This window comes from Budorcas taxicolor, chromosome 13, assembly GCF_023091745.1.
Source record: "Budorcas taxicolor isolate Tak-1 chromosome 13, Takin1.1, whole genome shotgun sequence".
In the NCBI taxonomy this organism is placed as follows: Eukaryota; Metazoa; Chordata; class Mammalia; order Artiodactyla; family Bovidae; genus Budorcas; species Budorcas taxicolor.
In genome coordinates this window covers 43,472,488-43,544,576 of record NC_068922.1, presented here as the reverse complement: position 1 = coordinate 43,544,576, position 72,089 = coordinate 43,472,488, and the positions used below count along the sequence as shown (strand labels likewise).

At 40.5% G+C, this 72,089-nt stretch overlaps 2 protein-coding genes and 1 non-coding gene across 3 annotated transcripts; 1 reads left to right on the top strand and 2 right to left on the bottom strand.

Moving 5' to 3' along the window:
- Positions 1 to 1,593: 1,593 nt before the first annotated feature.
- On the bottom strand, positions 1,594 to 16,806 carry LOC128058216 (prostaglandin F synthase 1-like). The gene is made up of 9 exons (XM_052650598.1): positions 16,640 to 16,806; positions 13,930 to 14,097; positions 12,976 to 13,092; positions 12,088 to 12,165; positions 11,544 to 11,666; positions 8,292 to 8,401; positions 5,330 to 5,495; positions 3,735 to 3,817; positions 1,594 to 1,636 (listed from the first exon to the last, which is right to left on the bottom strand). Exons 1-9 carry the CDS (start codon positions 16,721 to 16,723, stop codon positions 1,594 to 1,596), a joined length of 972 nt encoding a protein of 323 aa, XP_052506558.1. The 5' UTR covers positions 16,724 to 16,806.
- Positions 16,807 to 23,096: 6,290 nt separating this feature from the next.
- On the bottom strand, positions 23,097 to 23,168 carry TRNAW-CCA (transfer RNA tryptophan (anticodon CCA)). Its single transcript has one exon. It is a non-coding gene; the product is annotated as a tRNA-Trp (tRNA).
- A 9,256-nt stretch (positions 23,169 to 32,424) lies between these two features.
- LOC128058210 (prostaglandin F synthase 1) lies at positions 32,425 to 57,619 on the top strand. The gene is made up of 9 exons (XM_052650593.1): positions 32,425 to 32,570; positions 35,075 to 35,242; positions 44,819 to 44,935; positions 46,490 to 46,567; positions 46,988 to 47,110; positions 49,424 to 49,533; positions 50,744 to 50,909; positions 55,318 to 55,400; positions 57,503 to 57,619. Exons 1-9 carry the CDS (start codon positions 32,487 to 32,489, stop codon positions 57,543 to 57,545), a joined length of 972 nt encoding a protein of 323 aa, XP_052506553.1. The 5' UTR covers positions 32,425 to 32,486; the 3' UTR covers positions 57,546 to 57,619.
- Positions 57,620 to 72,089: the final 14,470 nt, after the last annotated feature.

Genomic DNA, 72,089 nt, shown 5'->3' with positions numbered 1-72,089 from the left:
ATTGTATATATGTACCAAACTGGAGACTATTATTCAGAGTGAAGTAAGCCAGAAAGAAAAACACCAATACAGTATACTAATGCATATATATGGAATTTAGAAAGATGGTAAGGATAACCCTGTATGCGAGACAGCAAAAAAGACACAGATGTATAGAATAGTCTTTTGGACTCTGTGGGAGAGGGCAAGGGTGGGATGACTTGGGAGAATGGCATTGAAACATGTATAATATCATATGTGAAACAAATCGCCAGTCCAGGTTCGATGCATGATACAGGATGCTCGGGGCTGGTGCACTGGGATGACCCAGAGGGATGGTATGGAGGGAAGCGGGAGTGGGGGTTCAGGATGGGGAACACATGAATCCATGGTGGATTCATGTTGATGTGTGGCTAAACCAATACAATATTGTAAAATAATTAGCCTCCAATTAAAAAAAATAAATTTATATTTAAAAAAAGAAATGAAGAGAATCCAGGCCCAGAATGTAGATTTGCTGAAAATCACTGTCAAAGAGCTGCCTGAGCCCCTGGGGGTATATCCCCACTGCCAGACTCCTCTTCCGATTTCTGTGCCATTGTTTGCAATGGAGACCAGCATAGAGGAGTGGAGGAGGAACGAGAAATTTGGCTTAATTAAACAAAAGATGTGAAATGAAGCTGTTCCTTGTGTTGGTATGATCTGAGTTTAAATCTGCTCTGGTTTTTTAAATATATGATGTCATGTGAATAAAATGTCTTAAGAATACTGGGTGTTTTTGAAAGTAAGCTTTTACTAGCTCTGTGATCTTTGGTGTGTCATTTAAACGTCTCTTAACCTAGCTTTACTTATTTGTAGAGTAAGTACCTGCCCTTTGCATCTCAGAGGTCATGTTAAAATAATGAAAACACTAGGTGAAGCCAAAGTGAAGTAAAATGGAATTATTTCTAGGAAGTAGCTGGGTGTAGTGCAAATAACATAGACATAGCAGTTAGGAGATTTGGGTTCAATGTAAGATTCTGTACTTAATTGTTTGGTATTTATTTTGGCAGCTTGGGCTGTAAGAACTTGCAATAAATAGTAGAGAAATTTTTTAAAAAAGTTAATTCCTTCTTGACCTTGTAAGGGCTCATATGACCCACCATGATGATGCTTAGATCTGTATTATGTATACTGTTAATAACATCTTTTAATGCAGAGCCCTCTGTCTCAAAACCTTCCATACCTGTGCCTGACTTCTAGAGGACAGAACAGTTCTCAGAGCTTCCTGGGTTACAGTTCTCAAATTTGACTTGAATAAAATTTTCCATTTCTTTCTTAGGTTGACTGATGTATTTTTCCACAGAGGAAAACACACCAAAGTTATTAAATGGGTTAATCAGATGTTATCTTTATTTTTTATCATTTTCCTTTTATTTTCCAAATATTTTGTTATCAGGCAAAACTAATATCCTTATTTGAAGTCTTTATTATTTCACAAAATGTTTTTTTAAATAAAAACAAGCTTTCAAAAGTTCAGACACTTCTTTTAAACACCTCCACCAAGTACAGAAATGCTCTTCACAGCCCTAGAAGCAAGAAATTCTAGTAGAATGTATGGTAGACATCTCATAGTTAATATTCTTCAGAATATGGATACTCAGGGTGATCGATAATACTGGAAGAGAAAGAGGAGTACTAATTTATTAAATCAGTCATGTTGTGATAGCGAGTATTACTCTGTGATGTGGTCACGATGGGCTAAAACTTGAAATCTACAAATCACGTCCCTCCTTCTCCCCCGACAAGCACACATGCAGGTGTCTGCTCCGTGTGCACACAGCACCTGCACATCCAGTCCCAAACTTCACATGTAATATTCACTCCACAGTGACAGGTAGTTTGACTCAGGTTACAATTTATATGATAGCACAAGACCTATGGCTAACTGTAGAGGTCATTTCAGTCCTGGGTGTAACTTTTGACCCAAAATGATGAGAATAATCACAGTTAAAGAATTAGTTGCTCTTGTTTTCATACATCCATCAAAAAAATATCAAGCATCACCCCCTAAATCCAGGGTGCTTCCATTAAAGAATTTCCAATTTATTGAAGAGATTTTAAGTACACCTAAATAATCTTAACTACCAAATATGATTACTGCTTTCTTAATTTATAATTTATGAGAACACTTATTATTCATTTGTTAGTATTACTGCTATTTTCTGTTTTTTCTCACGTTTTGATTTTTTTCCCTAAATTTGTCCTTTTCTATTCAGTTCATTAAAAAATGTATTCTGAGAAAATCCGTGTGCCAAGAGCTGTGTTGTTGACATAAAGTCACAAAGATAACTAAGTCTAGGCATTCAAGACTAATCAGGGGAACATAGATTTATACTTAAAATCTTTTGAGTACAGAAAATTAGCTTTACACATTTTATTCATTTATGATGTGTTTTCTTAGAATTATGATATAGCTTTACAAACAAGAAGGGGATTTTGAGCTCTTTCATTTGAAACTGTCTTCATTTCATCACTAATTTGTGTTCCCTTCTCTCTAAATTCCCCTCCAAATTCTCTCTTATTAGTCTTCTGTCTCTTCAATCCTGGCATCCTTCTGCAGTTTTAGCTGGAATTCTGCATTAGTAAATAAGTCTAAGTCCAGGAGGTAGAGGCTCCCCAGGGGATGGACCGGTGATGAACAAAGGCTACAATGGGTTGAGTCTTGACTCATGAAACCAGAGACCCAGACAATCTTACCTGCATGTGTCCTGCTAAGGACACAGCAGTCACTCACTAGAGGGTCAGTTAAGCTTATGATCGACTGGTAATTCAGCTTTGTGAAATAACAGGCATGAGGACATGGACATGGGAGTTTTAATAGGGGGAAAAAGCCCAATGAAGAGATAAACATGACATAAATGGATGGTGTCATGGAAAATAAATGCCCTTTAGGGAGAAAATCCACCAGACACCAGAAGGAAGGGGTGGAGGCAGGTCCACTGTGAGTTCTCAGCACTGACGCATGTCGCCCTTCATGGACTCCCCTCCATAAAAACATTGACATGACATTTTACAATTGTGTTATGATAAAAATGAATATGGGTTTCTCTGGTATCTCAGACTGTAAAGAATCTGCCTGCAATATGGGACACCAGGGTTCAACCCCTAGGTTGGGAAGATCCCCTGGAGGAGGGAATGGCAACCCACTCCAATATTCTTGCTTGGAGAATTCCATGAACAGAGGAACCTGGTGGGGCTATGGTCCATGGGGTCCCAAAAGAGTCGCATACAACTGAACAACTAACTCTTTCATTTTCAATTACAAACATGAATATAATCCAGGACAGATTCATTATTACAGAGTCACTATTAATTTGATCATTTCAACTGATTTTAAAAAGAAGTAAATATGAACATTTTTTCATAGAGCTTTAAAGTACTAGGGACTGTGCTCCGTGTGTCTACTGGGTTCCTCAGCCCTGCAAGGTGGTACACCAGGCACAGTAATTAGGAGCACAAAGTAATGAATTCACCACAATATCAGCTCTGGTGATTTTACTGATGGGCTGTCATGGGCCGCAATTACATTTCTATTGGTCAGAGACAGAACCCTGGAGGAAACCTCTGGTCTGAGGTCTACAGGAAGCATCTGGTTTACACACTGGAAATCAGAACTGTCTTCCTAGAATTAAGCTTTTAAAAATCCTCATTCCCCTGCTGACCTGCCTGTTATAGTAAACAGTGTATGTGTGAAACATCAGCAAGTCACTTACAGTAGAAATTCATAATATCTCATATTTCTGTTGATGCCATCGATTGTTTTCATGTCTTCTGGAGTCAGTTCAAAGTCAAACACCTGGAAGGAAGGGAGAATAACATTAACCTCTTCTCCAAGGAGTCGTCCTCTCCCTAGGGACTAGAGGAGTTTCCATGGAGGAGACAAGAAGAGGGAACAGGGAAGCCAAGTCTGTCCTCAGCTTTCAGGTGAACAAGCCTGGGAGCCTCTGCTGAGTTCTCATCCCTCCTTCCCACACCTTCTCCTTCTCTGTCCACCTCACAAACATTACAGTGCATCAGTCTTTCTAAGTGAATCACTTGAGACAGAAAACAAACTAAAATCCTGTTTTTCCAAACACACAGTCTTTGGACACTCCAGACTGAGAACCTGCTCCCAGAAAAAGTGGTGAGTCCGTTCTGAGCCCAGATATGAAGAAGATTTTTCCCCATTCACTGATGAGGGGGCATAGTGCTGTGCTGAGATGAAGTACAGGTTAGTTGTCACAGTTAAGCCAAATATATTTGAAAATATATACAGAGAAGTGTTCAGGCTCCTCTGACAAGAGCCACATCCACCTGCTAAAGCAGGACTGTTGAGCTGCTCTGCATTGAACTGCAAATGCACGAGAGCCCAGCCAAGAGGACCACAGCTGAGCTGAGTGCAGGCTGTTTGCCAAAGCACAGAATCAAGAGACACACATAATGATCTCTGCATTAAATCTTGAAACTGGGGAGAGTTTCGTGTACAGCTATGGCTAAGGGTACGATAATGGTCTCCTACACACAAATCAAAAGACAACAGGAAATTTGCAAAAGCAGAAACTCAAGGAGATTAAATGCATGAAAGTGAAACATAAATATTTAGGAAAATGCAAAACAAAACCACAATGATTTGTTAAGTTAAGGATCACTGCTATAATTTGCATGCCCCCAAATTCACATGTTGGGGCCTCACCCCACTGAGATGGTATTACAAATTAGAGCCTTTGAGGGTGATTAGGTCATGATGGTGGAGCCCTCAAGAATGAGATTTAAACAATATCATATTCATATAAAAGACTTGGGAGAGCTCTGTTGCGGCCTCCACCATGTTAAGATACAAGGGAAAGCCTGTGACCTGGAGGAGGGCCCTCACTTGATCACACAGGCACCCTGACCTCAGACCTCCAGCTTTAGAACTGTGAGAAACAAATTTCAGTTGTTTCTAAGCCACCCGATCTTAAGTATTTTGTTAGAGCAGCCTAAATAGTCTATGAAAATCAAATATAATTTTGTCAATTGAGAATGAAGAAAATAAGATGTCATTTGTACGAGGTGACAGAATAAATTGATACAGTGCTGGAAATAAAATCTCTATTTTCTGTCCAACCTGAACCCTCTCCAGAACCCTCTCCTGAACCCTCTCCATGCCACCTCTCCTGTTGCCACAGCAGGAGGAGAAAACCATTAGAAACACACACAAGGCATTCATGCACCAAGAAAAACAGGTAACTTGTCTTGACTCAAGGATAGTCTGAGAGCTGGACAAAGAATGACCCTTGTGAAGGATATTCCTTAGGAGCCCTCTGCCCACAGCCCCACTCATCATCACCTGCATGTTCTCTTTGATCCGCTTTCTGTTGTAACTCTTGGCCAGAACCACAACCCCACGTTGTATCTGGTAGCGAAGGGCAACCAGAGCTGGGGTCTGCTTGTGCTTTTTGGCAATAGCACAAAGAACCGGGTCCTCCAAAAGAATAGGGTAGTTTGGGTTCACCCTGGAAGGAAATTCAGAAATGCTGAGGAGTTGAAACTGAATACTTAGTTTCTAAGGAGGCTTTTCAAACAGATAAAGTAGGTCTACTCTAGACCAATGTTTCTCAAAGTGTGGTCCAGGGACCAGAAGCGTCAGTATCACCTGGAATCTTGTTAGAAATACAAATTCCATGGCTTAGCTGAAGACAAACTGAATCAGAACCTCAACTGTGTCATTTCCCAATCTGCATTTACAAAGTTCTCGCAGTCATTTGGATGCATGCTTGATCTGAGACCAGTACTGCCAGACTTGTGGACTTTTTTCTTTTTTTCTGTTTTACTTCTCAGTGGTTATTTTTCTTAATAATCATAGCTCTAAAATAAGTACAAGGGCAAGAAAATAAAAAAGAGATGGAGACAGGGAAATGTTTTGTTTTTAATTTTCACTTTTCTGAAGTGTTGATAAAAATTGAGTAGTCCAAAAATGAGATTTCATCATTATTTGCATTGTGCAATACTCCTACAAACAAATTTTCACTAAAATGATTCAATTTGTGATTTTTTTTGATCATCATAGATCTGGGTTGTTGTTCAGTCAGTCATGTCTGACTATTTGCGACCCCATGGATTGCAGCATGCCAGGCTTATCTGTCCTTCACTATCTCCCGGAGCTTGCTCAAACTCATGTCCATGAGTCAATTATCCATCCCACCATCTTGTCCTCTGTCATCCCATTCACCTCCTGCTTTCAATCTTTCCCAGAATCAAGGTCTTTTCTAATGAGTTGGTTCTTCACATCATGTGGCCAAAGTATTGAAGCTTCAGTCAGCATCAGTCCTTCTAATGAATATTCAGGACTGAGTTCCTTTAGGATTGACTGGTTTGATCTCCTTGCAGTCCCTAGGAGGTACATTTCTTATCCTGATTTTAGATATAAGGTGAGGGAGACTTGAAACTTTTATTACTAGCACCATGTTCATTTGTTAAAAAATAAGTAAGTCATGACTTAAGCTTTCTCTTAAGTGTTCAGTGCAGAGACACTTGCATTAAAATCTACATACAACAAGACACATGAAATGTAAAAAAATCAATTTGGCTTGTGATTGTAAGACAAAACAGAAGGATTATGTCCCATCTCTCTTCTATTCCTGTCAGTTAAACGTTATCTCCAGAGCACTGCATTCAGCTCAGTTCAGTTCAGTCACTCAGTCGTGTCCGACTCTTTGCAACCCCAAGGACTGCAGCATGCCATTCCTCCATGTCCGTCACCAATTCCTGGAGTTTACTCAAACTCATGTCTATTGAGTTAGTGATGCCACCCAACCATCTCATCTTCTGTCATCCCCTTCTCCTTCTGCCTTCAATCTTTCCCAGCATCAGGGTCTTTTCCAGTGAGTCAGTTCTTCGAATCATGTGGTCAAAGGATTGGAGTTTCAGCTTCAGCATCAGTCCTTTCAATGAATAGTCAGGACTGATTTCCTTTAGGATTTTCTGGTTGGATCTCCTTGCAGTCCAAGGGATTCTCAGGAGTGTTCTCTAATACCACAGTTCAAAAGCATCAATTCTTTGGTGCTCAGCTTTCTTTACAGTCCAACTCTCACATCCATACATCACCACTGGAAAAACCAGAGCTTTGACTAGATGGACCTTTGTTGGAGAAGTAATGTCTCTGCTTTTTTAACATTCTGTCTAGGTTGGTCATAGCTTTTCTTCCAAGGAGCAAGGGTCTTTTAATTTCATGGCTGCAGTCACCATCTGCAGTGATTTTGGAGCCCCCCAAAATAAAGGCTTTTCATGTTTCTATTGTTTCCCCATCTATTTGCCATGATATGATGGGACCAGATGACATGATCTTAGTTTCCTGAATGTTGTGCTTTAAGCCAACTTTTTTTACTCTCCTCTTTCACTTTTATCAAGAGACTCTTTAGTTCTTCTTCACTTTCTGCCATAAGAGTGGTATCATCTGTGTATCTGAGGTTATTGATATTTTCCCCGGCAATCTTGATTCCAGCTTGTGCTTCATCCAACCCAGCATTCCACATAATGTACTCTGCATATAAATCAAATAAGCGTGGTGACAATATACAGGCTCGATGTACTCCTTTACTGATTTGGAACCATTCTTTTGTTCCATGTACAGCTCTAACTGTTGCTTCTTGACCTGCTTACAAATTTCTCAGTAGGCAGCTCATGTGGTCTGGTATTTCCATCTCTTTAAGAATTTTCCAAGTGTTGTGATCCACGCAGTCAAAGGCTTTGGCGTAGTCAATAAAGCAGAAGTAGATGTTTTTCTGGAATTCTCTTGCTTTTTTGATGATCCAGTGGATGTTGGCAATTTGATCTCTGGTTCCTCTGTCTTTTCTAAATCCAGCTTGAACATCTGGAAGTTCATGTACTGTTGAAGCCTAGCTTGGAGAATTTTGATCATCACTTTGCTAGCATGTGAAATAAGTGCAATTGTGAGGTAGTTTGAGCATTCTTTGGCATTGCCTTTCTTTGAGATTGGAATGAATCTGAAAACTGACCTTTTCCAGTCCTGTGGAACCCCATGAACAGTATGAAAAAAACACTGTGTACATTATAAAAATATTTTATCAAAATTTGAGTTTTATTAACTTCCCTGGTTGTCCAGTGGTTAAGACTTCATCTTCCAGTTCAGGGGTTGAGGGTTTGATCTTTGGTCAGGGAGCTAAGATCCCACATGCCTTGAAGCCCAAAAACCAAACATAAAACAGAAACAGTAGTGTAACAAATTCAGTAAAGACTTAAAAAAGTTGAGTTTCAGAGTAACACCCTGTGGCTTTCAGTAATGTTCATACCATTTTGATGACCGTTGGGATCCCAGAGCACCATAGGCAACTAGGACAATATCGTGTGACTTGCAGAACTCCAGCAGTTTGCTCTGGTTGAGATAAGGGTGACATTCTACCTGTAGAAGCCAACAGAGAAGAACTGTCAAGTTATATGAAAAGGTAACATGCCAAAGGAAGCTTAAAAGTAAAAATTACATATGCTAAAGAAACAAAAAAAAACTGTGTAAATCAAATTACAACTGGAAACATCAACCTCAATAATGTTTAAAAAAAAAACTCAAATTTTATCTCTGTTCCCTGAAAAGATTAAATATTAATAATAATAATTCCTGAGAACAAGCAACTCTAGGAACCAGATCTTGGTTACTAAATACCACTGAACACCACCAAGACATATGTCTAATTCCAGACTGGAGACAGAAAAAGAGCTGTTAGAATCCTGGGACTATAGGACCTAGTGTGATGGGAGGGGGAGGTCCCACTGGTGGCATTTGGGTAAACTTGAGCATCAAAAAGAATTATGAGTGAAAACAAATGTAGCACACAGAGTAAATAAAAATCCCTGAGGCTCTAGTGATGAGAGCGGGAGAAAGAACAAAACTATTTTCCTCCATGGATGGTGAGTATTACAATAAATCCTTTCTCAGAAACTGACAATTAATGGGAAGGAGTTAAGTTTTTACCCTGTCTTACAAGAATAAGTGCATTTTATGTTGATTTAATGAGGGAATTTTGTCTTTACAATAAAATGTTAGGTCAGGAGATTAAAAATATTGCTTAAAATAGAAAATATTGAAAAATATCCCAATGAAATAATTAATGCACGTGGAAGTCATTGAAGGATTCTCAACCATTTTGTGAAAATTTGGGGGAAATTGAAATTCCCCTAATGAAAGTTATTATGTGACAGATGACTAGATAATTTCAACAGGAAATTATTACACACTTCCAAACAAAAAAATCTAGCTACCAGTAGTTTTACCAGGAGAACAAAATACCACTACTCACAGAAGGATAACTTGTCATCACCTGCTTCCTACTCGGGTGTATGTGAGAGGCACAGCACACAAAGGACACCCACAGCTGATTCATGTGAATGTATGGCAAAAACCACCACAATACTGTACAGTAATTAGCCTCCTTAAAATGAATTTAAAAAAATAAAGATTTATGGAGAATGGCTCTGCCCATCAGAACAAGGGGAAAAATAAAAGGACGTTTTCTTGTCAAATGTAATAAGGAATTCAGATTTAACTACTAATTTACATAAACTAGAACCAGACAAACAAGTTAATCAATGTCACAAAGTAATGATGATAAATACAGTGTGTTTGTTGAGAACTTGTCTCGCTATCTTCGTGACATAATGATTGAGTGACCATTCTAGGTTAAAAACCATGAAAAATATGACTCAAAGTGACATGTGAACCATATCAGATCCGGGTCATCAAAACATAATATATATATTTATTATATAATCCATAGAATTAAATATATATATATGTATATATACACACTATTGTATCCTTAACTGTTCTAATATCTGAAATTTTTCACAATAAAGACATGGAAGTAAAACTAATACCAGAATCACATTAATTTCTTAACTTTTATAACATATATATATATATATTTCTTGAATTGTGTAAGCTACACTTTCCATATAAGATTCTTTTTCTTTGACTCCAACTTGTAACTTAAAGACGTTAAGATACATACGAAATAAGACTGTTGCAGAAGGGTGAAGATTACATGACATATGTATCACATCTCAGTTATATGGTATATCTAGATCTGTCAAACTAGAATTAAACAGCAGAGAGATGGTCACCAGGGGCTGGGAGGAGGGGGGAATCTGGAATTGATAAGCATGATGTGAAGTCTCAATTATACAAGATGAATGAATTTTAGATCTGCTTCCAACACTGTCCCTATAATAAACAACACTGTATTGTATTATATGAATACTTTTTAAAACTTGCTATGAGGTTAGGTCTCACGGTCTTCTTTTACCACAATAAGGTAAAATATAGAACCAAAAAAAGTACGAGAACAGAAACAGACATAGAAAAGTGAGTTTAATCAGTTAATTTTGTGATGGACATTGATGGGAGAACCAGTCCAAGCTTGAGTAAATCACAAGGTGCGCTCTACGATTGAGTAAGTATTCCTGAATGAATATTTCATCAGTGGAAAGTTATGACCAACCTAGATAGCATACTGAAAAGCAGAGACATTACTTTGTCAACAAAGGTCCGTCTAGTCAAGGCTATGGTTTTTCCTGTGGTCATGTATGGATGTGAGAGTTGGACTGTGAACAAAGCTGAGCGCCAAAGAATTGATGCTTTTGAACTGTAGTGTTGGAGAAGACTCTTGAGAGTCCCTTGGACTGCAAGGAGATCCAACCAGTCCATTCTGAAGGAGATCAGCCCTGGGATTTCTTTGGAGGGAATGAGGCTGAAGCTGAAACTCCAGTACTTTGGCCACCTCATGCGATGAGTTGACTCATTGGAAAAGACTTTGTTGCTGGGAGGGATTGGGGGCAGGAGGAGAAGGGGACGACAGAGGATGAGATGGCTGGATGGCATCACGGACTCGATGGGCATGAGTCTGAGTGAACTCCGGGAGATGGTGATGGACAGGGAGGCCTGGCGTCCTGTGATTCATGGGGTCACAAGGAGTCAGACACAACTGAGTGACTGAACTGAACTGAACTATCTCCATAAGCCTTTAACTTCATCCATCAAACTTAATGAACTTTCATATTCTCTAGCAAACTTGGCTGAAGACCCATGAATGCAGAGAAACCAAGACAAAGGATTCAGGCATTCAAACTCTACACAAACTCTTAACACCCTTCTCAGCTGATTTTTCTCTTTGTTTACTTCTTGTTCCATGTTTCCTTAATGTACATAGTTCCCTCCGAGACATTTTGACATCTGATTTCTGGTCATGCTTTAAGCTCAGGGGGAAAACCTCTTCCTCTAAGTTCTGGGTGTTGAGTGTAACCCCCTTTCACTTCCCTCAGCTCCTACCCACAATTTAGCAGGAAGCCCTCCCTGCTTTTTCCACCCAGATTTTATCAGTCAGAGATACTGTTATGGATTCTATTCACACTGTCCAGACAGAGGCTCTGCCCTCTAGAATCCTCTGTCCACAAAGGTCAGATGAACAGGAGGGAAGGCCAGACAGATGTCTGGCTCCAGGGCAAGAAGGAGGTTCTGAAGAGCAGGAGGGAGAGGAGTCAAGGCTGCTCACCTGGTTGCAGACAGGCTTGTACTTGAGCCCGGGCTTGTTCAGGATCTTCTCCAGCTGCTTGTGGTTGAAATTGGACACCCCGATGGACTTGGTCAGCCCTGCATCCTTACACTTCTCCAGGGCCTGGGAGGGAGGGGTGGTGAACAGTAATGAACCGTCACTTGGAATGGGCAATAAAACAAGATTAATGGCTGAAAAAAAAATGTTAAAAGTGTCTCTTGTCAAAAATTAGCATTGATTATAAGGAAGAAAAAAGTGGAAGAAGTGGAAAAGACACAGGAAGAATTACAGTTAGAAAAACCCTGGAGAATACATAATGCATGGAAAAATATAGATGCCTATGTTACCATCCCAAATTCTTCTCCACTGTTCTTCTCTGTGAACATTTCAGCAAAAGTTTCCTCTCTACAACCCCAGCATCCCAGCCCTTAGATTCATGAACTGCTGAGTCTGATGGTCCACAGTCCATTCTCACAGGTGGAAGAAATGAAGGAGGTTCCCTATCTCCTGGCTCCTCCTCTGGTTCTCTCTTCCCTGGACTTACTTCCCATGTGTGACGGAGATCCACTGAGTCAAGTATAAGTTTTCCATCTTCATCTGTTGGCAAAATTTCCTCCCCTGGCTGGAATAGCAGCAGTCATTTTAGAGATGTTACAAAACAATTTCCCCACACTTAGCCAAACAGCCAGGCACATCTAGGACCAGGGCATCAAACCTCTATGAGGTAGGTTTACAACATTCTAGATACTAATATTTGCAAAGTGTTTTACATTTGGAGTTTTGAGCAATGTGTTTAGAAGGCAATTTTCCACTAGTCTCTTACACTTAACGTTCTGATAAATACAATTTTCCTACATTCTAATGGGGACTGTCAATGACTTATTTGAATTTTTTTCTGCCTCTTTTACTTTCCTCTTGCAAAATATCTCCATTGCACTGGGAGTGACTGTAAGTTATGCCTTACTTCTGGCATTAAAATTGCAAACTTGACCTGGGCTAAATATCAGATTTCCTTTTCCCTTTGAGCATCAGGTGCCTTAGGGCAGGCATATGAACCAGCAAGGCTCTCCTTAGGTTGATATGGAATGTGGAAGATCTAGACATGCTCTCACTTGTTCATGACTATGAGCCTTGAGGCCCCCAAGGCCATATTTGCCACTGATCGAAAATGTTCAGTGAAAATAAAGCAAACCAAGTGTAATGCCATGATAAGAGATAGAAAAATGGACCCATTTCTAAGAATACTGCAACTCAACTTTCCTCAGTGTAGAGTACGTCCTACACTGTACTATGAAAAATACTTAAGTACTACGAAAAATCTTAAGTGTTATGAAAAAAAGTACTATGAAAAATCTTAAACCAACCATCCATGGAAGCTGATAGACATTGTGACATATGAAATAAGATAGAGGTGATAACACAAATTGCCAACCTTCAGAGGCACTGGAGTATGAATAAGATAGAGATCAACATAGTCCAGCTGAAGGTTTTTCAGTGACTTTTCCAAGGCTGATTGGACCAACTCTGGTTGAAGGCATGTGGACCAAAGCTGCAGAGGTTAAATAATAGAAGTTATGTTAAATGAAGGCAGTAGGTCATTTTGTTTGTCCTGTGTCATTTAATGATAAAACATTTTTATTGCTTAGAAATGGATGACCACTGGGAAAAATGCTCCTTTTCTTCTTGAGTTCCATTTTTTTATCTAACCCACCCATGCAAACTTTATTATTTGACTGAATTTATCATCAGTACATCATTCATAATAGAATAAAATTAATCAAGATAAATAACATTATAAAATAATTACCATGCCTATCATCTGAATTGTGTTTAAGAGTGTAAAAGCACAAACTTAGTCTAATTCAATCAATCAGTCCTCTCAGAATTAATTAGCATTTTGTTTACATAACTGTAGAAAAAAAAAGTATTTTGAACATATTAACATGAGCAAAACATAATTCAAGGCACTTTGGCTAGATCTTGTGGAATATACAAAATGTCTCTCCTAATGTTCTCTCTTACTCTTAGAGTTGAGAACTGAAATTCAGAATGTGAAGAAATTTGAGAAACCCACCCAGATGATAAGGAAACCTATAATCTATTCACACTTCTGTATGAATCCTTAGACCAAACTAAATCACACTCCTCTGGTCTAGGCTCAGAGAAGGAAAGTGACTTTAAAATTTGAACAGAGCAGTGAAGAAAAAGTTGGTATCACTTTCTATTTTGGGGCAGGGGAGGAGGAAACTACATTTAACATATAAATATGTGTGGAAATAAAGCTGTATCAGTAAACAACATTCACCTAATTACTGATCCTATTACATAATTGTCACCTGCATACAACTAGTTGTGCACATGTGCACACACACAACAGACAAATCACCTTTGAAGTGTAGAATATGTCTTCTCTCTTCACAGTGCCATCAGCAGTCTTGCTTCGAATGGCCTGGCCAACCTGCTCTTCATTTCTGTACGCATGAGCACAGTCAATGTGGCAGAACCCAACCTCTATAGCGAATTTGGTGACCTCCAGAGCTTCACTCTTAGGAACCTACATAAGCAACAAAGGTAGGAATTGAACATCCCCATGAATAAGAAGTTGCTGAGCCACAAGTTTGATCTTTCCAATAATCAACTTTTCTTTGTGCTTTTGGTTCATTCTGCATGTGTGGTGATGAACCCATGACAGTTTTCCTGAACTTTCCTGGTCAGTGATTAAATGGACAACCAGGAACCCTTCAATCCCAGGCAATCAGTGGTTGGTCACAGGTATCAGACGACCCCAAGAAAAATTCCAGATTCAGTGATTTTCTGGAAAAAATTGTAAGACTTAGCATAAAGTTATAGTCATGGATACAATTTATACTGTGAGATGCTTGAAGCAAAATCCACAAAGGTATAAAGTATCTGGTAAAAGCATCAAGAAAGGAGTATGTTAAGGCTGCATGTTGTCACCCTGCTTATGTAACATATGCAAAGTATATGATACAAAATGCTGGCCTGCATGAAGCACAAGGTGGAATCAAGATTGCTGGGGAGAAATATCAATAACCTCAGATATGCGGATGACACCACCCTTAGGGCAGAAAGTGAAGAGGAACTAAAGAACCTCTTGATGAAAGTGAAAGAGAAGAGTGAAAAAGCTGGCTTAAAACTCAACATTCAAAAAGTTAAGATCATGGCATCCGATCCCATCACTGCATGGCAAATAGATGGAGAAACAATGGAAACAGTCAGAGATTTTATTTTCTTGGGCTCCAAAATCACTGCACATGGTGACTGCAGCCATGAAATTAAAAAAAAAAAAAAAGCTTGCTTCTTGGAAGAAAAGCTATGACCAATGTACATAGCATATTAAAAAGCAGAGACATTACTTTGCCAGCAAAGGTCTGTCTAATCAAAGCCCTGGTTTTTCCAGTAGTCATGTATGAATGTGAGAGTTGGACTATAAAGAAAGCTGAGTGCAGAAGAATTGATGCTTTTGAACTGTGATGTTGGAGAAGACTCCTGAGTCCCTCAGACAGCAGGGAGATCAAACCAGTCCATCCTAAAGAAAATCAGTCCTGAATATTCATTGGAAGTACTGATGTTGAAGCTCAAACTCCAATACTTTGGCCATCTGATGTGAAGAATAGACTCATTGGAAAAGACCCTGATGCTGGGAACGATTGAAGGTAGAAGGAGAAGGGGACAATAGGGGATAAGAAAGTTGGATGGGATCACTAGCTTGATGGACATGAGTTTGAGTAAGCTCCAGGAGTTGGTGATGGACAGGGAAGCCAGGTGTGCTGCAGTCCATGGGTTCACAAAGAGTTGGACATGACTGAGCAACTGAACTGAGCTGAAAAGCATCAAGAAACCAGGTGAAAGCTTCTGGGACCTCTGTCTACCAGTGAAGCCACATAGAATACATCAAATAAAATCTGCATCTATTCAAGTTGTACAAACTGATGTTTTCATATAAGCTTCCATTGTTAATGATTGACACAATCAAGCTGATAACAGATCTGTCGCCTCACGTGGATAACTTTTGGCTGTGGGGAGAATCCTTAATATCCAGTCTCTTAGCAAATCGACTTCCCTTTCACTTTTCACTTTCATGCATTGGAGAAGGAAATGGCAACCCACTCCAGTGTTCTTGCCTGGAGAATCCCAGGGACAGGGGAGCCTGGTGGGCTGCCGTCTATGGGGTCGCACAGAGTCGGACACAACTGAAGCGACTTAGTAGTAGTAGTAGTAGCAAATCTCATGAATACAGTCCATTTTTATAAACTATAGTTACCATGCTCTACATTACATCTCACAGCTTATCTTATAACTGAAAGTCTGTATCCTTGACCATTATCTGGCCATTTTCCCCAGCATGTACTCAGTTTCTGGTCACCATTCCTCTGCTCTCTGCTTCTGAGTTTCACTGTTTTAGATTCCACCAACAAAGAGATCAGGCAGTATTTTTCTTCCTACTTCTGGCTTATTTCACTTAGTTTAATATTCTCCAGGTTCCTCCCTGTTGTTGCAAATGGCAAAAGGATAACTTCTTTTATAAAGGCTGAATAATATTCCATTTGTTTTTTTTTTTAATTTAAATTTACTTATTTTAATTGGAGGCTAATTACTTTACAATATTCCATTTATTTTAATGTGATTTAGAATCTTCCCTTTTTCAAGGAGGTAGATCCTTGGTCTCTATCTCAAATACTTCTCTGGGTCATGTGTTTTTGGAAGAAGGAAAGGGTTCTGGAATTAATGAAACATACCGAGAAACCCCTCCATTACAATGTCCCTCAAAGCAAAGCAGCTGACAGTCAACGTTCTTGACGGCTGAGTCTCACCTCTTCTGCCAAGCTGGGAAAGAGACGGAAATTGCAGGGGAACCCAGAGTAATCTGCAGGTGAGCACAGCCTCAGACCCTGATGCAGAGTGGAGACTGGATGCTCTCTCCCCTTTTACAGGGCACAGTTCTAGCCTGGTTAGTGGAACCATGTGATCCTCCCAGAGTCACACAGGAACTCAGTGCTTGACAACCTAAGTCCCCTTCCTCTCAAATTATATCCACTACTATTTCTATCTCAACCCACAACCACTACTCTTACCTCCTCAGGTGCATAGGTTCCAAATCCCAGGATAGGGATGAAGTGGCCATCATTAAGCTTCACCCTCTGGCATTGGGTTTCCATTGCCTGTTGCTCCTCTGAGTAAGCAGACTGATTTTTCTTCTTCTGCCTTCACAGGTTATATATAATAGGAAGGTAACGCCCCAGCTGCACTGTCCAATGTTAGCAGATGCATTGTAGGAGGAGCATGATTAAATTATTTCCCATGGAGTAAGAAGAGAATTAAAGCCAGTTAACTTGCTTGGGTTTTTTTATCAGTATAATCTTAGGATACATTTTGATGAGGTTGGCTGAACAAGTATTAACTATATGTTAGACTAGAAACTTCCACATAGTTATCTTTTTTCATTTTTCTAATTATGAAGCTGAATCTTACAGTACAAATACATTCATACAGAGAATCACACAATTTCAAGGAGTGATTAATAAGCATTTAAAAAAAATCTTCAGTTCAGTCGCTCAGTCATGTCCAACTCTTTGCAACCCCATGAATCGCAGTACGCCAGGCCTCCCTGTCCATCACTAACTCCCGGAGTTCACTCAGACTCATACCCCTTCATAAAGAATGAAAACTTCAGATGAAAATAAATTTGCCTTTAATTTTTACCACCAGCAAAATTATTTTGCTTTACAGACCTGATGGTGGTGAAATCCTGAAAAGGACACCAAAGCCACACATTCTGGCTGGTTTTTGCATACCATATGCAGTGTGAAAACTGACTCTTAGAGGGTTTATACCTTGAACTTAGTTATATAACTTTTAGAAAGCTATCATAATATAAATTATACATATATTACATACTTTGCTATTTTGCTCAGCCTTACCGGTGAAAGAAAAACTTGTAAGCAAGTTAAATTGTAACAACTTTGGGATAAGTAAGGGAAACTGTGAGGCACTGATATAGTGAAATGTTGTGAAACCAAATAAAATTTAACAGAGTTACGTGAGCAAAATGGTGGGCTAGGATGTATTGAATTCTCCCTTAGAAACATGAGAGAACAATCAGAACCCAGATGAAAAATGTCATATGAGCTCTAGAAAGCAGTCAAACAAAATCTATGGCAACAAAGTGAACACACAATCATGAAAAATCCAGAACAGGATGGAAGGACATTTTGTGGTGTTTTTATTCTCCTTACCCTCCTCCTGCCTGGGGCAGTGCAGTCTTGATCTGCAAAGAGCGGTGGCTCAGCGCCCTCAAACCAGAGTGATCACAGAAAGCCTTAATGCAATGTTCCAACCTACTTGGGGACAGCCTGAAGATGAATGTCTGCTTTTCCTAAACAAACTTTAACTGAAGAGCAGCTGGAGTGACTCATTATAGCTGCAGGGGGGCTATACATATGTGGGACCAGGGACAAAGGATTACAGGTGGAGACCTAGACTAGACTATGTTAAACCCTGAGTAGAACGGGCATGTGGATTTGGGGGACATAGGGCATTCAAAAACAGCCGTATATTCATGGGAATAAAACAGTCACCCATGTACCAGGCAAGATGTTGACACAGAAATAAACTGAGCAGCCCTTAGCTTTCTTTTGGACTGATCCCACGACAAGGAGCATGCCAAGTTAACTAGTGAAGGCCAGTCATGATGTGGAGGAAATCAACCAAGAGTGAGTAGTTGCCTGTTGTTTCAAGTACCCAATGAATGCGTACCCACCCAGGAATACATACACACACACACACATACACAGGAACACACACAGACACACACACACGACAGAAAGAAAAGAAGGAAGGAAGGAGAAAGAAAGAAAAAAAGAAAAAGGAAACCATGGTCCAGGAAAGGAAGAAAATAAATCGGCACCGACTCTTCCTGAACAGTCACAGGAGCCACACTTAGTGAACAGTGAGTGTCACACACTGTCCTGAGGAGGAGCTCCAGATGGGCAAGAGGACGCTGAGCTCAGCTCCCCCAGAAGCACATCAGGGTCCCATCTCCTGAAAACACACGACACTAGCAGGAAGCCTTGTCCACACCAAGGCTGTAAAGAACTGTCCACATGGAGCTGGGTGGGAAGGGAAGAGAAGGGATCAGGACTGAGTCCCTGGGAGGGTCCCAGATGAGGAGTGGGGACAGGGGCTCGGAGGTCCTCCCTGGAGAGACCCGTGAACACCATGCACTGAGCACCGCAGCCCTGGGACAACCCCATGAGGTCACAGCCCCATAGCTGCTGTGAACCCAGGGGGACCCGCAGGAGATCTGCAAGAACCTCAACTCCAAACCCTAGATGGCCAAAGATTAGTTCAAGGATTATTTCAAGGCATAAATCCAAACACTATAGAAAACATTCTGAGTTTAGGAGAGAAGAGGTGGTATTCAAGATAAACTCAAGTAAAGTGATTAAATATAAAAAATCCCAATGTTGTATCAACAGGAAGGTATAACCAAGAATAATATTATGGAAATAGTCAACAAAAACGACTAAGGGATACCATGCAATGTCTGTCAGTTGAGCAAAGACAATGTGTGGTAAAGTGTTGACAGCTTTATCACAAATATGATTTGAAAGATTTTTTTTTTCCATCCCATGGTTTGTCTTTCCCCTCTCTGGTAATTTGTTTCAGTGCAAAATAGTTTTGAATTTGGATAAAGACTAATAATAATTTTTTCTTTTATTGCCTGTACTTTTGGTGTCAAATCCCCCAAATTGTGACCATATCCAATGATGAGAAACTTTTTCCAGAGGTTTTCTTCTGCGAGTTTCATATTTATATTTTGTGTGTCTAGATCTCAGAAGCATTTGGAGTTGTTTTGTCTATAAGGTCAACTCCCAACTTCTTTTTACATGTGGATATCTAGCTTTCCCACCACTGATAGTTGAAAACACTGTCCTTTATAACTGTATCTATCTATTTAAAACAGATGTCATTTAAGTTCATGCACACTCTGAAAGATCTGCATTTCCCTTGTAGCTCAGTTGGTAAAAAATCTGCCTGGAGTGCAGGAGACCCGGGTTTGATCCCTGGATCAGGAAGATCCCCTGGAGAAGGAAATGGCAACCCACTCCAGTATCCTTGTCTGGAAAATCTCGTGGACAGAGAAGCCTGGTGGGCTGCAGTCCATGGGGTCTCAAAGAGTCGGCCATGACTGAGCAACTAACACACACACACTGAAAGACCTACATCACTTCCAAGTGTTTTGTGTTTTGGATGTCATGCTTTATATCTTCAAGTCTATCTCTTAACTATTTACTATAGTTTTTACTAGTTTATTTCAGTGGTACATGCACTTCCTTTGCTATATATTTGCTTTTGCTATGGGGTTTTTTCCCTTTCTGTACTTCCTTATTTTCTATAAGAAATAGCCTTCTATTTTCAAAGAAAAAAACAGGCTTCCATGGTGGCTCAGATGGTAAAGAATCTGCCTGCAATGAAGGAGGCCCGGGTTTGATACCTGAGTTGGGAAAATCCCCTGGAAAAGCAAATGGCAACCCACTCCAGTATTCTTGCCTGGGAAATCCCGTGGGCAGAGGAGCCTAGTGGGCTACAGTCCATGGGGTGGGTTGCAAAGCGTCGGGCATGACTGAGAGACTGACACTTACCATTTACTGTAGGATCAGTTTAGTGAGGATCTCAGCTGTGCTTCTCTAGGAAACTATGTATCTCTTCTTCAGTTCTGCATGTCAATATTACTGGGTAGAAGGTCCTTGGTTGTAGATATTTTTGTCCTTTCAGTATTTTAAATATATTATGTAACTCCATTCTGGCCTATAATATTTCAGCTGCAAATCAATTGAGAGCCTTGTGGGATTCCTTTATATGAGACTCTGTTTTTCTCTTGCTCCCTTTGAAATTTTCTCTTTAATATTTGACAGTTTTAAGTCTTGGTGTGGGTCTCCTTGGTTTCATTTGTTTGGGACTCTCTGTACTTCTGGCACCTGGATGTCTTTTCCTTTCTTTAGGTTTGGGAAATTGTCATAATTTCATCAAATGCATTTTTCTGTGCCTTTCTCTCACTCGTCTCCTGGGACTACTACTCTGTGAATGTTACTACAGTTGATCTTGTCCCAGGAGACCACGCTTATGAAAAATCGGTTTTTCTTTTTTACTGTTCTGATTGAGTGATTTCCATTATTCTGTCTTCTAGCTTGCTTATGCATTATTCTGTATTGGCTAACCTGTTGTTAACTCCTTCTAATTTTTATTTCATCTATTGTGTTATTCAGCTCTCATTGAGTCTTTTTTTTTTTTTTTATATTTTCTAGCTCTTTGTTGACGTTCTCACTGTGTTTCTCTGTTCTTTTCAAAAGATATTATTATAACTTAACAATGTTATATGTGATTCCTATGATAACAACAAAGAAAATAAAGTAGAGTATATGGAACATAAATATAAAAGAGATGAGAATCAAAGATGTCACTATGAAAAATCATCTGGACATTAAGAAAAGTGGTAATAGAGGAAATAAGGAACTAAGTCACACCAAAAAATATAAAAAGGCAAAAGTATTTTCCTATCAGTTATTATGTTTAATGTAAATAAACTCCAAGTTCAAATAGTATATATTGTCAGAATAGATTTTTTTTAAATATATCAAATTTATGTCATTATAAGTGATTCACTGTAAATCTAAGGACACAAATTCTTTGAAAGAAAAAAGTGACAAAAGACATTCTATGTAAACAGTAACTGAAAGAGAGCTGGTGTGACCACACTCAGTTTAGTTCAGTTGCTCAGTCGTGTCTGACTCTTTGCAGCCCCATGAACTGCAGCATGCCAGGCTTCCCTGTCCACTACCAACTCCCAGAGCTTTCTCAAACTCAAGTCCATTGAGTCAATGATGCCATCCAACGATGATCTCTTCTTCTGTGGTCCCCTTCTCCACCTGCCTTTAATCTTTCCCAGCATCAGGGTCTTTTCCAGTGAGTCAGTTCTTCGCATCAGGTGGCCAAAGTATTGGAGTTTCAGCTTCAGCATCAGTCCTTCCAGTGAATAAGGACTATTTAGGATGGCCTGGTTGTATCTCCATGCAGTCCAAGGGACTCTCAAGACTCTTCTCCAACATCACAGCTCAAAAGCATCAATTCTTTGGCCCTCAGGTTTCTTTATATTCCAACTCTCACATCTATACATGATTATTGGAAAAATCAGAGCTTTGATTAGATGGACCTTTGTTGACAAAGTAATGTCTCTACTTTTTAATATGCTACTTAGGTTGACCATAGCTTTTCTTCTAAGGAGTAAGTGTCTTAATTTCATGGCTGCAGTCACCATCTGCAGTGATTTGGGAGCCCGAGAAAATAAAGTCTCTCACTGTTTCCATTCTTTCCTCATCTATTTGCCATGAAGTGATGGGACCAGATGCCATGATCTTAGCTTTTTGAATGTTGAGTTTTAAGCCAGCTTTTTCACTCTCCTCTTTCACTTTCATCAAGAGGCTCTTTAGGTCTTCTTCACTTTCTGCCATAAGGGTGGTATCATCTGCGTATCTGAGATTATTGATATTTCTCCTGGTAGTCTTGTCTCCAGCTTGTGTTTCATCCAGCCTGGCATTTTGCATGATATACTCTGCCTATAAGTCAAATAAGCAGGGTGACAATATACAGCCTTGGCATACTCTTTTCCCAATTTGGAAACAGTCCATTGTTCCAGGTCCAGTCCTAACTGTCGTTTCTTGACCTGTATACAGATTTTTCAGGTGGCACATAAGGTGGTCTTGTATTCCTATCTCTTGAAGACGTTTCCACGGTTTGTTGTTATCTTCACACTCAAAGGCTTTGGCATTATCAATAAAGCAGAAGTAGATGTTTTTCTGGAATTCTCCTGCTTTTCTGATGAGCAAATTGTATGTTGGCAATTTGATCTCTGGTTCCTCTGCCTTTTCTAAATCCAGCTTGAAGATCTGGAAGTTCATGTTTCACATACTGTTGAAGCTTGGCTTGGAGAATTTTGAGCATTACTTTGCTAGCATATGAGATGAGTGCACTTGTGTGGTAGTTTGAACATTCTTTGGCATTGCCCTTCTTTGGGATTGGAATGAAAACTGACCTTTTCCAGTCCTGTGGCCACTGCTGAGTTTTCCAAATTTACTGGAGTATTGAGTGAAGCACTTTAACAACATTATCTTTTAGGATTTGAAATAGCTCAAGTGGAATTCCATCACCTCCACTAGCTTTGTTCATAGTGATGCTTCCTAAGGCCTTCTTGACTTCATATTCCAGGCTGTCTGGTTCTAGATGAGGGAGGATACCATCATGATTATCTGGGCCATGAAGACCTTTCTTTGTATAATTCTTCTGTGTATAACAGACAACATTTAAAGGTTTTCAAATAAAATTTGTGACAAGACAAAGAAAATGAAGTGAAGTTGTTCAGTTGTGTCCGACTCTTTGTGTCCCCATGGACTGTAGCCTATCAGGCTTCTCCATTCATGGGATTCTCCAGGCAAGAATACTGGAGTGGGTTACCATTTCCTTCTCCAGGGGATATTCCCCACCCAGGGACTGAACCTGGGTCTCCTGCATTGGAGGCAGACACTTTAACCACTGAGCCACCAGGGAAGACAAGACAAAGAAGGATATTCTATACTGATAAATGGTCAATCCACCAAGAATATAGAGAAATTACAAACATAGATGGGCCAAGCATCAGAGTTCCAAAATATGTGAAGCCAAGATAGATAGAATTGAAGGGAAAAATAGACAGCACTATAGCACTAGTTGGAGACATTAATATCTACTTTCAATAATCAATAAAACAACTAGATGGAAGACCAATGAGGAAATAGAAAGAGATGCTATGAACAACAGTATGCCAACACACTGAAGAATCTAGTTGAAATGGAAAATTTCTAGAGACACACAGTCTATGAAGACAAAATCCTGAAGGAACAGAAAGCCTGAGTAGACTTACTCCTACTTATTCAAGCAGATTGAATCAGTAATTAGGAGACTCTCAAGAAAGAGAAGCCCAGGGCCAGATGATCACACTAGTAAATTCTGCTGAGCATTTATAGCAGAATTAACAGCAATCATTCTCCAAAAATTACTGGAGAGGAAGCAATACTTTCCAACACATTCTATCAGGCCAGCATTAGCCAGAGACCAATTGCAGACAAAGATACTACAGAAAAATCAATTACAAACAGATGTTTCAGATGATGATTGCTACAAAAATTCTCAATAAAATGCTCAAAAATTGAATTCAGGAGCATACTAAAAATTATACATCATGACCAAATGAGACTCTTACCTGGGCAACAACTGTGTACATACTTATTTTAGTAAAAGCAATACACCATATTAACAAAAAGAAGGGGGAAAATCACATGATAATAACAAGTGATGTGGAAAAAAGACCGTGCTACAACTCAATATCCTTTTATAATAAAAAAATTCAATAAACCAGAAATAGAAAGAAGCTTTCTCAACATAATGAAGCCTATACATGAAAACCACAACATCAGATTCAGTGATAAAAGACTGAAAGCATTTTTGGTTAAGATCAATTATATAAAAGTTTTACCAATTTTTACCACTCATGGTAAACATGCAATCATCAGTTTCAGCTACAGTAATAAAAAAAAAATATGCATTCAAAAGTAGGAAAATTATCTCTGTTCTGAGATGACATGATCATGTATGTAGAAAACCATAAAGATAAAACAAAAAACTGTTACAGCTAATAAATAATTTTAGCAGAGGTGTAGGATGCAATATCAAAACAGAAAAGTCAGTTACATTTCTATACACTAAGAATGAACAATCTGAAAAGAAAAACTTTGAAGCAATTCCACTGGAAAAAAAACATGAAAAAATAATGCATTTGGAAATAACCAAAAAGGCAAAAACAAAAACAAAAAAAGAATGATTAGTAATACGAAATTTGTTTGAAGGAAGTAAAGACAGCAACTATGTTTCATGAATGAAAGACTTAATATTAAGATGAAAAAACTAATCAAAGTGATCTACACATTCAATTGAACTTTATATATGCCAACATTATTTGGGGGAATGGGAAGTAGAAAAACTAACACTAAAATGCATCTGAAATTACAAAGGAGACTGAATAGACAAAACAATTTTGAAAAGGAAGAAATTAATCTTGGAAAGAAGAAAGTAAAGAAAAAACAGAGAACAGAATTTGGTTTCTCACAATTTGAGCTTTTATAATTAACTACAAAGCTACTATAACCAAAACTGTGGGTAATGGCATAAAGACAGATATAAAGACTAATGAAATAGAACTCATACAGAAATAAAAACAAACATAATATATGATAATCGACAAGGTTGCAAAGACCGTTTATGGGAAAAAGTCAGTCTTTTTAACAAACAGTGCTGAATAAACTTCATATCTATATTCAAAATAAAGAAGTTACCCATTAACTTATATCACACACAAAACCACACACACACACACATATACACACCAAAATGCATCAAAGACCTGAGCATACAAGACACTAATATGAAACTCCTGGGAGAAAAACTAGAGGGAAGGCCTCAGGATACTAGATTTGATGTTTCATAATAAGCACAGGCAGAAAAATAGATAAATAAATTTCATCAAATTTCAGAATGTTTTTGTATCAAAGAAATTATCAAGAGACCAAAAAGACAATCCACAGAAAGGGGAAAAAAATCTGTGCAAATTGTATTTCCGATAAAGCTGAATAGCATGGAACTTCCTGGAAACACCCTAAAAACCTTATTTTAAATTGCTTGATTCACCAAGGTCTCTTGGTGATCTTTACTTTTTAATCCTTAATATGTCCATAATTAAACTTTTGATTATCCCTGCCTAGTGATGCAAAATGTAAAGTGTTTTTATTTCCTCACTCTTTCTGAGTTTGTCTTGGCTACCGCCATTTCTCTTCCCTACTGAATTCAAATCATTTTCTAAGAGCATTTGGATTTACACCTTAAACTAGTCCTGCTGCTGCTGCTGCTGCTGCTAAGTCGCTTCAGTCGTGTCCGACTCTGTACGACCCCATAGACGGCAGCCCACCAGGCTCTGCCGTCCCTGAGATTCTCCTAGCAAGAACACTGGAGTGGGTTGCCATTTCCTTCTCCAATGCATGAAAGTGAAAAGTGAAAGTGAAGTCGCTCAGTCGTGTTCGACTCTTAGCAACCCCATGGACTGCAGCCTACCAGGCTCCTCTGTCTATGGGATTTTTCAGGCAAGAGTACTGGAGTGGGGTGCCATTGCCTTCTTCTGAACTAGTCCTAGTGTTTCCCAACCAGCAGACAAGGCTTCCCTGGTGGCTCAGACGGTAAAGCGTATGCCTGCAATGTGGGAGATCCAGGTTCGATCCCTGGGTTGGGAAGATCCTCTGGAGAAGGAAATGGCAACCCACTCCAGTACCCTTGCCTGGAAAATCCCATGGATGGAGGAGCCTGGTATGCTACAGTCCATGGGGTGGCAAAGAATCGGACACAACTGAGCGACTTCACTCCCTCACTCAGACATGGACATGGTAGAAACTGTTGCAGTCTGTGTGAGCAGCCAACACACAGGTAAGGAAACACATTTTTCCACAAGTATCACACCAAGCACTCTTGTGTGTTCTCTCCACACCCTCCAATACCAACTTCTGTTTCTCTTTGTCTTCAGTTTTCTACACAGTGCATCCCAAACCATAGTAACTGTGGGGACAGGATGATGGTAAGCTCCAGGTGATGATGGCCCTGGTGTTTGATCACCTGGGCTTTGGTTACAGTTCCTGCTTTTGTTCCCTCCCCTCCATGTCTCAGAACCACCACCTGTTCTTCTTCATCTTTGTATTCTTACACCTACCGGATCTCAGAGTTTGAGGGAACTTGAAGGCCAGTAACAATCAGAGGATAAGTGTGATCAGATCACAATAGGAATAAAGTGCTACATCAATAAACATCATCTTTTTATAGAAGGAGTTGATAATAATGTATAAGAAATGCTCAGATTCTCAAATAAGCGTTCAAGGAGCTCTTTTTAGGTAACATGCATTTCAATATCTGCTGAGTGTTCATCCAATCCATCTTCAATAAAAACACAGTCTTCATGTCCTTAAGTAAGTACTTCTATTGTTCTTGATCTGGTAACTAGAAAAGTCTTCTCACTATAGTGTTCATGACTTCCATCCACAAATTCAGATGAGTGGGAAGGAAGCACAGTTTTTCATTTCAAACATGCTCCTTCATGGAAAGGGTAGCTGAAAAGCATACTCTATTCTAGATACAGAACCAAGACTTGGGAGTATCCCCATCATCAGGGACTTAGCTCCACAGAAATACCCATTGTTGCAAGTCCTTTGTGCATTAAAGTCCAGCTGCCTGAATGGTGGTTAGCTCAGCTCCAGGGAAAAAGAGAGTTACTGCTTTGAGGTCTCAGCATCTAATTGTTGATATAAAGGAGAAACAAGTGAAAAAGTTTTAACATAATGGCCTATACGAGTGTGTGAATGGAAGACAGCTTGGGACCATGCTGGGAGAAAAGACCTCCACATCAGAAGACCCTTTTCTTATTCTCCAGACCACAAAGAGTCTCTCTTAGACAGTACCTGGAAGGTTTCACATGAATTTTGGCATTCACAGCAGAAACGGGTATCAAGGACTATTGTTCTAATATACAGATATTCAAGTCATTTATCTTATTATTTGTTCACAAACTCTTGAAGTTGCTTTCAATAAAGACTGTGGTCTTCATCTCTAAAACATCTTTAGTTCCCCCTTTCAGGGAAGAACCCTGACCTTGTGGATGCATGACACGTCTAATGTACACAACAGATCTCGTAGACCAGTGGAAGAGAGCTCATTCATTCCTCACCATCCAGCAAACCCCAGATTTACTGTCACATGTATGTAACAATAAAAAGGTATGGCATTTTCTGTACGTCAGCATTTATTTGCCACAGAAACTGTATGTCCTGCAGAAAATAAAGTAAAAAAGAGTCTGTGATCTCCTGGTTTTCAGAAATTAATTAAAACAATAACCGCTGTCCCTTTCCAAAGCATGGAAAACTGACCATGGCTGAGGTCTGCAAAGGAGTAGAGGTAAAAATAAAAATGATCTTAATCACAGACATACTCGAGGTGAAATGCCATGCTGATGGAGCGACAGCATCAGTTATACTCCTCAACATCCTGGTGCGTATATGTTAACCAATGTTATATTCTCTTTCTGTATTGACCCCTTCAACACTCTGTAATGCTCTTCTGTGCCCTTTGTTATAGACTGTATTTTAGAGTTTATTTTGTCTGATATGAGTATTGCCACCCCCTACTGTCTCGTCATTTTCATTTTTGTGAAATGTCTTTTTCACCCCTTTGCTGACAGTCTCTGTGTCTAAAGACACATAGCTCGGCAGTGAGTCTCTTGTAAGCAGCATATAGATAGATTTGTGTTTTATTAGTATTATTATTATTTAATCAATCAGCCAATCCATCTTTTGATCAGATAGCTTATTCCATTGGCTTTTAAGGTGATTATTGATAGGATTGTACTAATTGCCATTCTGTTACTTGTTATCTGTTTTCTTTCCCCTAGATTTGTGCTGTTCTTTTATTCTTCTTTGCCTGGCCTCTTGATGAAGGTAAAAGAGGAGAATGAAAAATATGGCTTAAAACTCAACATTCAAAAACAGTTTATGGCATCTGGTCCCATCAGTTCATGGCAAATGGATGGGGGGAAATGAAAATAGTGACAAAAATCACTTGGATTTTTCTTGGGCTCCAAAATCACTGGGGACAATGACTGTAGACACAAAATCAAAAGACACTTGCTCCTTGGAGGAAAATCTATAACAAAACTAGACAGTGGATTAAAAAGCAGAGATAACGCTTTGTCAGCAAAGGTCCATCCAGATAGTCAAAGCTATGGTTTTTTCAGTAGTCAAGTACAGATGTGAGAGTTGGACCACAAAGAAGGCTGAGCACTGAAGACTTTATGCTTTCCAACTGTGGTGCTGGAGAAGACTCCTGAGAGTCCCTTGGACTTCAAGGAGATCAAACCAGTCAATCCTAAGGGAAATCAACCCTAAATATTCTTTGGAAGGCCTGATGCTGAAGCTGAAGCTCCAATACTTTGGCCACTTGATGTGAAGAGCCAACTCATTGGAAAAGACCCCGATGCTGGGAAAGATTGAAGGCAGGAGGAGAAAGGGCCAACAGAGGATGAGATGGTAGGGTGACATCACCGATTCAATGGACTTGAGTTTGAGCAAACTCCAGGAGATGGTGAAGGTCAAGGAAGCCTGGCATGCTTCAGTCCATGGTGTCACAGGGTCAGACGTGACTAAGCAACTGAACAACAGTGACTTGTGGTTTAAAGATTTTCTTTAGTTGTATGCTTGTGTTCCTTTCTCTCTCGCTTTTGTGTATTGATTGTAGATTTTTGACTGGTGATTCCTGTGGGGTCCATATATGTTAAATTCAAGCTGTATGTCCTCATTTTAATTTGATAACTATTTAAGTTCAAACACATTTTAAAGGATTTGCTTTTTTTACTCTCCTCTTGCACATTTTGTGTTCTTGATGTCATATTCTTCCTTTCCTATAAACTCTTACTTCTTGGTGGCATCTTCTTTTCCACTTAGAGAAGATCCTTTAACATTTCTTTTCTGATTATTTTATTATTGATAAATTATTTTAGTTTTTGCTTGTCTGAGAAGTTTTTTTAGGTCTCCTTCAATTCGGAATGATAATCTTGTAAGTTATCTTGCATTTTTTTCCTTTTGGTATTTCAGAAAGATCATGGAATAGTCTTCTGCCTACATAGTTTCTGCAGGAAAATCAACCAATAATCTAATGGGCTTTTCCTTGTCTGTGACACGTTGTTTTTCTCTTGCTGCCTTGAGAATTCTCTATCTGTAACATTTGCCATTTTGACTGTGATACATCTTGGTGTGGGCAGCTTTGGTTTTATGTTGTTTGAGACTCTCTGTGATTCCTGCATCTGGATAATTTTTCCCTTCTTTGGGTTCTGGTTATTTGGGGTCAGAATTTCATCAAATGTCTTTTCTGCCCCTTTCTCTCTCTCTTCCTTCTGGGACTCCTAGAATGTGGATATTAGTATACCTGATGTTGTCCCAGTGGTCCTTTAAACAGTTCTCTTTTTTTAATTAAAGGATAATTGCTTTACAATGTTGTGTTAGTTTCTGCTTGCTGTACAACAAAATGAATCAGCCATGTATACATAGGTCCCCTCCTGTTGGAGCCTCCCTCCCATTAAATTATTCTCTTCTTTAAAATTTGCTTTTCTTTTTGCTGTTTTTATTGCATGATTTCAATAGTGGTATCTTTCAGATTACTTCTGAATTCTGTATCACCTAGCCTGCTATTATTTCTTCCTAGTGTGTTTTTCCCTCTGAGTTATCATATTCTTCAGTTCTGACTGGTTATTGTTTTTAATATTTTCTAGTTATACTTCTTAATACTCTCATTGTGTTCATCTATTTTTCCCTTATGAAGTTAGAATTCTTATTACCAATTCTTTGAAATATGGTACATTATTTTGGTGAGTTATCTGTCTTATTAGCTATTTTTGCAGGACTTTTTTTTTTTTCTTATTCTTTAACTTGAAACAAATTTCTCTGTCTTCTCAATTTGCTTAACTTCCTCCAAATGTATGAAATTAGGTGAAGAAGTTACCTGTACCAGTCTTGCAGGGGTGTTCTTGCGTGGACATGTCCCTGTGCAGTCTGTGTGCTTGGAGGCTTTGGGACAGAGTTGGAGCAGAGTGGGCCAAGGTCATGCCTTCCCCAGGGTGTAATGGCAGCTGGCAGTATGGTGGGAAATGGAAAGGGAGGCTAGATCCAGAGCCAAGTGTGAGCAGAGGCTTTTCTTATGCTCTGTGTCTGTCCACACCCTACTGGACCAGGCATGTCCCAAGGCGCTGAAGCAGAAGCCCTAACTGTTGGGCTTAACTTGGTTCCACCTTGTAAGTGTGCACCCCTCTCCCCTACTCTGGCACCTTTGCCCCAGAGGGTGGCAGAGCTGGAGGGAGGCATGCTGGAGCAGCCCCTGGTGCGGGTGGCCATGCCTGTGGTGCAGCCCTGGCACACCGTCAGAGCCTCAGACCCTGTTCCTCTGGCCCCTCTCTGATGGCCACTCTGCCCCATCCAGACATCCTGCTGGTCTGAGCTGGCTCTGTACACCCCCCAACCCCACAGCCCACTCTGCCCAGCATGGGCAGCCCTCGCCCCAGGGGGAGTGACCTGGATCCAGAGGCAATGAGGGGGCATCTGTGGGCCAGGGGGCACACGGGCTGCCCAGTAAACTGGCTGAGTCCTGGGTAGCATCTGGCTGCCCCCTCAGTTTGTTCCAGGAGCAGGAGCGGGTGCGTGTCTCAGGAGAGGAGTCAGGTTTCCAGGCCTCCTGTGGGTCCCCCTGGGTTCACAGTGGCTGCGGGGCCGTGACCTCCTGGGGTCATCCCAGGGCTGCGGTTCCCAGTGCGTGGTGTGCGTGGGTCTCTCCAGGGAGGACCTCCGAGCCCCTGTTCCTCAGCTCCTGCAGGAGCTGAGCTCAGCATCCTGTCCTCTTGCCCACCTGGAGCTCCTCCCCAGGACAGTCTGTGACACTCACTGTGCACTAAGTGTGGCTCCTCTGATTGTGCAGAAAGAGCTGGTGCCGGTTTATTTTTTTCCTTTCCTGGACCATGGTTTCCACTCTTTCTTTCTTTATTTCTTCCTCCCTTTCTGTTTTTCTTTCTCCCTCGTTCCCTCCTTTCCTTCCTTTCTTCTGTGTCAAGTGTGAATGTTCTTGTGTGTCTGTGTGTGTTCATATTGGCTATTTGAAACACGAGGCAAATACTTGCTCTTGGCAGACTTATTCCTTGTCCTGACTAGACTTAGCTAGTTGGTTTCCCATGCTCCTACTCCTGGGATCAGCCAAACAGGAAAATTAAGGGCAACTCAGTTCATTCCTGAGTCAACATCTTGCCCGGCCCGTTGGGTAGCTTTCTGATTCTCCTGAATTTGTGACTGTTTTTGAATGCCTTACTATCCCCCAAACCACATACCAGTTCTATTCAGGGTTTTATTAATATATGGTCTTGTCTATTTCTCCACCCTTAATCCTTTGTCCCTGGCATCATGTATGTATATATATATATACATAGCTTTCCCTGCAGGGGACTTCCTTATAACTCAGACAGTAGAGAATCAGCCTGCAACGCAGAGACTCTTGTTTGATCCCTGGGTCAGGAAGATCCTCTGGAGAAGGGAATGGCAACCCACTCCAGTATTCTTGCCTGGAGAATCCCATGGACAGAGGAGCCTAGCAAACTACAGTCCATGGGGTGGCAAACAGTCAGAGACGAGTGAGCAACTAAGCACAGCACCCATCACTAAGCACTTTGCCAAAATGCCTGCCTTTAGTATCCTTTCCAGGGTTTCACCCTTCTCAGGTCTGTAAAGAAAAATAATTTGCTGTTGGGAAATACAAAAAGGCAAATTTCTTTTTATTTGATGTTTTGATTCTTTATTAAGGGATTACATTTTGAAACATGCTTATTAATATTAAACACTTTTAAACTGTGTGATTTATATATGTGTGGGTGTTAATACTGTTTCAGCTGATGTTGGATCAAGATTGGGCTTCATAATCAGAAAAATGAAATGATTGTTATGTGGAAGTTTCCATGCAACATATGGTCAATAACTGTTAGCCCATCTCATCATTATATGATACTTAAGGTTATGCTGATAAAAAAAAATCAAACAAGTTAACTGACTTCAGTCTTCTTCTACCTCCAAATGTACTGGTTTAATCATGCTCCTCCTCCTACAACGTATCAGCTAACACTGGACAGTGCAGCTGTCATGTTAACTTCCTGTTATTTACAACCTCTGAAGGCAGAAGAAAAAATCAGAGTCTGCTTACTCAGAAGAGCAACAAGCAATGGATCCCAAAAGCCAGAGGGTGAAGCTTAATGATGGCCACTTCATTCCTGTCCTAGGATTTGGAACCTATGCACCTGAGGAGGTAAGAGTAGTGGTTTGGGGTTGAGATATAATATAAATAGTAGTGGATGTGACATGAGTATAAGGGGACTTGGGTTGTTAAGCACTGAGCTCTTGTGTGACCCTGGGAGGATCACATGGTTTCACTAACTGGGAGACAACATCCAGTCTCCACTCTGCATTAGGGTCTGAGGATGTGCTCACCTGCAGATTACTCTGGGTTCCCCTCCAGTTTCTGTCTCTTTTCCAGCTTATCAAAAGGGGTGAGACTCAGCTGTCAAGAACACTGACTCTCAGCTACTTTGTTTTGAGGGAGATTGCAATGGTTTCTCTGTATATTTCATTAATTCCAGAACTCTTTCCTCTTTCCAAAAAGACATGACCCAGAGAAGTATTTGAGGAAAAATTTCCTGAAGATGAGGTGACTGAAAACTAATGGGAAGAATTGCTTTTCTACTGTGGGATGCCTGCTCTGTGCCAGGCAAGACACACTAGCTGTGTTTTGCCTTGTACTTCTGTTTCTGCTTGGAAACTTCTCCTAATGGAAGCTTTAGTATCATTTGAAGGGATAAGCTACTCTCTTACACCCAACTTTGAATTCTTGGGATTTTCAGTTTCTTTTTATTATAGTCTGCAATACTCAGGCATAAGAGGTACTAGTGGACACGTCTCTAGACCTGATGCCAGAAAGTTTGCTGTCCATCTTGTTTTTACAGTATGTAGTTGTGACAAGGGACTGGTCCTGAAACTTTGAGTCTCACTTTTCTGATTTATAAAACAGAAGATAATATTCAGAGACATTTTGCAGCAGAAGACGGGGCTTGTTTACTTGTAGTGCAAAGTGTGATGAGGAGAGGGAATGGTCCAGGTTATTACTGAAGCTCATTTATTCATTCCTTAATACATCCCACAAGGCAAGTGATCTTAAGGAAAACCAGGACTGAGACCCAACAGAGGAAAGTTAGACCAAACATCTACTTCCTTGAAAATAAAAGATTCTGAATTACAGAAACATAAATGCAATATTCAGTTCAGTTCAGTTCAGTTCAGTTGCTCAGTCATATCCGAGTGACCCCATGAACTGCAGCACGCTAGACCTCCCTGTCCATCACCAAATCCTGGAGTTCACTCAGACTCACGTCCATAGAGTCAGTGATGCCATTCAGCCATCTCATCCTCTGTCCTCCGCTTCTACTCCTGCCCCCAATCCCTCCCAGCATCAGAATCTTTTCCAATGAGTCAATTCTTTGCATGAGGTGTCCAAAGTACTGGAGTTTCAGCTTTAGCATCATTCCCTTCAAAGAAATCCCAGGGCTGATCTTCAGAACGGACTGGTTGTCTCCTTGCAGTCCAAGGGACTCTCAAAAATCTTCTCCAACACCACAGTTCAAAAGCATCAATTCTTTCGTGCTCAGCTTTCTTCACAGTCCAACTCTCACATTCATACATGACCGCTGGAAAATGTTAGCCTTAAAAGGAAAGTTAATCTCACCATTTGCAGCCACACAGATGAACCAGGAGAACATTAAATGAAATAAGGCAGGCATAGAGAACAAATATTTCATGATCTTTTTATAGGTGGAATCTAAAAAAATTGACTCATAGAAGCAGAGTAGAGACATAGTGCTCAGAAACTGAGGACGAGGGTCTGAAGAATGGAAAGATGTTTATCAAAGCTACAGACCTTCAGTTATAAGATACATAAGGCTCGAGACCTGATGTACAGCTTGGTGACTATAGTTAATAAATCTTAAATGTTCTCACCACACACAAAAGTAACCTATGTGAGGTTATGGATCTTCTGGAAGCTTAATTGTGGTAATCATTTAAAATGGATAGTTATATGAGAACATCACTTTTTACACCTTGAATAGATAGTTTTAGATGTATTCGGTGTGGCTTCACCTGTAGACAGAGGTCTCAAAAGCTTTCACCTGATTTCTTGATGCTTTTCAAATGAATTGAAGTGACAGTCTCTCAGTTGTGTTTGACTCTGTGACCCCATTGACTGTACAGTCCATGGAGTTCTCTAGGCCAGAATACTGGAGTATGTAGCATTTCCCTTCTCCAGGAGATCTTCCCAACCTAGGGATCGAACCCAGGTCTCCCACATTGCAGGCGGATCTTTACCAGCTGAGCCACAAGTGAAGCCCTTTGATGCTTTTACCATGCCCTCATACTTTGGTTGATTTTGCCCCAGACATCTCACAGTATAATTTGTATACATGACTACAACTTTATTTTGAGTTCTTTGGATTGTATCAGCAAATCACTGAACCTGGAGGTGGGCTTGGGTCCTCTGACGCCTGTGATCAACCACTGGTCACCTGGGATTGAAAGGTTCCTGGGTGTCCATTTAATCACTGACTAGGAACATTCAGGAAAACTGTCATGGGTTCATCACCACACACTTGCAGAATGAGCCAAATGCATGAAGAAAACTTGGTTCTTGGGATGATCAGTCTCGTGCCTTAGCAATCTCTTAATCATGTGGATATTCAACTTCTACCTTTGTTACTCATGTAGGTTCCTAAGAGTGAAGCCCTGGAGGCCACCAAATTGGCTATAGAGGTTGGGTTCCGCCATGTTGACAGTGCTCATTTGTATCAAAATGAGGAGCAGGTTGGCCAGGCCATTCGAAGCAAGATTGCAGATGGCACTGTGAAGAGAGAAGATGTATTCTACACTTCAAAGGTGCTGTATGTGGTGTGTGTGTGCACATATGTGCAAGTGATTGTGTGAAGGTGACAATTAGGAAATAGGATCGGTAGTTAGGTGAATGTTGTCTATTGATAAAACTTTTTTGCACATATTTACATCTTAAATCTAGTATCCTCTTCTCTCCCCCCTCCCAAAAAAGAGAGTGATTATAACAATTTCATCATTGCTGTGTTCAAATTTTAAATTTAAAGTCACTTTACTTCTCAAAACCTAATAGAGCAGTGTGATTTAGTATGGGCTAATGAATCAAACCCATTCACTGGAATGGGTGAACTTAACTCAGATGACCATTAAATCTACTGCTGTGGGCAGGAATCCTTTAGAAAAAATGGAGTAGCCATCATGGTCAACAAAAGAGTCTGAAATGCAGTACTTGGATGCAGTCTCAAAAATGACAGAATGATCTCTGTTCATTTCCAAGGCAAACCATTCAATATCATGGTAATCCAAGCCTATGCCCCGACCAGTAACACTGAAGAAGCTGAAGCTGAACGATTCTATGAAGATCTACAAGACCTTTTAGACTAACACCCAAAACAGATGTCCTTTTCAGAATAGGAGACAGGAATGCAAAAGCAGGAAGTCAAGAAACATCTGGGGTAATGGGCAAATTTGGCCTTGGAGTACGGAATGAAGCAGAGCAAAGGATAATAACGTTTTGCCAAGAGAATGCCCTGGTCATAGCAAACATCCTCTTCCAACAACACAAGAAAAGACTATACATATGAACATCACCAGATGGTCAACACCGAAATCAGATTGATTATATTCTTTGCAGCCAAAGAGGGAGAAACTCTATACAGTCAGCAAAAACAAGACCAGGAGCTGATTGTGGCTCAGATCATGAACTCCTTATTGCCAAATTCAGACTTAAACTGAAGAAAGTAGGGAAAACCACTAGACCATTCAGGTATAACCTAAATCTAATCACTTATGATTATACAGTGGGAGTGGGAAATAGATTTAAAGGACTAGATCTGATAGATAGCATGCCTGATGAACTATGGATGGAAGTTTGTGACATTGTACAGGAGACAGGGATCAAGACCATCCCCATGGAAAAGAAATGCAAAAAAGCAAAATGGCTATCTGGGGAGGCCTTACAAATAACTGTGAAAAGAAGAGAAGTGAAAAGCAAAGGAGAAAAGGAAAGATATAAGCATCTGAATGCAGGGTTCCAAAGAGTAGCAAGGAGAGATAAGAAAGCCTTCATCAGCAATCAATGCAAAGAAACAGAGGAAAACAACAGAATGGGAAAGACTAGAGATCTCTTCAAGAAAGTCAAAGATACTATGGGAACATTTCATGCAAAGACGGGCTCAATAAAGGACAGAAATGGTGAGGACCTAACAGAAGCAGAAGATATTAAGAAGAGGTGGGGGAAAAGATATTCCACACAAATAGAGACCAAAAGAAAGCAGGAGTAGCAATACTCATCTCTGATAAAATAGACTTTAAAACAAAGGCTGTGAAAAGAGACAAAGAAGGCCACTACATAATAATCAAAGGATCAATCCAAGAAGAAGATATAACAATTATAAATATATATGCACCCAACATAGGAGCACCACAATATGTAAGACAAATGCTAACCAGCATGAAAGGGGAAATTAACAATAACACAATAATAGTGGGAGACTTTAATACCCCACTCACACCTATGGACAGATCAACTAAACAGAAAATTAACAAAGAAATGCAAACTTTAAATGATACAACAGACCAGTTAGACCTAATTGATATCTATAGGACATTTCACCCCAAAACAATGAATTTCACCTTTTTCTCAAGTGCTCACGGAACATTCTCCAGGATAGATCACATCCTGGGCCATAAATCTAACCTTGATAAATTCAAAAAAATCGAAATCATTCCAAGTATCTTTTCTGACCATAATGCACTAAGATTAGATCTCAGTTACAGGAGAAAAATTATTAAAAATCCCAACATATGGAGGCTGAACAACACTCTTCTGAATAACCAACAAATCACAGAAGGAATCAAAAAAGAAATCAAATTATGCATAGAAATGAATGAAAATGAAAATGAAAACACAACAACCCAAAACCTTTGGGACACTATAAAAGCAGTGCTAAGAGGAAAGTTCATAGAAATACAGGCATACCTCAAGAAACAAGAAAAAAGTCAAATAAATAACCTAACTCTACACCTAAAGCAACTAGAAAAGGAAGAAATGGAGAACCCCAGAGTTAGTAGAAGGAAAGAAATCTTAAAAATTAGGGCAGAAATAAATGCAAAAGAAACAAAAGAGACCATAGCAAAAATCAACAAAGCCAAAAGCTGGTTCTTTGAAAGGATAAATAAAATTGACAAACCATTAGCTAGACTCATAAAGAAACAAAGAGAGAAAAATCAAATCAATAAAATTAGAAATGAAAATGGAGAGATCACAACAGACAACACAGAAATACAAAGGATCATAAGAGACTACTATCAGCAATTATATGCCAATAAAATGGACAATGTGGAAGAAATGGACAAATTCTTAGAAAAGTACAACTTTCCAAAACTGAACCAGGAAGAAATAGAAATCTTAACAGACCCATCACAAGCATGGAAATTGAAACTGTAACCAGAAATCTTCCAGCAAACAAAAGCCCAGGTCCAGACGGCTTCACAGCTGAACTCTACCAAAAATTTCGAGAAGAGCTAACACCTATCCTACTCAAACTCTTCCAGAAATGCAATCCCTATCAAGCTACCAGCGGTATTTTTCACAGAACTAGAACAAATAATTTCACAATTTGCAGAGGAAGGTAAACTTCCAAACTCATTCTATGAGGCCACCATCACCCTAATATCAAAACCTGACAAAGACACCAGAAAAAAAAGAAAACTACAGGCCAATATCACTGATGAACATAGATGCAAAATTTCTCAACAAAATTCCAGCAGTCAGAATCCAACAACACATTAAAAAGATCATACACCATGACCAAGTGGGCTTTATCCCAGGGATGCAAGGATTCTTCAATATCTGCAAATCAATCATTGTAATTCACCACATTAACAAATTGGAAAATAAAAGCCATATGATTATCTCAATAGATGAAGAGAAGGCCTTTGACAAAATTCAACATCCATTTATGATAAAAAACTCTTCAGAAAGCAGGAATAGAAGGAACATACCTCAACATAATAAAAGCTATATATGACAAACCCACAGCAAACATTATCCTCAATAGTGAAAAATTGAAAGCATTTCCCCTAAAGTCAGGAACAAGACAAGGGTGACCACTTTCACTGCTACTATTCAACATAGTTCTGGAAGTTTTGGCCACAGCAATCAGAGCAGAAAAAGAAATAAACGGAATCCAAATTGGAAAAGAAGAAGTAAAACTCTCACTGTTCGCAGATGACATGATCCTCTACATAAAAAATCCTAAAGACTCCACCAGAAAATTACTAGAGCTAATCAATGAATATAGTAAAGTTGCAGGATATAAAATCAACACTCAGAAATCCCTTGCATTCCTATACACTAATAATGAGAAAGTAGAAAAAGAAATTAAGGAAACAATTCAACTCACCATTGCAACAAAAAGAATAAAATACTTAGGAATATACCTACCTAAAGAAACTAAAGACCTATATATCGAAAACTATAAAACACTGATGAAAGAAATCAAAGAGGACACTAAGAGATGGAGAAATATACCATGTTCATGGATTGGAAGAATCAATATAGTGAAAATGAGTATACTACGCAAAGCAATCTACAGATTCAATGCAACCCCTATCAAGCTACCAGCGGTATTTTTCACAGAACTAGAACAAATAATTTCACAATTTGTATGGAAATACAAAAAACCTCGAATAGCCAAAGCAATCTTGAGAAAGAAGAATGGAACTGGAGGAATCAACCTGCCTGACTTCAGGCTCTACTACAAAGCCACAGTCATCAAGACAGTATGGTACTGGCACAAAGACAGAAATATAGATCAATGGAACAAAATAGAAAGCCCAGAGATAAGTCCACACACCTATGGACACCTTATCTTCGACAAAGGAGGCAAGAATATACAGTGGAGTAAAGACAATCTCTTTAACAAGTGGTGCTGGGAAAACTGGTCAACCACTTGTAAAAGAATGAAACTAGATCACTTTCTAACACCACACACAAAAATAAAATCAAAATGGATTAAAGATCTAAACGTAAGACCAGAAACTATAAAACTCCTAGAGGAGAACATAGGCAAAACACTCTCCGACATAAATCACAGCAGGATCCTCTATGACCCACCTCCCAGAATACTGGAAATAAAAGCAAAAATAAACAAATGGGATCTAATTAAAATTAAAAGCTTCTGCACAACAAAGGAAACTATAAGTAAGGTGAAAAGACAGCCTTCTGAATGGGAGAAAACAATAGCAAATGAAGCAACTTACAAACAACTAATATCAAAAATATACAAGCAACTTATGCAGCTCAACTCCAGAAAAATAAACGACCCAATCAAAAAATGGGCCAAAGAACCAAATAGGCATTTCTCCAAAGAAGACATACGGATGGCTAACAAACACATGAAAAGATGCTCAACATCACTCATTATCAGAGAAGTGCAAATCAAGACCACAGTGAGGTACCACGTCACACCAGTCAGAATGGCTGCGATCCAAAAGTCTACAAGCAATAAATGCTGGAGAGGATGTGGAGAAAAGGGAACCCTCTTACACTGTTGGTGGGAATGCAAACTAGTACAGCCACTATGGAGAACAGTGTGGAGATTCCTTAAAAACTTGAAAATAGAGCTGCCTTATGACCCAGAAATCCCACTGCTGGGCATACATACTGAGGAAACCAGAATTGAAAGAGACACATGTACCCCAATGTTCATTGCAGCACTGTTTATAATAGCCAGGACATGAAACAACCTAGATGTCCATCAGCAGATGAATGGATAAGAAAGCTGTGGTACATATACACAATGGAGTATTACTCAGCCATTTAAAAGAATACATTTGAATCAGTTCTAATGAGATGGATGAAACTGGAGCCGATTATACAGAGTGAAGTAAGCCAGAAAGAAAAACACCAATACATATACTGACACATATACGGAATTTAGAAAGATGGTAATGATGACCCTGTATGCGAGACAGCAAAAGAGACACAGATGTATAGAATGGACTTTTGGACTCTGAGGGAGAGGGAGAGGGTGGGATGATTTGGGAAAATGGCATTGAAACGTGTATACTATCATGTAAGAAACGAAGTGCCAGTCTATGTTCGATACAGGATACAGGATGCTTGGGGCTGGTGCATGGGGTGATCCAGAGAGATGATATGGGGTGGGAGGTGGGAGGGGGATTCAGGACTGGGAGCTTGTATACACCCGTGGTGGATTCATGTCAATGTATGGCAAAACCAATACAGTATTGTAAAGTAAAATAAAGTTAAAAAAAAAGAAAAAGAAAAACAAAACAAAAAAAAAGAGGTGGCAAGAATACACAGAAAACCTGTACAAAAAAGATCTTTAATGACCAAGATAATCACGATGGTGTGATCACTCACCTAGAGCCAGACATCCTGGAATGTGAAGTCAAGTGGGCCTTAGAAAGCATCACTATGAACAAAGCTAGTGGAAGTGATGCAATTCCAGTTGAGCTATTTCAAATCCTGAAAGATGATGCTGTGAAAGTGCTGCACTCAATATGCCAGCAAATTTGGAAATCTCAGCAGTGGCCACAGGACTGGAAAAGGTCAGTTTTCATTCCAATCCCAAAGAAAGGTAATGCCAAAGAATGCTCAAACTACTGCACAATTTCACTCATCTCACACGCTAGTAAAGTAATTCTCAGAAAATTCCAAGCCAGGCTTCAGCAATATGTGAAATGTGAACTTCTAGTTGTTCAAGCTGGATGTAGAAAAGGCAGAGGAACCAGAGATCAAATTGCCAACATCTGCTGGAGCATAGAAAAAGCAAGAGAGTTCCAGAAAAACAGCTATCTGTTTTATTGACTATGCCAAAGCCTTTGACTGTGTGGATCACAATAAAATGTAGACAATTCTGAAAGAGATGGGAATACCAGACCACCGGACCTGCCTCTTGAGAAACCTATATGCAGGTCAGGAAGCAACAGGTAGAACTGGACAAGGGACAACAGACTGGTTCCAAATAGGAAAAGGAGTACGTCAAGGCTGTATATTGTCACCCTGCTTATTTAACTTACATGCAGAGTACATCATGAGAAATGCTGGGCTGGAAGAAGCACAAGCTGGAATCAAGATTGCTGGGAGAAATATCAATAACCTCAGATATGCAGATGACACCACCCTTATGGCAGAAAGTGAAGAGGAACTAAAAAGCCTCTTGATGAAAGTGAAAGAGGAGAGTGAAAAAGTTGGCCTAAAGCTCAACATTCAGAAAACGAAGATCATAGCATCCGGTCCCATCACTTCATGGGAAATATATGGGGAAACAGTGGAAACAGTGTCAGACTTTATTTTTTTTGCGCTCCAAAATCACTGCAGATGGTGATTGCAGCCATGAAATTACAAGATGTTTACTCCTTGAAAGGAAAGTTAAGACCAACCTAGATAGCATATTCAAAAGCAGAGACATTACTTTGCCAACTAAGGTCCTTCTAGTCAAGGCTCTGGTTTTTCCAGTGGTCATGTATGGATGTGAGAGTTGGACTGTGAAGAAAGCTTAGCGCTGAGAATTGATGCTTTTGAACTGTGGTGTTTGAAAAGACTCTTGAGAGTCCCTTGGACTGCAGGGAGATCAACCAGTCCATTCTGAAGGAGATCAGCCCTGGGTGTTCTTTTGTTGTTGTTGTTGTTGTTGTCTTTCATTGATTTAATTTAGAATAACTTTTTACTAGTTTTAATAGTGAATCTTAAAGTTACAAATTGTTTCATATCCTAGTGAACCTGAATCTTATGAAAACTATTACCACTAGAGTTATTTTAAATTTTTTTAAATATAAATGTGTTTATTTTAATTGGAGGCTAATTACTTTACAATATCATATTTGTTTTGCCATACATCGATATGAATCCGCTACAGGTGTTCTTTGGAAGGACGGATGCTAAAGCTGAAACTCCAATCCTTTGGCCACCTAATGTGAAGAGTTGACTCATTGGAAAAGACTCTGATGCTGGGAGGAACTGGGGGATGGAGGAGAAGGGAACGACAGAGGATGAGATGGATGGATGGCATCACTGACTCGATGGACAGAGTTTGAGTAAACTCAGGAGTTGGTGATGAACAGGGAGGCCTGGTGTGCTGCAGTTCATGGGGTTACAAAGAGTCGGACACGACTGAGTGACTGAACTGAACTGAACTGAACAGAACTGAATGAATCAAACAGAAAGAAGCCTGATTAGATTATAGTTTCCTTAACATCTGGGATACTTTCTCAAATTTCTTCACATTCTGAATCTCAGATCTCAGCTCTATCAGTAAGAGGGCATTAGGGCTTCACTTTGTATATTATACAAGATCTAGCCAAAGTTTGTAGAATTATGTTCTGCACATATTAATATGTTCAAAGCATCTTCCCCTAGGTTCAGTTCAGTTCAGTTCAGTTCAGTTCAGTCGCTCAGTCATGGCCGACTCTTTGCAATGCCATGAATTGCAGCACTCCAGACCTCCCTGTCCATCACCAACTCCTGGAGTTCACTCAGACTCACGTCCATCGAGTTGGTGATGCCATCCATCCATCTCATCCTCTGTCATCCCCTTCTCTTCCTGCCCTCAATCCCCCCCCAGCATCAGAGTCTTTTCCAATGAGTCAACTCTTCGCATGAGGTGGCCAAAGGATTGGAGTTTCAGCTTTAGCATCATTCCTTCCAAAGAATACCTAGGACTGATCTCCTTTAGAATGGACTGGTTGGATCTCCTTGCAGTCCAAGGGACTCTCAAGAGTCTTCTCCAACACCACAGTTCAAAAGCATCAATTCATCAGTGCTAAGCTTTCTTCACAGTCCAACTCTCATATCCATACATGACCACAAGAAAAACCATAGCCTTGACTAGATGGGCCTTTGTTGGCAAAGTAATGTCTCTGCTTTTGAATATGCTATCTAGGTTGGTCATAACTTTCCTTTCAAGGAGTAAGCATCTTGTAATTTCATGGCTGCAATCACCATCTGCAGTGATTTTGGAGCCAAAAGAAATAAAGTCTGACTCTGTTTCCCCTGTTTCCCCATATATTTCCCATGAAGTGATGGGATCAGATGCCATGATCTTTGTTTTTTGAATGTTGAGCCTTAAGCCAACTTTTTCACTCTCCTCTTTCACTTTCATCAAGAGACTTTTTAGTTCCTCTTCACTTTCTGCCATAGGGTGATGTCATCTGCATATCTGAGGTTATTGATATTTCTCCCGGCAATCTTGATTCCAGCTTGTGCTTCTTCCAGCCCAGCACTTCTCATGATGTACTTTGCATATAAATCAAATAAGCAGGGTGACAATATACAGCCTTGACATACTCCTTTTCCTATTTGGAACCAGTCTTTTGGTCCATGTCCAGTTCTAACTCTTCTTTCCTGACCTGCGTATAGGTTTCTCAAGAGGCAGGTCCGGTGGTCTGGTATTCCCATCTCTCTCAGAATTTACCACATTTTATTGTGATCCACACAGTCAAAGGCTTTGGCATAGTCAAATAAAGCAGAAATAGATGTTTTTCTGGAACTTTCTTCCTTTTTTCAATGATCCAGCAGATGTTGGCAATTTGATCTCTGGTTCCTCTGCCTTTTCTAAAACCAGCTTGAACATCAGGAAGTTCACGGTTCAAGTATTGCTGAAGCCTAGCTTGGAGAATTCTGAGCATTACTTTGCTAGCATGTGAGATGAGTGCAATTGTGCGGTAGTTTGAGCATTCTTTGGCATTACCTTTTTTTGGGATTGGAATGAAAACTGACCTTTTCCAGTCCTGTGGCCACTGCTGAGTTTTCCAGATTTGCTGGCATATTGAGTGCAGCACTTTCACAGCATCATCTTTCAGGATTTGAAATAGCTCAACTGGAATTCCATCACTTCCACTAGCTTTGTTTGTTATGATGCTTTCTAAGGCCCCTTGACTTCGCATTTCAGGATGTCAAGCTCTCGGTGAGTGATCACATCACCGTGATTACCTTGGTCATTAAAGATCTTTTTTGTACAGGTTTTCTGTGTATTCTTCCACCTCTTCTTAATATCTTCTGCTTCTGCTTGGTCCCCTAGGTAATGTAATGCTAATTAATCTGAGAAAATTGACTGTTTGATCAAATTAGACTGTTTGTCCTCTGACACTCTTTCAAACATAATTCAGATGATGGGCTTTGTAATTATTTGATAACGTTATTTATATCTTGATTCATTTCATTCTTTTGTGAATAGTGGAATGATGATACATTCAAATAATAAAGTTTACATGGGTAGGTTAGACTTAAAATTGAACTCTAGAAGAAAACGGGCATTTTTTTAGTGGTCATCCATTTCTATCCAATAGAAAATGTCTAATTATTGAGTGAAATGAGACAGACAAAATTAGCTACAGTGTTCATTTCACACAACTTCCCTTTTTTAACCTCTGCAGCTTTGGTGCACTTCCCTTCGACCAGAGTTGGTCCGACCAGCCTTGGAAAAGTCACTGAAAAATCTTCAACTGGACTATGTCGATCTCTATATTATTCATTCTCCTGTGTCTCTGAAGGTTAGCAATCTGCTTTTGTATTCAATCATATGTATTTTTTTTTTCTTGGCTCAGAGTGCTTATAAACTTGGATGGATGGTTGACTTAAGATTTTCTTAGTAGGTTGAAGAGATGATTACACTAGAGTAGAATCCCCTAAATAATCATTTCTGATCATCTTTTTACTGAGCTTCCTTGAATCCTTAATTCTGTTACATGCCTCCCAGAGAAAGGCATTCAACAATAATCTCATATGCTTTGCTCAAAAACTTGGGGAAATATAAATGGGCATTTTTAGCACACAGCTCTGATTATTATTTCTGAATCTCTTGGGGATTTCATGAACACACTTTGGTACAGAGTGATGAGCAATGCCTCTGCCTCACACTTGCACAGACTGAGTTCTTCCCCCTTTCACTCTTTCAAGAGGAGCAGCTTTGGTGGTGCTCCCTTTGGGTGGGTCTAAACCTCCCAGCCTTTAGAGGGACTTGAGAGACATTGCCTACACTGTTGCCTGACTTCACAATGAGGATTATAGAATGCACTTAGCCATTAAGAACTGCCATGTACACCCATGGCGGATTCATGTCAGTGTATGGCAAAACCAATACAATATTGTAAAGTAAATAAATAAATAAATAAAACTGAGATTAAAAAAAAAAAAAAAACTGCAATGGGAATTTCCTGGCAGTCCAGTGGTTAGGATTCCATGCTTTCACTGCTGCGGCAAGTCAAGTTGAGGGAAGGAGTTCAATTCTGTTCTGGGAACTAAGATCCGGCAAGCTGTAGCCAAAAACAAAACAACAGCATCAACAAAACAAATGTATTACATAGAACTCTTGATTTTAAGTTACAGAAATCTACTCAAGCCACCCTATGCAGAAGAGTCTATCTGACTATGTAGATGGCATATCCCAGCCATGGATAGAGTTAAGGATTTGCAATACTCTTCAGTAATGTAACCCTTTAAAAAAATCCCTTATCCTGTCACTACTCTTGGTTTGCTTTATTTTTACTGAACATGTTCCATTGGTGGCAAATATAGCCTTGGGGAAACTCAAGGTTCATATTCATGAACTTTGAGAGCATGTCTGGATCTTCTACATTCCGTACCCACCTAAACAGAGTCTTGCTGGTTCATGTGCCTGTCCTAGCGCATCAGATGCTCAGAGGGAAAAGAAGTCTGATTATTTAGCCCAAATCAAGTTTGCAATCTTTAATCTGGAAATAAAGCCATGTAACTTACTGCCATTCCCAGCACAAGAGAGGCATTTTGCAAGAGCAAACTATAAGGGGCAGAAAAAAAATTCACATAAGTCACTGATAATCCCCATTACAATGTATGAAATTATTTTCATTAAATCATATATTAGGTGTAAGAGATTAGTGGGCGCCTGACTCCTGAAGACATTGCTCATAACTCCATTTGCAAATCACTTTTCTAATATTGGTATCTAGAATATTGCTTTACCTCTCTCATAGAGGTTTAGTGCCTGGTCTAGACATGCCCAGCAGCCTAGCTAAATGTGGAGAAATCATTTGGTAACAGCTCTACAATGATTGTTTCTATTCCAGCCAGGGAATAGATTTGTTCCAAAAGATGAAAGTGGAAAACTGATATTTGACTCTGTGGATCTCTGTCACACATGGGAGGTGAGTGTGGGGAGAAGAAAGCCCAGAGGAGGAGCCATGAGGGGGGAGTTTCTTTCATTTCTTCCACCTATGAGAATGGGCTGTGGACCATCAGATTCAGCAGTTCATGAATCTAAGGATTGGGATGCTGGGGTTGAGGGGAGGAATCATTGCTGAAATGTTCACAGAGAAGAACAGTGGAGGAGAATATGGGACAGTGAAGACAGGCATCTATTTCCTTCCTTTTGATATGTCTTCTCTGGGATTTTTCTAACGAGGAGATGATAATTCTTCTTCTTGTGTCATGACCCTCTTCTCCTTTTTTCTTTCTTAAAATCAATGCTAATTATTAACATGAGACAGTTTTTACAGATTTTTTTCAACATTTATTCTTGATCTATCACTCATTCCAAGTGACTGTTCACCACCCCTCCCTCCCAGGCCCTGGAGAAGTGCAAGGATGCAGGGCTGACCAAATCCATTGGGGTGTCCAACTTCAACCACAAGCAGCTGGAGAAGATCCTGAACAAGCCAGGGCTCAAGTACAAGCCCGTCTGCAACCAGGTGAGCAGCTTGGCTCCTCTCCCTGCTGCTCTTCAGAACCTCCTTCTTGCCCTGGAGCCTGATGTCTGTCTGTCCTCCCCTCCTGTTCATCTGACGTCTGGGAACAGAAGGTTCCAGAGAGCAGAGCCTCTGTCTGGATGGTGTGAATAGAATCCATAGCAGTATCTTTGATAAAATCTGGGTGGAATATACAGGGAGGAGTTACCACTAAGTTGTGGTAGGAATTGAGGGAAGGTAATGCGGGTGAAGGGCTTAGACCAGTCCCCCAGAACTTAGAGGAAGGAGGCCTTTCCCTGAGCTGAAAGGGTGATCACTAATCAGATGTGAAAGTTCCTCAGAGGGAGCTGTGTACAGGAAGGAAGGCCATGAAAACGCAGAATGAGAAGTAAATAACAAAGGGAAAAATCAGCTGAGATAGGTGCTAAGTGTTTGTGTGGGGTCTAGATGCCTGAATCCTTAGTCTTCGTGTCTGTACATTCATTGGTCTTCATCATGGAGCACAGTACAGAAAAGTTTGCTGGAGACAGTGAAGGTCTGTCAAGTCAGATGGATGAAGTTAAAGGCTTATGGCGACACCAACTGTAGATATTCACTCAGGAGCATTTACTTAGCTTAGAGCACATCTGATCATTTACTCAGTCTTGGACTGGTTCTCCCATCAATGTCCATCATAAAATTAACTGGTTTAGCACACTTGTCTATGTCTGTTTCTGCACTCTTACTGTTTCAGTTCTATTTTTACTTTATTGTGGTGAGAAAACTTAACATGAGATCTAATCTCATAAAAATGTTTAAGTATTCAGTACAATACAGTGTTGTTTACTATACAGACAGTGTTGTACAGCAGATCTTGTATAACTGAGACTTCACACCCATGATTAGCAAATCTGGATTCCTCCTTCCTCCCAGCCCCTGGTGACCATCTCTCTAATGTTTAATTCTAAGTTTGACCTATCTACATATATAACTGAGATGTGATATATATGTAATGTAATCTTTATCCTGGTGAAATGGTCTTATTTCAAGTGTATCATAATGTCTCTAATATACAACTTGAAGTCAAGGATAACGAATCTCCTATAGCAGAATTCTTTGCAAGCCAAGTGTAGCTTACATAATTCAAGAAATATACATATATCAATTATACATATATTTTCAATTTTGGAAATTAAAATATTAATGTGATCCTAACATCAATTTTGCCCATATTTGTTTATTATGAAAATTTTCAGATATTAGAAGAGTTAAGATTACAACAGGGAATATACATATATTTAATTTTATTTATTATGTATTATATATTTAACAAATAAAGATCTATAACACTTTGTTGACCTGTATCTTATGTGGTTCCTATGTCACATTGAGCCATGTTTCCCAAGGTCTTTTCACCTAGAATGACCACTAAAGCATTGTTACCAGAATATCTAGACAAGCTTTTGACAGATGCACTGTATTTATCATTGTTTTGTGACATTAACTAGTATGCACATGCATGTGCTCAGTTGTGTCCGACTCTTTGCGACCCTGTGAACTGTAGCTCGCCAGATTCTCCAGACAAGAATACTGGAGTGGATGGCCATGCCCTCCTGCAGGGGATCTTCCTGACCCAGGGATCAAACCTGCATCTCTCACATTGGCAGGCGGGTTCTTCACAACTAGCACCACTCGGGAAGCCTCCACACTTATTCCTACAAGACAGGGTAAAACTTGACTCCTTGTCACTAATTGTCAGTTTCTGAGACAGGATTTATTGTAATAATCATCAACCCTGGAGGAAAATATTTTTGTTCTTTTCACCTCTCTCATCACTAGCGCTTCAGGGATTTTTATTTACTCTGTGTGCTGTACTTGTTTTCATTCATGATTCCTTCTGATGCTCAAGTCTACCCAAATGTCACCAGTGGGTTCCCCATCAAAGTGGTTCTTTTTTCTTTAAGTCATTTGTCCATAAGTCTTTGTGCAATTTCTTGCTGTCTGGCACAGTTTGATGTCCATGATTCTGACAGCTCTTTTCCTGTTCCCGATCTGGAATTAGGCAAGTGTCCTGGTGGTATCCAGTGGTGTTCGGCAACCAAGATCTGGTTCCTAGAGTTGCTTCTTCTCAAGAATGTCATTGTTTTTTTGTTTTATCTTTTCAGGAGACAGTAATAAAATTTCTTGTTTAAAAAAATATCATGACAAGGTTGATGTTTTAAGTTCTAATTTGATGTGACACAGTGTTTTCTTTAGCATGTTTTAAACTTTTAATCTTTGTAGTATTAATATTGTCTTTTCATATAAACTGACACTCTTCTATCTTCCATTCTACAGGTGGAATGTCACCCTTACCTCAACCAGAGCAAACTGTTGGAGTTCTGCAAGTCACATGATATTGTCCTAGTTGCTTATGCTGCTCTGGGATCCCAACTATCATCAGAATGGTATGAACATTATTGAAGACAATGAGATTCTCTAAAATTCAATTTTTGAAGAAATATTTTTATCTTAATGTAACAGTACTCTGGAGATAACTCTCATTTGGCAGGGGAAGAGAAGAGAGATGGGAGAAACCCTTCTCTTTTGTCTTCCCATCCATCACCCAGCCAATTTTTACATTTCATGTATCTTGTTGTAAAATGTTAAAATGCAAGTCTGCAATACATTTATATATAATTCCATAGTTGAGAACTAAGACATAAACTTAAGTCATGATTTACTTATTTATTAACTAATGAATACATTACTGCTGCTGCTGCTGCTAAGTCGCTTCAGTTGTGTCTGATTCTGTGCAACCCCATAGATGGAAGCCCACTAGGCTCCCCCGTTCCTGGGATTCTCCAGGGAAGAACACTGGAGTGGGTTGCCATTTCCTTCTCCAATGCATGAAAGTGAAAAGTGAAAATTGAAAGTGAAGTTGCTCAGTCATGTCCGACTCTTAGCGACCCCATGGACTGCAGCCCACCAGGCTCCTCCATCCATGGGATTTTCCAGGCAAGAGTACTGGAGTGGGGTGCCATCGCCTTCTCCAAATTACTAATGAATAATAAACTTTTCAAGCTCCCCTTACCTTATGTCTAAAACCAGGATAATATTAAGTACCTCCCAGGTTTATGATGATCAAAAAATAACAAGTTGAATCATTTTAGTAAGCATTTATTTGTAGGACTATTGCATAATGCAAAAAACAATGAAATGAATAGTTCTCATCTTTGGACTACTTGATTTTTATCAACACTTGAGAACAGCGAAAATTTAAAAATTTCCTGGTCTTCTCCATCTCATTTTCTTTTCATGCCCTTGTACTTATTTTAGAGTTGTGATTATAAAAGAAAAACAACCACTGAGATATAAAAACAGAAAAAAATTTCCACAAGATTGGCAGTACTCACAAGTACGCATCAAATGCCTGGAAGAGCTTTGTAAATACAGACTGCCAGGTGCCACAGTTGAGTTTCTGATTCAGTTTGTCTGCAGTTAAGCCATGGAATTTGCATTTCTAGCAAGATCCCAGGTGATGCTGATGCTGCTGGCCCATGGACCACACTTTGAGAAATATTGGTCTAGAATGAACCTACTTGGTCTGTTTGAAAAGCCTCCTTAGAAACTGAATACTTAGTCTCAGCTCCTCAGCATTTCTGAATTTCCTTCCAGGGTGAACCAGAACCACCCTGTTCTCTTGGAGGACCCAGTTCTTTGTGCCATTGCCAAAAAGCACAAGCAAACCCCAGCTCTGGTTGCCCTTCGCTACCAGGTACAACGTGGGGTTGTGGTTTTGGCCAAGAGTTTCAACAAGAAGCGGATCAAAGAGAACATGCAGGTGATGATGAGTGGGGCTGTGGGCAGAGGGCTCCTAGGGAATATCCTTCATGAGGGTCATTCTTTGTCTGTCTCTCAAGACTTTCCTTGAGTCAAGACAAGTTACCTATTCTTCCCCATGCATGAATGTGTTGTGTGTTCCTGGTGATTTTCTCCTCCTGATGTGGCAACAGGAGAGGTGGCATGGCTGGAGAGGGTTCAAGTTGGGCAGAAAACAGAGATTTTTGTTTCAGCATTACATCAGCCATTTATATTGTCACCTTGTGCAAATGACACCTCATTTCCTTTGTTCTCAACTGACAAAATTGAATTATGTGATTCCCAAATGGCACCCCACTCCAGTACTCTTGTCTGGAAAATCCCACGGATGGAGGAGCCTGGAAAGCTACCATCCATGAGGTCGCTGAGGGTCAGACACGACTGAGTGACTTCACTTTCACTTTTCACTTTCATGCGTTGGAGAAGGAAATGGCAACCCACTCCAGTTTTCTTGCCTGGAGAATCCCAGGGACAGGGGAGCCTTGTGGGCTGCTGTCTATGGGGTCGCACAGAGTCGGACACGACTGAAGTGACTTAGCAGCATAGATTATCTAGGCTGCTTTACCATCATAGTAAAGTAATGCTCAAAATTCTCCAAGCCTCCAAGGCTTCAGCAATATGTGAACCGTGAACTCCCTGACGTTCAAGCTGGTTTTAGAAAAGGCACAGGAACCAGAGATCAAATTGCCAACATCTGCTGGATCATGGAAAAAGCAAGAGAGTTCCAGAAAAACATCCATTTCTGCTTTATGGACTATGCCAAAGCCTTTGACTGGGTGGATCACAATAAACTGTGGAAAATTCTGAGAGAGATGGGAATACCAGACCAGCGGACCTGCCTCTTGAGAAATCTGTATGCAGGTCAGGAAGCAACAGTTAGAACTGGACATGGAACAACATACTGGTTCCAAATAGGACAAGGAGTACATCAAGGCTGTATATTGTCACCCTGCTTATTTAACTTCTATGCAGAGTACATCATGAGAAACGCTGGACTGGAAGAAGCACAAGCTGGAATCAAGATTGCCGGGAGAAATATCAATAACCTCAGATATGCAGGTGACACCACCCTTATGGCAGAAAGTGAAGAGGAGCTAAAGAGCCTCTTGATGAAAGTGAAAGAGGAGAGTGAAAAAGTTGGCCTAAAGCTCAACATTCAGAAAACGAAGATCATGGCATCCGGTCCCATCACTTCATGGCAAGTAGATGGGGAAACAGTGGAAACAGTGTCAGATTTTATTTTTTTGGGCTCCAAAATCACTGCAGATGGTGACTGCAGCCATGAAATTAAAAGACGCTCACTGCTTGGAAGGAAAGTTATGACCAACCTAGATAGCATATTCAAAAGCAGAGACATTACTGTGCCAACTAAGGTCCATGTAGTCAAGGCTATGGTTTTTCCAGTAATCATGTATGGATGTGAGAGTTGGACTGTGAAGAAAGCTTAGCACTGAAGAATTGATGCTTTTGAGCTGTGGTGTTGGAGAAGACTCTTGAGAGTCCCTTGGACTGCAAGGAGATCCAACCAGTCCATTCTGAAGGAGATCAGCCCTGGGATTACTTTGGAAGGAATGATGCTAAAGCTGAAACTCCAGTACGTTGGCCACCTCATGCGAAGAGTTGACTCATTGGAAAAAATTTTGATGCTGGGAGAGATTGGGGGCAGGAGGAGAGGGGGACGACAGAGGATGAGATGGCTGGATGGCATCACTGACTCGATGGACGTGAATCTGTGTGAACTCCGGAAGTTGGTGGTAAACAGGGAGGCCTGGCGTGCTGCTTTTCATGGGGTCGCAAAGAGTCGGACACGACTGAGTGACTGAACTGAACTGAACTGAACAAACACCACAGATTGTGTGGCATAGAAACTATTGATATTTGTAGTCTCACAGTTCTGGAGGTGAAGATCTGAGATCAGGGTGTCCATGTGGTCAAGTGAGGGCCCTCCTCCAGGTCACAGGCTTCTCCTTGTATCTTAACTTGGTAGAGGGGGCAACAGAGCTCTCCCAAGTCTCTTATATGAATATGATATTGTTTAAATATAATTCATGAGGCCCCCACCATTATAGCCTAATTAATCACTCTTCAAGGGCTCATTTCTAACACCATCACAGTGGGGTAAAGTTCCCAACAGGTAAATTTGGGGGACACACAAGTTACAGCAGTGATCTTGAACCTCTAAATTATCATGATTTTATTTTACATTTCCCTGAATAGTAATGTAGCTTCATTTTTATACATTTAATCTCCATGTGTTTTTGCTGTTGCAAAGTTCCTATCCAAGACTGTGCCCATTTTTGCTGAGTTGTCTTTTGATTTGTGTGTAGGAGACCATTATCGTACTCTTAGCCATAGCTGTACAGGAAACTCTCCCCCATTTCAAGGTTTAATGCAGAGATCAGTTATGCTTCTCTTGATTCTGTAGTTTGATGATCAGCCTGCACTCAGCTCAGCTGTTGTCCTCTTGGCTGGGCTCTCATGTATTTGCAGTTTAGTGCAGAGCAGCTCCAGTACTGTTGCCTGGAGAATCCCAGGGACGGGGGAGCCTGGTGGGCTGCCATCTATGGGGTTGCACAGCATCGGACGTGACTGAAGTGACTTAGCAGCAGCAGCAGCAGCAGTAGAGCAGCTCGGTAGTTCTGCTTTAGCAGATGGATGTGGCTCTTGTCAGAGGAGCTGCGCACCTTTCCATCTAGTTTTTCATATGTTTGGCTATACTGTGGTCAACTAACCTGGTCTTCATTTCAGCACAGTGCTATGATCCCCAGTCAGCGAGTGGGGAAAAATCCTCTTCATGTCTGGACTCAGAACTAACTCACCACTTCTGGGAAATATCACTGCTGCTGCTGCTAAGTCACTTCAGTCGTGTCCGACTCTGTGCGACCCCTCAGACGGCAGCCCACCAGGCTCCCCCGTCCCTGGGATTCTCCAGGCAAGAACACTGGAGTGGGTTGCCATTTCCTTCTCCAATGCAGGAAAGTGAAAAGTGAAAGTGAAGTCGCTCAGTCGGGTCCGACTCCTAGCGACCCCATGAACTGCAGCCCATCAAGCTCCTCTATCCATGGGATTTTCCAGGCAAGAGTACCGGAGTGGGGTGCCATTGCTTTCTCCAGTCCAGTGCAAATATCACTGTCCAAGGCAGGTTACCGCTCAGGTCAAGGAGAAGGGAAATTGTCCCCTGAAAAACTGTTTCCATTTAAATTTGATTCTGTAATATAGCTGGAACTGATTTTTTTTATATAAATTTATTTATTTTAATTACAGGCTAATTACTTTACAATATTGTATTGGTTTTGCCATACATCAACATGAATCCACCACGGGTGTACACATGTTCCCCAACCTGAACCCCCCTCCCACCTCCCTTCCCATACCATCCTTCTGATTTTCTAATAAGATATGAAAAGGGATATATATATATATATATATATATATATATGTATATTTAAATAGAAATCTAAAGATCCATATTTTTCTACAGATTTTCATTGTCAACTCTGTCATATATCAAGTGTCCATAAGTACATTTCTGACCTCTCTTCTATTTAACAATTCAGTTTTCTGTACTGTCTTATTATAGTGGAAAACAAGTCTTGTTTTTCGGAATGGTACATTCTGCTTCCTTAAAGAGATCTTTGCTACTTTTCACTAGCTGTTCCTTGATGTAAATTTAGTGTCACTTTCCCAACTCCCACAAAAGAATACATGTTTAAGTCTTAGGTTCATGTTGCATTGAAACACTAGAATGCTTTGGAGAAAACTGATTTCTTTACAAATTGAGATTTCCATGCTGATTATGAGATGAATTTCTAATTATTTAGGTGTGCTTTAATATTTTAAGCACATTTCATAACTTTTTTCCTTAAAGGCTTTACATAATCCTTTTGGGTTAGATTTACTCTTAGATAATGAATAAGTTTGATATGGGATTATTGGGTAGGTTTTTGGAGGGAGGGGTCCTCCTTACAATTCTTATTAAGTTCAAAGGTATATCATATTTAGGGGGTGTTGGGAAGAAGAAAAACAGCTTAATGCATGGTGAAATGCAGGTATTTTGTCTGAATTGTCCAACTGCCCCTTTGTTTTTGAAAGAAGATTTTTTTTTTCAATTTTCTGTCTCAAATAATTCACTTAGAAAGATAAGGGACTGATGCACTATAATCTGTTTAAGGTGGACAGAAAAGGAGAAGGTGTAGGAAGGAGAGGTGAGAACTCAGCAGAGGGTCCCAGGCTTGTTCACCTGGAAGCTGAGGACAGACACGGCTTCCCTGTCACCTCTTCTTGTCTCCATCCAACTTGAAGTCCTTCAGTCCCCAGGGGGAGGCCAGCTCCTTGGAGGAAAGGCTAATGTGTTTCTTCCTTCCTTCTAGGTGTTTGACTTTGAACTGACTCCAGAAGACATGAAAGCAATCGATGGCCTCAATCGTAATATAAGATACTATGATTTTCAACAGTAAGTGACTTGTATATATTACACACACAGTTTTCTCTAGCATATAGCTCAGCAGAGGAATAAGCTTTCTTAAAACTTAGTTTTAGGGAGGATGTCCTGATTTCCAGCATAGGAGTAAACCAGGGGCTTCCTGCAGACCTCAGACCAGAAGTTTCCTCCAGGGTTCCATTTATCACTAACAGAAATGTAATTGAGGCCCAGGAGAACCCGTAAGTAAGATCCCCAGATTTGACATTGTGGTGAATTCACTATGTTGTGCCTGTAATCCCTGTGCCTGATGTACCTCCTCTCAAGGCTGAGGGACCTAGTAGACACAGAGAGCACACTGCCTGTAGCCCACCGTTCTTTCAGGGACCTACACGAATATTTCACCTTTAAATCCTTTTAGAATCAGGAGGAAATGATAAATAAGGACTGTGTGATAAAGAATCCATCTTGGATTACATTCATGTTTATCCTAATGTATGAGTATGGTCAGTTGTGTCTGACTCCTGGAGGCCCAGGAACTGTAGCCCTCCAGGCTCCTCTGTCCATGGGATTTCCCAGCAACAATACTGGAGTGGGTTGCCATTTTCTTACCTAGGGGATAAGATCTTCCCAACTCAGGGATCAAACCCACATTTTCAGCAACTCCTATATTGGCAAGTGGATTCTTTAACAGTGAGCCACCTGGGAGTCCGCAAGTTTATCCTAACACAACTGTAAATGTATTGCTGATGTGTTTTGGAGGAGGGGTCCATGAAGGCCAACAGGCATTATTGCTGAGTAGTTACAGTGGGCCTGCTTCCACCCCCTCCTCCTAGTGTCTGATGGTTTTTCTCCCTAATGGGCATTTCTTGTACCAAGACAAATCAATTCATCCAAATCAATCCCTTTCCCCCCTGTTACAACACATTTCCTCATCCTTGTAATGTCACCAAATGAGTTGCAAGTAGATCACGAACTTAGCTGACGCTCGAGAGAGTGACTGCTGTGTCCTTAGCAGGACACACCCTAGTAAGATCATCTGAGTCTCTAGTTTCTTGAGTCCAGACTTAATCTAGTGCTGCCTTTGTCTAGCAGATGTCCATCCCCTGGGGAGCTCCTATCTCCTTGATTTTGACTTAGTCACAAACCTAGGATTCCAGCTTCCTGATTACTGCAGGAGGATGTCAGGATTGATGAGAAAGAGGCCTAATCAAACAGAGAGATATTGGAAAACAGTTTAGAAAGAAGCAAATTCAAATTAGTGATAAAATGAATATTTAGTTTCAAATGAAAGATCTCAAAACTCTCCTTGTTTGTAAAGAAGATGTTTATATGTACATATACATGTGTTTATAAGTATACCATTATTCTGAGAAAAGACATAATGATAAATGAAAGTTACTTTTCTGTTCTCAAAAGCTTATGTGTGTGCTGTGTTCTCCTTCATTAAGCTGTGAATGCCTAGACTTACTCATCCTTGTGGGTTTATGTCAACAGCACAACTCTTGGCACATGGAATTGCTCTGAATGCACTCTTTAATGAATTGAATTGAAAAGGACCAAGTTAGAAAGAAAAATCAGGCCATAAGAAAAGATAACAGCAGTAATACTAATGAATAAATAATGTGTTGTCATATAGACTAAGAAAATAGTAATCACAATTTATAGGTATGGTTATTTAGGTGTATGTGGTATTTCTTCAGCTTAATAGTAATTCCTCAATGGAGGCATCCTGTATTTTGGGTATGCTCAACATTTTTTCATTGAATGTTTATACGAAAAAGAGCAAGGTATTCCTTAACTATGGTTATTCTCATCACTTAGGGCCGAAAGTTCCACCCGTGTCTGAAATGACCTCCACAGTCAGTCCTAGGTCTTGTACTCCCATATAAATTGTATGCATTTATATATTGTATAAGTCACTGTGGAGTAACTGTTACACGTGAATGTTGGGATTGGACATGCAGGTGCAGTGTGCACATGAAGCAGACACCTGGTGTGTGCTTGTTGGGGGAGAAGGAGGGACATGTTTTGTAGATTTTGAGTTTGAGCCCATTCTGACTGCATCCACAGAGTAATGCTTTCTATGACAACAAGACAGATTTAATAAATCAATCCTCCTCCTTCTCTTTCAGGGGTACTGGTCACCCTGAGTATCCATTTTCTGAAGAATACTGACTGGGTGAGCTGTCCACCATGCCTTCTACCTGAACGTCTTGCTTCTAGGGCTGTGAAGAGCATTTCTGTACTTGGTGGAGGTGTTTAAAAGAAGTGTCTGAACTTTTGAAAGCTTGTTTTTCTTTAAAAACTTTTTATGAAATAATCAAGATTTCAAATATCAGTACTAGTTTTCCCTGATAACAAAAAAATTTGAAAAATAAAGGGGAAAAGATAGGAAATAAAGATAACCTGATTAACCCATTTAATAAATTTGGTGCATTTTCCTTTGTTGAAAATTAATCAGTCAACCTAAGAAAGAAATATAAAATTTTATTCGAGCCAAAGTTGAGAACTATAACCCAGAAAACTCTGCTGTTCTGTCTTCTAGAAGTCAAGGCACTGGGGATGTAAGTTTTGGAGACAGAGGGCTCTACATGAAAAGACATATTATTGACAGTGTACATAATACACATAAAAGTGTCATCGTGTTGAGTCATGTGACCCCTTATAAGATCAAGAAGAAATTTGTCTTTTAAGGAGCTGTCTTACTGATGCTGGGAGAATGTGGCTCTTTATGGTTAAGCAGGTCCTCGCACTGATGGAAGAGGTCCGGTACATATATAATGCAGACACACAACCCACAGTAAGGAGAGAGGGGTGCAAAGGGCACAAAAGAATTTTTCATATTTAAATTTTTGCCATAAAATATAAATTTTATTTCATACCTTCATGGCTCCCCTATACAAAAGTGTGTGTCTGTTTATAATTTGAATCATTTTCAATATGCAGGTTGCATACTTATTTTTTACTTAGCATAAGGGTTTTTGTAAGCTATCAACTGTTATTTGATGGTTGCCAAAGGTCAAGGGGTTGGGAGAGGGTTGGATTGGGAGGGTAGGGTTAGCAGGTGCAAGCTATTATATAAGGAATGGATTAACAACAAAGTCCTACTGTATAGCACAGGGAACGACATTTATCTATGGTAAACCATAATTGGAAAGAATACAATAAAGAATGTATATATGTGTATAACTGAGTCACTTTTGTGTACATTAGCAATTGAAACAACATTGTAATTAAACTATACTTTAATAGAATATAAACTAAAAATTACAGTATTATATTTAGCTTCTTGTAATGCTTCTCAGGTGGCTCAGTGGTAACGAATCTGCCTGTCAGTGAAGGAGACACAGGTTTGATCTCTGGATAGGGAAGAGTCCCTGAAGAAGGCAATGGCAATTCAGTCCAGTATTTTTACCTGGGAATCCCAAGGACAGAAGATCATCATGGGCTACAGTCCGTGGGGTGGAAAAAAGTTGAACAGGATTTAGTGACTGATTATGCACACATGTTATAAAGCAGTGCATCTTTTCAATTTATTTAATTTTTAAAACTGTTAGTTCTCTATTTAAAACATTTTTATTGAGGTTTACAATGTTGCATTAATTTCTGCTGTACAGCAAAATGATTCGTATATATATATATATATATATACATTCTTCTTTATGCTAAACACTTTGATTAGTTATTATATGTTTAGCCATTCATTCATTGATTTATTCAGCACAAGTTTATTGAATATTTTTAGTAAGACTGTTTTATCAATAAAATGGACAATAAACTAAAATAAATTATTGAGTCGATAGTCTAGTGGAGGGTGAGACTATGAATGAAACCAGGAGTATTTAGCTGTTAGAAATTAGTAAGTGCCTGTTGAGATAATTCTACACATTCTCTCACTTTTCTGTACATTTATCAGGAAGAGGCACTAACTATCCATCATCCCATACAACTTTTCCTCTGTACAACAAATAGCCTTGCCCTGCAGAAACATGTAGGGCATGTTTGCTGCCATGTAATGTAAAGAAAACACCTCTGTCCTGAGAAAGGGAGGGATGCTGAGTGCCTACAGTCATTGATCCAGGATCCCTAGACTCAAGGTTTTTCTCCTGTCACTCAACTCACTGAGTATTCAGGTATCACCTGGGACCTTCACTCCAACTTTAGAAATGGGGACCCAGGAACTAGCACAACACACCATATATATGCACACCTAATTATCACATTATAAAACCTCAGTTCAGTTCAGTCGTGTTAATTCTTTGCAACCCCATGGACTGCAGCACGCCAGGGTTCCCTGTCCATCTCCAACTCCCAGAGCCTGCTCAAATAAGTCGGTGATGCCATCCAACCATCTCATCCTCTGTCATCCCCTTCTCCTCCTGCTTTCAGTCTTTCCCAGCATCAGGGTCTTTTCCAAGGAGTCAGTTCTTCACATCAGGTAGCCAAAGCACTGGAATTTCACCTTCAGCATCAGTCCTTCCAATGAATATTCAGGACTGATTTCCTTTAGGATTGACTAGTTTGGTCTTCTGGCAGTCCAAGGGGCTCTCAAGAGTCTTCTCTAACACCAGAGTTCAAAAGCATCAGTTCTTTGGCGCTCAGCCTTCTTTATGGTCCAACTCTCACATCCATATATGACTACTGGAAAAACCATAGCTTTGACTAGACAGACCTTTGTTGCTTTGACTAGATGGACCTTTGTTAGGGGTTGTAAGCACTAAGCCTATACAATGTTATATGTCAATTATGCCTCAACAGAGCTGGAAAATGACACTCCTATTTTGGCTACAGCATTTGTTGTGGGTGATAAAGAGTCCACCTTCTATAAACATCCATGAAACCAAGGCAAGGTGATTTTTAGGCTTGCAGGTCAGGTTAAAATCTTAGATTCTTCATAACTCTTAACTGTGAAAGGAAGAAAAAGAAAGCAGGGAGGAGAACAGGCCATGCTGGGAGTTGGGGGGTTGGGCACTATTATAAGATGATTAGAAAAGATTTCACTGAGCAAACATGAAGGCAAACAGTGAGCTCTGTGGACAAGTGGGACACAGAACAGAAAATCTAAGTCCAGGAAGAGTCCCCTGTCACATTTAAGGGACAGCAAGTCAGCTGCCTCTGGAGGTAATGCGTTCCTGTTATGGAGGTAATGCATTTCTGTGGGGACTCAGCCAATTTTGACATAAGTGTTCTTGATGAAAGTGAAAGAGGAGAGTGAAAAAGTTGGCTTAAAGCTCAACATTCAGAAAACGAAGATCATGGCATCCGGTCCCATCACTTCATGGAAATAGATGGGGAAACAGTAGAAACAGTGTCAGACTATTTTTTTGGACTCCAAAATCACTGCAGATGGTGATTGCAGTCATGAAATTAAAAGACACTTACTCCTTGGAAGAAAAGTTATGACCAACCTAGATAGCATATTCAAAAGCAGAGATTACTTTGCTGACTAAGGTCCGTCTAGTCAAGGCTATGGTTTTTCCGGTGGTCATGTATGGATGTGAGAGTTGGACTGTGAAGAAGGCTGAGCACCAAAGAATTGATGCATTTGAACTGTGGTGTTGGAGAAGACTCTTGAGAGTCCCTCGGACTGCAAGGAGATCCAACCAGTCCATTCTGAAGGAGATCAGCCCTGGGATTTCTTTGAAAGGAATGATGCTAAAGCTGAAACTTCTGGCCACCTCATGCAAAGAGTTGACTCATTGGAAAAGACTCTGATGCTGGGAGGGATCGGGGGCAGGAGGAGAAGGGGATGACAGAGGATGAGATGGCTGGATGGCATCGCTGACTCAATGGACGTGAGTCTGAGTGAATTCCGGGAGATGGTGATGGACAGGGAGGCCTGGCATGCTGTGGTTCATGGGGTCGCAAGAAGTTGGACACAATTGAGTGACTGAACTGAACTGTTCTTGACTTGGGCTTTCTTTCATGCTCTGCTTCAGAACTCAAACAGCTATCAAAGTTATCAATTTTCCATTGACAACCCTCCTGCACTTTGCACCTAGTCAAGAGTTTCAGAACCTGAGGAAATTGCTGAGTCATCTTTGAGCCGATTTCTGTAATGGACTCTAAGGATTTGATGATGGTACTGAGTGATATGAGTAATAAGTGAAGCAAAAAAGCATCGGCTTACTTCTTCACTCATCCTGAGGCCACATTTGAGATAGCTTTTATTCTTCAGTCTGGACCCACTCCATGACACATTAGTGAGGGTAGTGGATTTTACTAAAACTTCCAGGGCTACTAATTTCATCAAGCATCATAATTAAAACCTCATAAATATCTTGGTTCTTTTCCCCCAGATTCCTCCCAGGACAACAGTCTTTTCTCCTCTCTACATCCTCCCTCCCTTTCCCATCACTTGTCCCTTGCAGCTCCCAGCTTCTCCCCCACCTTCCAAAGCAATGCCACTCTGACCATTGGCCAGCACTTCCTCGCTCACCAGCCTCTGTCAAGTTCAAGTGCAATCTAGTTCCATTCTTACAGAACACGAAATACCCCACTCTCACCACAAATGCCTCATTAAGCAAGAGACCACTTTCTTGAGACAAATACCACTGGCTCTATCATTTTATTTTTCTAAAAATCATGGCAGTATGCTGTTTGATGAGCAGATATTTGCTTTTCTCTCTATACTGGCAAGTCTCTTCTAGGGATTGAGTGAGGACAAATAAAAGTCTAGGGTATATGTTCTTCTGGTCAGAAGTTTTCATCTGGAAGAGATCTGCTTCCTATAAAAACAATTTAGGAATGTGTGTCAGGCCTTTATCTGTATCTATCAGGAAACTGTGAGTTCCCTGATTCTGTAGTGTGGAAGAGTTATAGTCTAAATTGTTACCAGTTCGCTAGTCCTATAGCTATTCTTTGTTTCTACAACTTCACATTTCCCAACCATTAACTCTTGAAGCAGCATTTTACTTCAAGGGACAAGGACACAGAAGCTCGAACATGGCTTCAGAGCTAGTCCCGGATGATCAGGGCACCCCCTAATTTTGGTTCTTTATCTAGAATACAGTATATTCTTCAGCTACCTTTTCTGAGAGAGATCAATTTCAAAAGAGCCCAAATAAAATCAATTCCAAGAAAAACAAAGAACTCTGTTTTCTTCTTACTCATCTGAATTTGTGGGTGGAAATCATGAACACTGTAGTGAGAAGACTTTTCTAGTTACCAGATCAAGAACAATAGATGTACTTACTTCAGGACATGAAGACTTCATTCTCATTGAAGATGGGTTGGATGAATACCCAGTAGATGTAGAAATGCACGTTACATCAGAAGAGTTCCTTGAATGCTTGTTTGAGAATCTGAGCATTTCTTATACATTATTATCAACTCCTTCTATAATATTGATGTTTACTGATGTAACACTTTTTATTCCTGTTGTGATCTGATCACACTTATTTTGTGACTGACTGTCTTCAAGTTCACTCAAAACTCTGAGATCCATTAAGTTTAAGAATACAAAGATGAAGACTAACAGGTGGTGGTTCTGAGATGTGAAGGGGAGGGAACAGAAGTAGGAACCAGGGAATGTGTCCAAAGCACCTAGGCCACTGTCACCTGGAGCTTATCATCATTTTGTCCACACAGTTACTTCAGTTTGGGATACGCTGTGTAGAAAACTGGAGTCAAAGAGAAACAGAAGAGAAACAGAGGTGACTACTACATGGTGGGGAGAGAATACATCAGAATGCTTGGTGTTTAGGTCTTTGATGCAGCTTGAATTTTCTGTGTGTGTGTTTGTGTGTGTGTGTGTGTGTGTGTGTGTGTGTGTGTGTGGTGTAAGGTAGAGAGATCTAGAGAGGTCTAACTTCTTTCTTTTGCACACTGATATATAGTTTTCTCAGCATTGCTTGTTAAAAAGACTGCACTTTTCCTATAAATGATCTTGGCAACCTTGTCAAACAACATTACTTATATTTATGTTGACTTTTGTATTCTGTTCTATTTCAGTGGTCTTTATATCTGTGTTTATACCATTACTCACACTGTTTTGATAAGAGTAGCATTTGTTTATTGAAAATATATGCATAACCTAAAAGGTGAGAGTTATGCTCTATTCACTGGTAATTTTTAGGACTTCAAGCCTGGGATACAGTATCTCAAGTAACCCTGAGAGAAGTGGTCCATGAAGGCTGGGGGTGGGGAGAGAAGTCAGGTTGTATAGAAGTTTGCAAAAAGGGGCAGGTAGTCCAAACATCAAAAGATTATTATTAATTAAGGAAGTTCAGATATCTCAAATTAAGGAATTAAGTGATTTTCTATGTATGGGAAGATGCAAGAGTCGTGGCTCACTGAAATCATTTCTTTTGTATGTATCTTAGCTATATGGGGCCAGTGTCCTGCATCTTTTCACATTTCACTGAGCCCCTCAGTGCTTGCAAGGAAGCCAATAACTCAACGGCCATTGGATAGCAGGCGTTGTTTTTCCTGGGTGTTCTCTGGGCTCAGAAATTCATATTTGGAGGGCTGGAATAGCTGATGGCTGTGACATCCTTGTTTATTGATATGGCAGGAAATACTCCATTCCACACTTGGAGTACGTTATAAAATCTGGAATTGTGACAAATCCAAATCTATTCTCTCTTTTTACTTTACTTTTTGTTTTCCAAAATGTATTTCTTTCAAGATTGCTTTGTTTGCTCATGTTGCATTGAAAAGGGAAAAAAAAGAGTGAGTTTTTTGTTATTATTATTATTTCCCTTAGTTGCAGTGAAAAGGGGAAAAGAAAAAGAATGAGTTTTTTCTTTCCCTTTCCTGAGAGCAAAGAATATAGAGACAACAGTGAGAACGCTTTGTGGGTTTTTTTGTAATTTAACTGTTCCTAACTCTGCATTTCTGTAACTGAGTTTGCTTTTCTGCCCCCTAACTTTGCAGATGCTACACGTCACACCTATTTTCTTTTGACTCTATGGTAAATTCATGCTGTATCTGGTGTTTACCCTTACAACACCCTTCCCCTCATAGATATATATCAGAAAGGAGTCTGCAGAGCCACCGAACTGCCAGACTCAATTACCAGGTTACTGAGGCTCCTATCACCTCAGTTCCTCTTCACTGACTCCTGACTGTGAGCTCTCAGCTTATATAAGCGCCCAGACTCCTCATGGATGGGGGGCGGGCCACCGTTCTTGCAGCTTGAGTCTACTGTGTTCCCCTCTCTGCCAGCTGAGAATGTAGGTCACCTTTCTATTTCCTCCAAATTCTATCCCCTTATTTTTTATTTGGCTTTGGTGGGCAGAGAAAGCCAAGAATTTTGGTCAGCAATATTCAGGGTGTCTTGAGATCCCATATGAATTTTAGGGTGAGTTTTTCAACTTCTGCAAAAAATGACCTTGGGGTACATAGAAAATTCAGTTGAGTGTGTTGATCACTTTGGTTAGTATTGTCATCTTAATGGTAAGTCATGAACATGGTTGTCCTTCCAATATTTGTGTCTTTCTTCAAACAATTTTTTAAATTGCTTGTCAGAAAAATTATTCACAGCTTAAAAGTTGAAAGTTATATTTTATTCAGTGGAAATTTATACAACCTCAAACCTGGGAGGCAGCATCTCAAGTAACCCTGAGAGAAATGCTCTGAAAAGCCAAGGAAAGAGCCTGGTTATATAGGAGTTTTGCAACAAAGGACAGGTAGTCTGAATGTAAAATAATTATTGTTAATTAAAGAAAACCAGATATCCCAAGATAAAGAGTTTAGTGCCTTTCTTCTTATGGAAGGGCTTCCCTGGTGGCTCAGACAGTAAAGAATCTGCCTGCAATGCAGGAGACCTGGGTTCAGTCTCTGGGTTAGAAAGATCCCCTGGAGTAGGAAATGGCCACCCACTCCAGTATTCTTGCCTGCAGAATTCCATGGACAGAGGAGCCTGGTGGGCTATAGTCCATGGGGTCTCAAAGAGTCAGACATGACTGAGCAACTAACACACACACTACTTATGGGAAGATGCAAGAGTCTGAGCTCACCAAAATCATTCTTTTGATATGCATCTCAGCTGCATGGGGCCAGTTTCCTATGTTTTTATATCCTGAGTTTCCTCAAGGCTCACCTTAAGGAACAGATATAGTCTCATGGCTGCTAACAGTCACTGAGTCGTGTCCCATTCCCAGTGACCCCATGGACTACAGCACATCCGGGTTCCCTGTCCTTCACTATCTCCCAGAGTTCGCTCAAACCTCATGTCCATTGAGTCAGTGATGCCATCCAACTATCTCATCCTCTATCGCCCCCTTCTCCTCTTGCCCTCAATCTTTCTCATCATCAAGGTCTTTTTCAATGAGTCAGCTGTTTGCATCAGGTGGCCAAAGTACTGGAACTTCAGCTTCAGCATCAGTCCTTCCAATGAATATTCAGGGTGGGTTTCCTTTAAGAGTGACTAGTTTGATCTCCTTGTTCTCCAAGTGACTGTGAAGAGTCTTCTCCAGCACCACAGTTTGAACAGCATGGCTGCTAGATGTGTGTTAGATGGCAGGTATTCTTTGTTTCCTTCCTGAGTTCCCTCAGGCCTCACAGCTCATTTTCTTCAGCTGGTGGCTGCAGTTGCTGAGAATTAAGACATCCTTTCTTTAGAGACGGGGCAGGAAATATTTCTAAAGCTGAAACTCCAATACTTTGGCCACCTGATGCGAAGAACTGACTCATTTGAAAAGACCCTGATGCTGGGAAAGATTGAAGGTGGAAGGAGAAGTGGAAAACAGAGGATGAGATGGTTGGATGGCATCACCGACTCAATGGACATGAGTTTGGGTAAACTCTGGGAGTTGATGATGGACAGGGAGGCCTGACGTGCTGAGGTTCATGGGGTCACAAAGAGTCGGACACAACTGAGCGACTGAACTGAACTGAACTGAGACCTAGGAGTTGCATATTATTTTCCCAATTTTAGACATAAGGTAAGTGAGGCTTGGAAAGTCCATTTTTAGAAATGTGTTCAGTAGTTAATAAATAAGTAAATCATGACATGCCTCAGATATGCAGATGATGCCACCCTTATGACAGAAAGAGAAGAGGAACTAAAGAGCCTCTTGATGAAGGTGAAAGAGGAGAGTGAAAGGGCTGGCTTAAAACTCAACATTCAAAAAACTAAGACCAAGGCATCCAGTCCCATCACTTTATGGCAAATAGATGGGAAAACAATGGAAACAGTGACATACTTTATTCTCTTGGCCTCCCAAATCACTGCAGATAGTAACTGCAGCCATGAAGTTAAAAGACGCTTACTCTTTGGAAGAAAAGCTAGGACAAACCTAGACAGCATATCAAAAAACTGAGACATTACTTTGCCAACAAAGTTATGTCTAGTCAAACCTATGGTTTTTCCAGTAGTCATGTATGGATGTGAGAGTTGAACTATAAAGAAGGCTGAGCACTGAAAAATTGATGCTTTTGAACTCTGGTGTCAGAGAAGACTCTTGAGAGTCCCTTGGACTACAAAGAGATCAAACCAGTCAATCCTAAAGGAAATCAGTCCTGAAATATTCCTTGGAAGCACTGATGCTGAAGCTAACACTCCAATACTTTGCCTACCTGATGCGTAGAGCCAACTCATTATAAAAGACCCTAACGGCTGCTTATTTAACTTATATGCAGAGTACATCATGAGAAACGCTGGACTGGAAGAAGCACAAGCTGGAATCAAGATTGCCAGGAGAAATATCAATAACCTCAGATATGCAGATTACACCTTCCTTATGGCAGAAAGTGAAGAGATACTAAAAAGCCTCTTGATGAAAGTGAAAGAGGAGAGCGAAAAAGTTGGCTTAAAGCTCAACATTCAGAAAACGAAGATCATGGCATCTGGTCCAATCACTTCATGGGAAATAGATGGGGAAACAGTGGAAACAGTGTCAGACTTTATTTTTGGGGGTTCCAAAATCACTGCAGATGGTGATTGTAGCCATGAAATTAAAAGACGCTTACTCCTTGGAAGATAAGTTATGACCAACCTAGATAGCATATTCGAAAGCAGAGACATTACTTTGCCGACTTAAGTTCGTCTAGTCAAGGCTATGGTTTTTCCAGTGGTCATGTATGGATGTGAGAGTTGGACTGTGAAGAAGGCTGAGTGCCAAAGAATTGATGCTTTTGAGCTGTGGTGTTGGAGAAGACTCTTGAGAGTCCCTCGGACTGCAAGGAGATCCAACCAGTCCATTCTGAAGATCAGCCCTGGGATTTCTTTGGAAGGAATGATGCTAAAGCTGAAACTCGAGTACTTTGGCCACCTGATGCGAAGAGTTGACTCATTGGAAAAGACTCTGATGCTGGGAGGGATTGGGGGCAGGAGGAGAAGGGGATGACCGAGGATGAGATGGCTGGATGGCATCACTGACTCGATGGACGTGAGTCTGAGTGAACTCCGGGAGTTGGTGATGAACAGGGAGGCCTGGCGTGCTGTGATTCATGGGGTCGCGAAGAGTCGGACACGACTGAGTGACTGAACTGAATTGAATTGAATGGTGGGAAAGATTGAAGGCAGGATAAAAAGGGGACAACACAGGACAAGATGGTTGGATGGCATCACTGATTCAGTGGACATGAGTTTGAGGAAGCTTCGGGAGCCGGTGATGGACATGGAAGCCTGGTATGCTGCAGTCCATGGGGTCACAAAGCGTCAGAGACAACTGAGCAACTGAACAGCAAAATCGTGACATAGCTTATGTGTTTGGAGAAGAAAATGGCAACTCACTCCAGTATTCATGCCTGGAGAATCTCATGGACAGAGGAGCTTGGTGGGCTCTAGTGCATGGGATCGCAGAGTCAGACATGCCTGAAGCAACTTAGAACATATATAGATTTTAATGCAGACATTTGTAATTGATATTTCTATAAGACTAACACAATGTAGAGAAATTCAGTTCAGTTTAGTCTCTCAGTCATGTCTGACTCTTTGTCACCCAATGGGTTGCAGTAAAGGAATTGGCCGGGTGCTACAAGACAAAAGTAAAGAATTTGCTCCATCCCTCCCTTCTCTGCCCCCTGCCTATGAGAGTTATCTCCAGAGCCCTGATTTGTTAGGATCCCAGAGAACCATAGGCAACAAGAACAGTATTGCGTGACCTGCAGAACTTCAACAGTTTGTGCTGACTGAAATAAGGGTGACATTCTACGTGCAGAATGCCAACAGAGAAAAGCGTCAGTTCATGTGGAAAGATAATATGACAGCGAAAGAACAAAAGTTTAAAAAATACTAAAGGAAATACCAGAACATTAAATATGACCTGGAAATATCAACATCAAGTAATGAGCTTTTTAATAAAAGACATTTTATACCTCTGTCTCTTGAAAAGGTGAAACATTATGACCTGTCTGAGAATAAGCAGGGACCAGATCTTGATTGCTAAGATCACTGTGCTCTAGCAGGAGGCATGCCTAATTCCACAGTGGGACAGTACTCAACTGTTGTGCCTTGGACATCCAACTGTGCAGAAAGCAAGAATTTTCGAGGATGGAGGTCAAGATGGCAGAGTAGATCCCACCTTCCCATCAATACATCAAAAAGACATCCACATCCACATGTCCAAGAGTTCTCACAGAGGACCTACCAAATGCTGCAGAAGATCTCATACAACCAAAGCTACAAGAAAATTGCTGTGGAACCAGGTAAGAGGAAAAGAATATAACTGGAGTGGGCAAGTGATCTGCACCCCAGGGAGGGAACTATGAAAGAGGAAAGGGTCCCTCACTGTCGGAGCCTCCTTCACAGGCTGGGAGGGCTTCTGGGACAGGTAAGGAGCTTCTGAGACTGAGAAGGGTGTGGAGCTGTTGGCTTGCAGCGGGCAGGGCAGAGAGAGACCAACAGAGAGTGTCCCTGCATCTGCCCACTAGTGCGTACAGAGGCTGGGTGCTGGAACTGCAGCGGACAGACTAGGGAGAGGATGCTCCTTGCCCATGAGGAGACAGCCCCCCAGAAAGAGACTGGAGTGTGGCTGGGGCCTCACCTGGGGGTGCGTGCAGGACAGAGCCTGGGCCTGCCCTCAGAGCCCCACTGTCAAAGGGTGGGCAAGGGAGGGTTGTGGCCACAGCTAGGGAGCTGGGCTCCGCTGCTAAGAGCTCTGTGAGCACAGAAGCCCCAGGGAGCAGCCACTCCCAGAGGTGGGGCTGAAACCTGAGAAATTCCCGGCATCCCCACAGCCCTGAGAGTGTACCATCTGGGCAGATGCACACCTGCAGCTTCATGAGCCCGGTGCCTGGGAACCGCTAAGCAGGCGGATCTCCCCGCAGCTGAGGTGGGTCTGCCCCCAGCAGAAGCAGTGGGCTTTGTGGGCGCGCACGCTTGCATGGGATGAAACCTGAGCCCATTCCAGTGTTTTCACAGTGGAGGTGAAGCCAGGTGCAGCGCCAGCTGTCTACTTGTGCGTTTTGAATGCTGGGTGGCTGGTGACCTCACAGAGCAAGTGGCCCTGCTGACAGTTCTTAGAGAGGGACATGCATGGATGCTTTCTGGCAGGAGTACCCCAGTCCCCCCACCTCACACTCAGCTTTGAACCAGGTCTAGGGGCTTCCACTCCAACACTCAGTTCCCAAACAGGACAAGAGGCCAGAGTGGGGGTGTGAATAAATTAGGAAACTAGGATTAACAGATACACACTGCTATTCATCAAATAGGCAAACAACAAGGACCTAACTGTATAGCGGAGGGAACTATAGGCAGTATCTTGCAATAACCTCTAATATAACAGAATCTGAAAAAGCGTGCTGTGTTGTGCTCAGTCGTGTCCAGCTCTTTGTGACCTTATGGACTATAGTCCACCAGACTCCTCTGTCCATGGGATTCTCCAGGCAAGAATACAGGAGTGCTGGAGTGGGTTGCCATGCCCTCCTCCTCTAGGGGGATCTTCCTGACAAGGGATCGAACCCAGGTCTTCTATATATATATATATATAACTGAATCACTTTGCTGTACCCTTGAAACATTACAAGTCAACTATCAGTTCAGTTCAGTCGCTCAGTTGTGTCCAACTCTTTGCAACCCCATGGACTGCAGCATGCCAGGCTTCCCTGTCCATCACCAACTCCTGAAGCAGTTGACAAAGTCAACTATACTTCAATTTTAAAAAAACAAAAAGCAAACAGAAAATGATAGAAAGACCATTCTAGGCTAAAAGAGCTTGAGAAACATGGCTTAAAGTGACATGTGAAGCACAATCAGTTCTATGTCAGCAAAATCTTATGTGTACATATATGGCAATAAGGCAAAAATTTTGCATATAAAAGGGAAAATAGTGATTTTTTTCATAATACTCTGTTTTTATTTGAAAATTTTTCACAATAAAAACTTAAGAAAAAAATGAATGCTAAAATAACATTAATTTTTAAACTTATAATTGAAAATATTTATGTTTATATAAATATACATTTGCATATATATAATTCTTTAATTCACAAAGTTGTATTTTTCATAGAACGCTCCTCCTCACTGATTTTAGCTTGTACCTTGAGGACATTACATTATAGGAAATAAGATTGTCAGAAAAAGAATAATTTTATGTCAACACACATTATATGACATATCTTAATTGGTCAGACTGAAAGAGTCAAATAGGAGAGTGATGGTTACCAGGGGCTTGGAGGAGGGAGAAATCAAGATTTGCTAAGTCTCAATTATACAAGATGAATAAATTTTAGAGATCTGCAGTACAACTTTTTCCCTAGAGTTAATAATATTATACCACACTACATTGTGTTGAAGAGTATTGTATGCTTAAAATTTTTTTATGAGGATGGATCTCATATTAAGTTTCCTAACCCCTCATAGCTTAGTTGGTAAAGAATCTGTCTGCAATGCAGGAGACCTGGGTTTGATTCCTGGATTGGGAAGATCCCCTGGAAAAGGAAATGGCAATCCACTCCAGTATCCTTGCCTGGAAAATCCCATGGACAGAGGAGCCTGGTGGGCTACAGTCCATGGGGTTGCCAGAGTAGGACACGACTTAGCAACTAAACCGCTGCCACAACCAACCATGAAACAGTGAAAATATAACAGAAAGTATGAGAATACAGAGCCCAATAGAGAAAAGTGTGTCTAAACAGTCAATTTTCTGATGAACATCAAAGGGAGAACCAGTCCAAGATTGAGTAAATCACAAAGTGAGCTCTATATTTGAGTCAATGTTCCTGAGTGGCTCTTCCATCTACTATTAGTATCACCATGAGCCTTTATCGTGATCCATCTAAGATAAATGACTTTCACAGCCTCTGGCAAATTTTCTGTACTGTGCTCCCTGTTGAAGACTCATAAATGCAGATACCAGTTATTAAGATGCAGGCATCCAAACCCCACACAAACCCTTAAACCCATCTTATCTGATTTTTCTCTTCTTTTGACTTCCCATTCCATGTTTTCATGGTCTTTTTCCTGTATGCAGTTCTCCTGAGCTGATTTCTGGCCACGTTTTCAGATTAGGGACATGCCTCTTCCCTCTAAGTTCTGGGTAATTTGTCTAACCCTCTTTTACCTTCTTTGCAGGCATGCACACACACACAGTTGCTTCAGTCATGTCTGAGTCTTTGCCACTCCATGGACAGTAGCCTGCCAGGCTCCTCTGCCCATGGGGTTCTCCATACAAGAATACTGAAGTGGGTTGCCATTTGCTTCTCCAGGAGATCTTCCCAACTCAGGGATCAAACCCAGGTTTCCTGCATTTCAGGCAGATACTAAACCACCAGGGGAGACCTTAATATATGTTGCAATAAATACAATTTTTCTAGGTTCTAAAAGGGGCT

Bases quoted from the DNA above. Each gene is read 5' to 3' on its own strand.
- LOC128058216 (XM_052650598.1), bottom strand. From the start codon at position 16,723: ATGGAAACCCAATGCCAGAGGGTGAAGCTTAATGATGGCCACTTCATC. The intron at 13,093-13,929 runs GTGATTTGTCTG...TAACCTCTGCAG, and splicing joins ACATATTCTACACTTCAAAG to CTTTGGTCCACATGCCTTCA. The intron at 8,402-11,543 runs GTGAGCAGCCTT...TGGCTTCTACAG, and splicing joins ACAAGCCTGTCTGCAACCAG to GTAGAATGTCACCCTTATCT.
- LOC128058210 (XM_052650593.1), top strand. From the start codon at position 32,487: ATGGATCCCAAAAGCCAGAGGGTGAAGCTTAATGATGGCCACTTCATT. The intron at 32,571-35,074 runs GTAAGAGTAGTG...TTACTCATGTAG, and splicing joins GAACCTATGCACCTGAGGAG to GTTCCTAAGAGTGAAGCCCT. The intron at 46,568-46,987 runs GTGAGTGTGGGG...CCTCCCTCCCAG, and splicing joins ATCTCTGTCACACATGGGAG to GCCCTGGAGAAGTGCAAGGA.